The sequence below is a fragment of the Papaver somniferum genome, unplaced genomic scaffold (assembly GCF_003573695.1).
Source record: "Papaver somniferum cultivar HN1 unplaced genomic scaffold, ASM357369v1 unplaced-scaffold_131, whole genome shotgun sequence".
NCBI lineage: Eukaryota > Viridiplantae > Streptophyta > Magnoliopsida > Ranunculales > Papaveraceae > Papaver > Papaver somniferum.
In genome coordinates this window covers 230455-302543 of record NW_020622270.1, presented here as the reverse complement: position 1 = coordinate 302543, position 72089 = coordinate 230455, and the positions used below count along the sequence as shown (strand labels likewise).

The 72089-nt window shown below is 36.5% G+C and overlaps 4 protein-coding genes and 1 long non-coding RNA gene across 5 annotated transcripts; 3 read left to right on the top strand and 2 right to left on the bottom strand.

The window, feature by feature from the left end:
• Window positions 1–35356: 35356 nt before the first annotated feature.
• On the top strand, window positions 35357–39034 carry LOC113332383. The gene is made up of 3 exons (XR_003351473.1): window positions 35357–35485; window positions 38158–38265; window positions 38747–39034. It is a non-coding gene; the product is annotated as an uncharacterized LOC113332383 (long non-coding RNA).
• Window positions 39035–43698: 4664 nt separating this feature from the next.
• LOC113332266 (protein C2-DOMAIN ABA-RELATED 11-like) lies at window positions 43699–45492 on the top strand. Its single transcript, XM_026578839.1, has 2 exons — window positions 43699–43818; window positions 44467–45492. Exon 2 carries the CDS (start codon window positions 44494–44496, stop codon window positions 45007–45009), a length of 516 nt encoding a protein of 171 aa, XP_026434624.1. The 5' UTR covers window positions 43699–43818; window positions 44467–44493; the 3' UTR covers window positions 45010–45492.
• Window positions 45493–45791: 299 nt separating this feature from the next.
• LOC113332305 (keratin, type II cytoskeletal 2 epidermal-like) lies at window positions 45792–46346 on the bottom strand. The gene is made up of 2 exons (XM_026578864.1): window positions 46274–46346; window positions 45792–46120 (listed from the first exon to the last, which is right to left on the bottom strand). Exons 1-2 carry the CDS (start codon window positions 46344–46346, stop codon window positions 45792–45794), a joined length of 402 nt encoding a protein of 133 aa, XP_026434649.1.
• An 868-nt stretch (window positions 46347–47214) lies between these two features.
• LOC113332304 (omega-hydroxypalmitate O-feruloyl transferase-like) lies at window positions 47215–48821 on the bottom strand. The gene is made up of 3 exons (XM_026578863.1): window positions 48393–48821; window positions 47988–48145; window positions 47215–47806 (listed from the first exon to the last, which is right to left on the bottom strand). Exons 1-3 carry the CDS (start codon window positions 48819–48821, stop codon window positions 47215–47217), a joined length of 1179 nt encoding a protein of 392 aa, XP_026434648.1.
• Window positions 48822–54970: 6149 nt separating this feature from the next.
• LOC113332303 lies at window positions 54971–57469 on the top strand. The gene is made up of 6 exons (XM_026578862.1): window positions 54971–55700; window positions 55829–55965; window positions 56101–56212; window positions 56333–56480; window positions 56589–56703; window positions 57029–57469. The coding sequence occupies exons 1-6, from the start codon at window positions 54971–54973 to the stop codon at window positions 57467–57469; spliced, it is 1683 nt and encodes a 560-aa protein (XP_026434647.1).
• The last annotated feature ends 14620 nt before the right edge of the window (window positions 57470–72089 follow it).

Sequence of the window (72089 nt, the reverse complement as noted above, 5' to 3'; positions counted from 1 at the left end):
ACCCATTGATCTCGTATTATCTTTTTCTTTTGTATTATTGCCTCTTCAGGATTGTTGCACAAATATGACAAGCCTTAATACCCTTGCAAATAAAAATCCTCATGACATTTGCGTCTTAAGACACTTATCAGCTCCCTAATGGAGGGTGCCTCCCTTATCTCCCCCCTGGTTGCCCCTTATAGGAGGCGTACTTATACCATACAAGGTTAGCTCCTCCCATCCAGTATTAACAAAAACCAGTTGTTTTCGCAGCCTCTTATCCCTTTTACCTATAGGGCTTATGGTTAGAGACTGCACCCTAAGTGGGGTTTTCTTCGGGACGAGTGCAGTATAAGCCAAGACTTGTCAAGAATGGCAAGGTACGCTTCAAACGTCCCTGGCACTCTTGACTCAACCGTGTACCTCGGCACCTAGATCATATCTGCACTCCTTGGGAGAGTCCTTATTACCTTAGTCGCCCAACCCAAGTCAGATTCTTAAGCTGAGAATCCAAGGTGCCTCTCCCGGATGGGCTTTATTGACCCCAAATCTCCATGATTCAGGTTCCGGTGGTGGTGTAGCCTTTCTATGAGCCATGCAACAGGTACCCCCTAATATGACGTACTTTAGGTCTTACATTTTCCTCTTTCGAAATTTTATTCGCGAACTAGGGTGTACGCCATAAAGGTTCGCCCCTTTCTTTTATGTCATTGTTCTGTGATTATCTTTGTGAAAATTTTGCACATCATGATCTTGTTTTGATATGAATAATCTTGCATTTATTTTTTCAGAATCCATAACTTCTCAAAGCTTCTTACAGATAATATCTTTTTAAATACAACCTGTTCCATGGTCTGTCAAGTCTATGACCAACATCCTTGCCTTATGGATCCATTGATCAATAATCTCCTGTTCCAACTATCTCCTTAATGATGTAAGGTCCATCCCATTTTTTCGCTAATTTTCCACCATTTTGTCGCTGATATATTGGTGTCTCTCTCAGAACTAAATCTCCTGGTTGGAATTCGCGTACTTTCACACGTTTCTTATATTCTCGGGCTAATCTTCGCTGATAATTCTCCATATGTTGTAAAGATTTTTCTCTTCTTTCTTCTAATTCATCAAGTTTATTTAAGATCAAACCCGCACTAAGATTTTTCTCCCAAGCTTCTCTTTTTGTTGTTGGAATAACAACTTCTGTTGGTAACACCGCTTCAACTCCGTATGTTAAACAAAAAGGTGACATTCCAGTAGCTTCTCTTCTAGTTGTATTATAAGACCATACTGCATTATGTACTTGTTCTCACCATGCTCTGTGATGTCCTTCCAATTTCTTCTTTAATATATCTGCAATTGTTTTGTTTGTTGCTTCTACCTGCCCATTATCTTGTGGATACAAAGGAGTAGACTTTCCACATTTTATCTTGAATGCATTAAGTAACATTTCTATATTATGTCCTTCAAATTGTTTCCCATTATCAGATACCAACTGCGCAGGAATTCCAAATCTGCAAATGATATTTTCGAATATGAATGTAAAGATATCTTTGTCGTTAATATATTGTACTGCTTTCACTTCTGTCCATTTTGTGAAATAATCTGTTGCGACTATTACATATCTTCTTTGTCCAGAACCTGGTAAAAATGGCCCCACAATATCTAAGCCCCACTTTCCAAAAGGCCACACACTGGTTGAAGATGATAAAGGTGCTCCAGGTGCATGTATTTTCTTTCCATGTCGTTGACAATCTTCGCAACGCCTTGATATTTGTTTTGCATCTTCGTTCATGTATGGCCAGCAATAGCCTTGCATTTTTGCTCTATGTGCCAAATACCTTCCCCCGCTATGATTGCCAGCATCCCCACTATGTAACATTTTTAGCACTTTTTCTCCTTCCTCTCGTGTCAAACATCTGAGTGAAGGTCTGTTAAAGGATTTTCGGTATAGAAGCCCATCTCTTAATTCATAATTCGTTGCACGGCTTTTTAACTTGTGTGTTTCTAATCTATTTCTTGGTGTTTCTCCTTTCTCCAAATATGCATGAAGTTCCATTCTCCAGTCTGTGATATTGTTCATTTGTTCTTCTTCTTCATTGTCTATTATCATCACATCCACTTCTTTTTCTTCTTTATTGATTGATGGTGATAGAAGTGTTTGTATTTTTATGCATCTCGCAGTTGGATCTGTCATCATGCTTGAGATGAAAGCAAAAGCGTCTGCGAGTCTGTTATCCTTTCTTGAAATGTGCCTCCAATTTTTTTTTGGGATTTTCGTTGACAATTCTTCAACGAGCTTCTTGTATTTCTTCAAGGATGGTTCATTTGTAGTATATTCTCCCTTTATTTGGCGAATAACTAATTGCGAATCACTAGTGATCCTGGCATTTTCTAGTTTCATTTCTATTGTGAATTTTAAGGCATGTATCACAGCTTCATATTTCGTTTCGTTATTGGTGGATGTGAATTCCAATCTGAATGAGAAAGCCATCTTCACTCCTTCTCGCGAAATTAAAACAATTCCAACTCCATTTCCTTCTCCATTTGATGATCCATCTACCAATATCTCCCATTTATTTGGTTTTGTTAATAAATCTTTTGGATCTCCGTGTTCTTTTTCTATATCCATCATTTCTTCTACCGCTTCATCTTCTTCTAAAGGAAAATCTTCCAAGAAATCTGCAACAACTTATGATTTTGGTGAAGACAAAATTTCATATTTAATGTCAAAGTGGCCTACTTGTGCATTCCACCTCTCCACTCTTCCTGATCTTTTAGAATTTTTCATCACTGATTCAATTGGTACTTTTGTTAATACCTTTATCTTGTGCGCTTGAAAATATATGCGGAGCTTAAATGATGCATAAACTAATGCTAAGATTAGCTTCTCAATCTTTGAATAATTTTTCTCGGCAGCATTAAAAGTTTTGCTAATGTAATAGATGGGCTTCTGCACTCCTGCGTCTATTCGCAATAACACTACACTTAATGCATGCGACGTCGTCGCAAGATAGATCAATAATTCTTTCTCCTGATTCTGCTTTTTGTAAAATAGTTGTATTCATAAGATGTTCTTTGATCCCTTGAAAAGCTTTTTCACATTCATCAGTCCATTTAAATTGCGCACCCTTCTTGAGTATATCGAAAAAATATTTTCATTTGTCTAATGATCGCGAAATGAATCTCCTCAGCGAAGCTAGTAGCCCATTCAACTTTTGTACATTTTTTATTGTTGCTGGTGTTGGCATGTCACGAAATGCTTGCACTTTTTCTGGATCAACCTGTATTCCTTCCTTTGATACAATGTAGCCTAAAAATTTTCCCGATGCAACTCCAATAGTACACTTCTCAGGATTCAATTTAATGTTATACCGCCGCAGTTGTTCGAAAATTTCCCTCAGGTCTTGTACATGGTCTTTAGCTTCTTTACTCTTTACTAACATGTCATCCACGTATACTTCTAATGTTTTTTGTATCCATTTTGCGAACACTTTCTCCACCATTCTTTGGTATGTCGCTCCCGCATTTCGCAAACCAAATGGAATTTTCGTGTAACAATATAAACCTCTAGGGGTGAAGAAAGCAGTATGTTCTTGATCTTCTTCAGCGATAGGGATTTGGTTATACCCTTTGTACCCATCCAAATACGATACTCTATCGTTTCCCGTTCCGGATTCCACCATTTGAGGAATATCTGGTAACAGAAAACTATCTTTGGGGCAAGCTTTGTTTAAATCAGTGAAATCTATGTAGATCCTGATTCCTTTGTTTTTCTTTGGGAAAATGACCATATTCGCTATCCATTCTGGGTATTTAGCTTCTCTTTATGATTCCCGCATCAAGCATTTTCTGTAGTTCTTCTTCTATTTGGGAATGGTAAGTTGTTGCAATTTTTCTTATTCTCTGTTTAAATGGTCTCACATTTTTGTTAATCTCCAACTTGTGGCATGCAATTGATGGATCTATTCCCGGTATCTCATCCATGCTTCCTGCGAAAACATCTTTATATTCTCGCAACAAGTTAACAGTTCTTTCTTCTTCTTCCACATCCATTTTGGTTCCAATTCTCAATATTAGAGGTTCTTCTATAGTCCCAACGTTTATTTCTTTTGTTGGTTTTGCGGCAGTGTAACTGGGTTTAGGTTCTCCCATTGGTGTTGGTTCTTTTATTGTTTTCACAGGTCCTTCTCCTTCCTCCGAGATTTCGCTGGGTATTCCTTTGCCTTCTTTTGACCTTATCATATATACTCTAAATTCTTCTTCTTTCTTTGCTTCCTTTTCCAACTTTCTGCGAAATTGTTTCTTTTTTGATTGTCCTTCATAATGCTTTACTTCAATTTGATGACATAATTTCGCATTGTGAACATCTCCTTTGATTTCACCTATTCCATTTGGTTTGGGGAATTTAATACATTGATGCAACGTTGATACTACAAATTTTATCGCATGTATCCATGGTCTTCCTAATAACATATTATATGGCGATTCCATATCCACCATGCACAGTGTTACGTGTGTTTCGATCTCTCCAAGTGGAATTCGTACCACTATTTCTCCTTTAGGTTTTGTTGTGGATTTTCCAAAGCCGTGAACAAAATATGTTGAACTGGAAATTTCTTTAAATCCCATTCCCCGGAATGCATGATAAAATATTATATCCACTGAATTTCCTGTATCGATTAAAGTTCTGTTCAATATTCATTCTCCCATGGATTTTGTTGTTGTCTCCTTCTCTTTTCGCGCAATAGGCACTGTAATAACCAACGGAGATGGGTGGTTCAAATTTTCTTTTGGTATTTCTGCCGCCATGAATGTAATTTTTTGCTTTTTTCAATCTTTCAAGGGTGATGTCTTTTCTACCGCCATAACCTTCCTTCCTTCAGAATTTCGTTTATGTATTCTTCCTTTGATGTTTTCATGGAATTCATTAACCATCGTTTTTGTTATCATATTACACTCCAATCTTTTGTCATCTTCATTAATTCTAATCATTTTTCTTTTAACTGGTTCACTGATTTATTTAATCACTTTCTTGATTTGAACATTCTCAACAACAATCTTCAATTTTCGATCTTGAAGTCCCTGTGTTCTTGCGCCATTATGTAGTTGCAGGAAATCCTACACTACACCCCTCATATAATTTCATTATTACTCAACTCATTTTTAGGTTTACACTCTTAATTTTATTGATCAATCTTTGAATGTTCTTACAAGAAAAGATAAAGGAATCAAGAATGACCTCTGCTCTAGACTTTCTCTCTCCTATTCACTTGTTTCTTACTCAAAAACATATCTCTCCTTCCTTTACAACTGAACGACTATTTATAGGGAAGTACATAGTGGATGACAGCTAATCTGTCCTTTATTTTCGAATATGGCTTGCGACATTCTCGCAACCTTACAAATGTTAATCTTGCAAACTCTCTAATTTTCGCAGGACCATCACATCTTTCTCATGATTGTAGATGACGTCATTTATTATATCATTTCTGAAATTGTTCTGCGACGCTGTTGTGTTGTGTTGTTGATAATTTCGCTAAGATATCACTGTTGCGAGATTCTGATCCTACATCCGCGTCGGCGGCGCCAAAAGTTGATGGTATTTTCAATGATGTTGTAGTAATAAGTTCGTTCAAGACTTGTGAAAGCAGATTCTTAGACTTAATTTTTAAAGCAAAAATAACAAACTCAATTAAAAAGTGTTGTAAAAATTATGGAGAGACTGGGGCTAGGAATCCATCAATTATTCGCACTCATGTGGTTCAAATATCAATTCTAAACAATAAAAGCTCAAATGATAAAGTTTTATTGACTCTAATTCATTCCCTAAGGTAGATTTCGAAAGTAATGGGTGTAAAACTAAAGCATGAGACATCAAAACATCTAAGCTAAGCATGACCCATCAATTGTAATCACAACCATTCAGTGAAACTCATAAATCAATTGAACAAAAACGCAAATAGTCATAACAAGAATTGATAGAATTACCACATTTGTGAAATTTGGCTTCCTCCGTCGCCCCAGAGGATGGGATTAGCTTCTCATCATGGAAACACACTCAAAATATGATTTCATTTCTCAAAGTGTTTACAAATGATAAAAAGGAGACAAAAATGGTGAAAATAAGGAATTGCAACGCTTGTGAGTCGCTGCAAATACACTGTTAGAGTGAACGATAATTTAGAAGTGTTGTTATTACTGTTTGTTTGTTGTCGCAAAGACTGTTGCAAAACCAAGAATAAACCAAGGTTTTTAACGACATACTTTGGAAGCGTTTGTTCTTCGTGTTCTTCAGTTATACACCAGCATAAAAATATCATGTAACTTGACGATTCTTCACTCTGCTCTCTTCCCAAACTCTCTGTACTCTTCTACGCTCCACCAGTACCCTATATATACTCGTCAGGACCAAAGATTACTTCCTCATAACTCCAAAATATCTTCCATTACTCGGCAGTGAAAAAAAATATCTTCGGGAATATTTGCTTTCCTTTTTCTTCTCCTGAACGCGTCTGTAGTAGTCCAGTTCACACCAAACTCTCCTTTTTTAACTCTTTCATGCTCCACAAGTGTTTCAAACACGCTCAAAATCTTTGTAATCCCGTGACATACTCTTGCAAACTCGTGCATCTCTGTTCTCTTCTACACGTGAATGTAGCCCAAGTTAAACGATTCTGTCAACATTACCAGAGATGTTATGATGTACCAGGTTGGCATACATCCAAACCAAGAGAAAAATCCTGATGAATTCTCGTCCGAGTTAATGCCAGAAGAAGTCGCAAATGACTTGGTTAACTTTCCTTGTTTAACCTTGAACGGGATATCCAGCCAAATCTACCAAATTCTAAATCCCATACCATCCCTGTCTATCTAAATTGAGCCGACCCGACGAAAATCATCTATTGAATCTCACAAAAACACGCCCAAAAAGTGAACCCTAAATTCTGCCTGTAGAACTACGTTTCCCACCAAAAACCAGATTTGAAAGGTTGGGGATGACCTCACCCTAACAACGATAGGGGTGCGAATAACAACTTCCTTAAGGGGTGCAAATAGCATCTAGTGTGCCCCTTCGTAAGTGGGTGCCCCTTATCCAAAAGAGAGGGTCCGAATAACACGTTCCTTCGGGTGCCTTAAACAACTTTTCAAGCTGAATTTTCCACGCATGTTTATTTCTCCAAAAATACCTACAAACACACAAAACACCATAATAAGGACGAAAACGAGTACTAACAATACGAAACATTGAGGACAAATTAGACACATAAATGCGTCTATCAAGTTGGAAAACCAGTGTGTGTCATCATATCCGCGGGTCGCTTGACTGGATGACGGAATGCGGAAGGCGTCATAATATCATTGCTGGGTGAATGAGTTGAACGCTCCCATCCTATGCACTCTCGTGTTCCTTGATTGATTTCTCCCTCCTTGAGCATTTCTTCACTTGGATGAAAGGTCGTTGTGGATTGGGTAGTCTTCTGAGCTTCGGCAAGAGTCTTGAGATATAAATCTTCCAATAAGGCTCCATAATCTGCAGGTTCTTTTTCTTTATCCGGCAAACGTTGTGGCATCCCGGATAAGTCTTTTCTTCTGTGGAGTTGTCTCGAGTCTCCGTTTCCAGATGGACCATGCCGTTCGTCTCCCCGGAGTCCCCTGTGGTTACGCGCTCTCTCTGCATCTCCGCTGGTAAAGGCATGACTTCTAGATAAGGATTCATCGTTTCTTGCACCGTCTGGGTAAATGTTTACCGAACCTTCTTGTAATTGAGCTGTTATATCATTCAAAAGGCAGAATTTTTTGCTCTGCCTTCTAGCGATACCAGACTGATTTGCTAGGATATCCTCCAGCATTCTAGCCACACTTCCCATGATACATGAATCATCTATGATTTCTGAAGAATCTAGCAGGTGATGATACATCGTGAGAGGAAAACCGAGATGAAAACCAAAATGAATAGGTTAATGAGTGAATCGGACCCAAGATCTATCCCAAAATTGAGAAGGTTGGAATGAATATTGAGAATCCAATTTTGCAACCGAGAGATTAACCTCCCACCGTGGTCGCCAATTTTTTATGGGTGAAAACTATTTCTGCCGGTTTTGGTAATTTGGGTTGTGTGGATGAGAAATGAATCTAAACCCTAAACAAATGCACTGCACAGTGATCATGGTGATGCTTCATTGGTCGCCTAACTCCTGTCTTAGGTTGTCCGTCCAAGCTGGAGAAATTGGACGGACGAGATGACTTGCGACCCACATCTGCGACCGTCGGATTAGGGTTTAGGAGGTGCGCAAGCATCTACTTTCAGCTTGGACGAATCCATGCGTGGGAGATGGTTTTAGCAAGACCGACCGGGCATGCGTGTAGATGGATTTCCGGTGTACACGTCCTTACCTCACTGTCCCACGGAGATGTGATCTAAGCCACTCAATTTATCCAGCAAAATTGAGTGGTCGAGATCGGATTGCAATTTTAACCCTGAACTAAAATCCACCATCTAAAATATGGAACAACAGGAACATGGAAGCAACACCTTTCATTAAATCTAAAAGGGTGATGTGAAAACCAACATTTCATCCATTTCTTAATCATTCTAAGGGGAAAATACATTACGATGCAATTTGTTCCTTCAAGACATCAGGTGGAAACCCTTGTTTTTAGTGATGGAAGCATAATCACAAGTTTACACTTGTATATTTCCACCTTAACTCCTTCGAGTTTTGTAAATCCTCAATGTATGGATAAAAATATTGGATGGTCCTACCCACCTACAAGTTATGACAAATTGGATATGGATGGTGCAACTAATGAGTTTCTTGATGCATGTATTGGGGGTGTCATCCGAGATAATCAGGAAAGTTTATTGCAACCTTTGTTGAATACGTATACAGAAATGGAAACAACATGGATGAGCTCTGCGCTATCCAAAAAGAAATACAAATTTCAAAAGGGCACTAAAATATGCCTCCCCTCGGGCACAAGCTTGTTGTTTCCGATCATCTTTATATACAATGTGAAAGTCTATTTTCGTATGCTTATTAGCATATAAGGTTTTAGTTTTTCCCACTAAAGAGAAAGAGATTGTTGCACTCAATAAATACTCAAAGCCTTGAGTTAAGTTGCGCAAAATTGCGGTATAATCGTGTACTACATATCCAGAGCGCAAAACATATTTCCAAGAAATGTAAAAAAGAAAGGTAAATAAGTTGATATTCATCTTTGACGAAGTTAGTATTAAAAAAATACCGAGAAACAAAATGAGGCGTGTGGATGCTTTAGCATTCGTGGGCTCAGTAATACCCGAAGCTTGTCAGAGGACAATCAAGATTCAAATACTTGACATGGAAAAATTCGAAATAGAAAGCTCTAACATCAAAAGTGTCGAAACATAAAATTCTTGGATGAAGGACATATACAAATACCTAGAGTGCAAGGTGTTGCTAGATAACAAACAAGAGGTGGGAAATGTCAAGACAAAAGCATCCAGGTATCATCCACATAAAACCCTGCATGGAACCACTGATCAAATATGTAATAGAAAACACTACAAGAAAATCTAGCTATTGATACACCATATATTGCCACACCTTCAATATAGGTGTTGCAAAAGAAAATTTCTACTCACAGTACTTTTCAGCTGCAGCTAAAAGCTATAATTTACTGCTGCAAAATGAAACTTTTGACACACAACTGTAGCAATAATATGAAAAGAGTGAGGCAAAGAAAGTATAATCTCTTGCTGCAGCAATAGACTTCTTGCTACATAGGTTCTAGCGACACTAGTATGGTTTATGCCATAACCACTGGGTGCTGCAATATATTAAGTTTCTTGTAGTGAAAGTAAGGAGAGAAAATACTAGCTGAAATACATTCTGGAGACTGTGGAAACAACATCAGAAAAAGGTCACCAGAAGATAAAGCAACGTCCCAAGGTTACTTAACTGACCAACATGAAAGAAGTTGTCGAGCATATAAAAAAACAGATGCAATAAATGCCAAAAGTATGCATGAACACTATTATATCTGAATTCGTAATGAATTTCAATCTTGCAAGCATGATCAGAATTATTCAGAAAGGGAAAAATTCTCAAGGAACTCAACCACACTTTTTAAACTTTAATCCCAAAGAACAATTGCATATTTAAAGCCTTCAGATTTCAGACCCATCATCTTATGCAACATTTCATACAAAATTATTTCAAAAATCATAAAAACTAGACTGAAACCTCTTTTACAAAAAATCATTTCCCCATGGAAAGCTGCCTATGTCCCTGGAAGAAATATAACAGACAACACAATCATAGCCCATGAAGTAATACATTACATGAAGACAACAAAATCTGGTAAAGGAGAAACGACAATCAAGCTGGACATGTCAAAAGATTTTGACATAATGGAATGTAAGTTCATCATCAACATTGTCAAGAAATTGGGATTCTCTGAACGACGGGGCAACCTGGTGAATCAATACATAACCACACCAAAAATATCTATTCTTCTAAATTGTTATCCAATTGAAACAATTCATCCAACAAGGGGCCTAAGACAAGGGGATAGTCTATCTCCATATCTATTCATAATATGCATGGACGGCTTCAGTAGAATGATTAATACTTCAATGATCAACAAAAACATAATTCCCACTTTCCCAGCTATGAAGGGTCCCTCAATATCTCATTTTTTCTTTGCAGATGATTGCATTGTGTTCTCCTCAGCCAATGTGACCTCCATCAACAATCTGAAGAACATAATCAACAAATTCTGTAAGGTGCCATGCCATATGGTGAACCTAAACAAGTCAAGCTTGCACTTCAATAAAAAAAATTAAGTGAATAAAGAAGAAAGCAAATATGTGACATACTGGAAATGAAGGTAATCCCATTGGAGGAGAAGCATCTGGGTATTAATTTGTTCATGGGAAGAAAAAAAACCAAATGCTTCAGTCATATTCAAGATAAAATGAAAAATAAATTGATACAATAGCAGGCAGGAATGACCAATCAAGCAGGCAGGAGTACTCAAATTCAATAAGTCACCAAATCCATGGCTCAATTCCAAATGAGATGCTTCATACTTCCTCAACAAAACATAAATAAACTTGAAGCCATACAAAGAAAATATTGGTGGAACAAGAAATAAGAAATAGGAGGATATTTTAAAATCTTGGGAAAGTGTTAGCATTCCAAAAAGATGGGGAAGTCTGGTATTCAAATATCTTAAAATTTTCAATGAAGCTATGATTACTAAGTCGGCTTGGAGACTAGTTCAAGAAAAAGAAGGTAAATGGGTGAAAATTCTGAAAGCTAAACACTTTGAAAAAGAAAACATTCTGCAAGATGATATATCAAGCAATGGCAATGCTATATGGAGAAGCCTATGTATAGGAATCAGTTGGGTTAAGAAATTTTATATTTGGAAGATTTGTAATGGTAAATTTGTTTATATGTTTAGAGACAAGTGTATTGAGGGTTACACAGCTCAGCAAATTCAACAAATTTTTTCTTCTTATGAAGAGTTTTCATATTACATGAGAGTTAGTGAGATATTTGATGAACACACTCAAATGTGGAACCTTAACATGCTTCAGAGGTACTTCAGTCACCATCAGATAGAAAATATCCTAAATATCAGACCATCCATTCAACATAAAGACAAAATTCTTTGGTCTCTTACAAGAAATGGTCACTTCACAGTCAATTCCACGTATAAAGCTATTCTTTGCAAGAAGAACCCCAGTCTAATTAACAAAGAAGAAGAAGCTAAATTATGGCTCAACATATGGCACCTTCAAGTCCCTCATAAATGCCAATTGTTCCTATGGAAAGTAGCACATGATATCATCCCTGTCAATCAAAGATATGCAAGGAATAATCCAAATTAGGAAGTGTAATGTCAAAGATGCAAAAATGAGGCAGAAACTATCACTCATCTTCTAATTCATTGCAATTATGCCAGAAGTGTGTGGAATGCTATATCATCTGACATTTATCAATATCTAAGTACAATTACAAATATCAGGCAAGGGATAAGAAATTGGTGCAATCCAGATAACAACATCTCCTTCAGCAAGAAATCCAGAACAAACCTAATAATAATTACCATGTGGTTTATATGGAAGTTTAGATGTGATGTGATATTCAACAATAGCAGATGCACAAGTTCAACCTTAAACCCAGAATGGTCAGTTTCTGTAGTGAGAATAAGATTCACACTAGCTTTGGTGGTAATCAGGTTCAGTTAGCTAACAACATAACAAGAAGTGATAGATTCAATCACAATGACAATAGGCACTGGAATCCACCACCCATAGGAAAACTGAAAATTAACACGGATGCTTCTGTTTTACCTAATAATTTCCATGCTAGTATTGCTCTAATCATTAAGGATTTTACAGGGTGGATGGTGGAGGCCTGGACTCTAATAGAAAGGGCTAGAGATGTTGCTCAAGCTGAAGAAATGACAGTGCTAAAAGCTCTTCATTGGTGTAGATGGGAAAAAACGATTTGCTGGTTTTTAGGAAAGTGAAGAGACGACGGTTCGGGCGATACTCTTCAACCGAGCAAACTTCTTAACCTCACACGGATGCACTGCACATGAGTGCTTTAAGTTCGAGAGATCAATATGTATGAGTCCGGCCTAAACCAAGTCAATGGCCGTTCCAGAGTCAATTCGGTCATAAAGAGGGAGATGGGATGATCTGTAGGAGGAAAGCTCAGAATTGGGTGGGATCAATGATGATCAAGGATTGTGGATGTGTTTGTGGTTTCTGCAAATTGATGAATTGCTGAGTTCTGTAAAATAAGTTTCAATTGAGAATTCTTGTGTAAAACGAATGTTTTTTCAGTCATAAATTTTTGACTTATTTATATTGTCAGAATGGTAAAACACATTGATCCCAGTAAGTGTGACGGTTTCTTGAGTGAATGAATGAGAAAGTGGGAGATCGTGGTAAAACCAGTTCCGTGTCGTGTGGAGACATGGTTGATCATCCACCCACTACTTTTCTAACTCCCTTAACCCTTGCAAGACTTACTCACATTTCTCATCGTGGATGAACACATGTGTTGTAGGACGCCAGACCAAAACCCTAATTGATATCCCCCATGTGACGTGATTGATGTCTCACGAACGTGGAGTCTACAAAACAGATAATTTGATTAGTCAGTCTTTGACTTGATTAGACTGTGAGTTTAGTTTTTATTTAATTGAGCATGATTGACGAATTCTCAGTGATTCATGGATTAAAGAATGTTGATATTGCTCATCTGAGCAAATATTATAAATTTGACGAATTGTTGAATATTGAGTAATCTTCGGCGGAATATTGATAGATAGGTCAATATTCGAGCAACTGACAAAGTATTGCTTAATTCGAAGAATTACTGAATATTGACAGTTGGATCAATATTCGAGCAACTGAGCAAGTATTGCTCAATTCGACGAATTACTGAATATTGACAGTTTGACCAATATTCGATCAACGGAGCAAGTATTGCTCAATTCGACGAATTACTGAATACTCATAGTCGTATCAATATTTGAGCAACCGAGCAAGTATTGCTCAATTCGACGAATTACTGAATATTGATAGTTGGATCAATATTCAAGCAACTATTAATTATCAACTATTATTGATAACGTGACCCAATAAAATATTAATTAAAATATTGGTAGCCTACCAAATATTATATAATTAATCCATATGTTGATTGATGGGTCAATCATAAATTCATTAGTGTTTCAAATCGCTCGAAACCGTGATTTGCAGAGCATTTGTTCGAAACCCTAATTTGATCAATTGTTCATCAACTGATGATTTATTGAAAATAGGCCACTGAGTGAAGGAGTGGATGGCTACATTGGATGATGGAAGACCATAACGACTAAGTGCTCGAGTGAGCGTGCACCAAAGTCCTTTGTTGACCAGTTGGTGAAAGGATGATTAAATGCTGGTTTAATCATTTATTAGAATAGTGCTCGTCTGAGCATTAGGTGATGAAACCTAATTATGGAGAAGTGAGGGACCGGCCAAGGGAGCATGAAACCGGCCCTTGGTGGTCGTGGGACCGACTCATGGTCGTTTGAGAAAATTCCAAGTTGGTTGGAAAAAGTTTGAACCCAATATGAGCAATTGAGCAAATTAGGTCAAAATTATATGAATGTGTGGGACCGGATCCTTGCAAGCCTTAGGCCGTCCTTGGTCGGTCAAGGAAGCATGCCCATGTCACCATAATGTCTGTGTCTCAATCCTGAGAGTTTTGATATTTTTTGGTGTGCGTTTGAGAAATATCTTGGATTTTCAGAAGAGTTTGATCTTTGACTGAAATTCTTGATTTTGCTCGAATGAACAAGTAATACTTTGCTCAGTCGATCCATATTTTGAGAATATTAAAATAATATTAATATTTTAACATTTTTCGTTAATAGCCTAGTTGGTCATGTGACCATTTGACTTTTTGGCTTTTTCATATATGGTTTGAGCAATATTTGAGAAAATATAAAGAAACCAGGGTTTTTTCTCAAACGCAAGAGTTTCATGAGATGAGGGAAATCATAATCAGGAAAACAAGGGATCGCAAGGTGTGGGACCGAATACGGCTAAGGCACGACCGGCTGGTTAGGTTGCCCGGTCCCGCAACACCTTTCCTTATTTTTATTATTTTCATGAACCGTGAGTTTTGCTGAAACAATGAAAGTTGCTCGAATGAAGGAGTCTTCATGAGTTCATGAAAATAATAAAATAATAAAAAAATAGGAAGAGGCGTGGGGGACCGGCCACGACGGCATGATCGGGACCGGTGGTCCCGGTCCCTAGGCGCTTCTTTTATTATTATTATTTCTCTCTCCTGTTTTGTGTAAGGTTCCTTGTTTATCCATATTTTCGAATGCTCGTTCGTGCATCACCGTTGAGTACACTTGCACCAATTTATTGGGGTTTACTCGGTGATAGTCCAGATGTTCGATCATTAAGTAATTATTACTAATTCATGAAATTCAGTGGAGAATGATTCATGAAACGGAGTAATAAAATGAATTGAGTATCTATTACTAATCCATGAATTCTAGTTGGGAATTCCTAGAACGGAGTAATGAGATAAAATGGTTATCAATTACGAATCCATGAATCCAGCCGGGGAATTCAGGGAACGGAGTAATAAGATATAATAGATTATTTTCTAGGAATTCAGTGGATGAATGTCACGGTAGAATTAATCTATTTGCAGAATCGAGATATGAGATAGTTGAAGTATCATATTCGTTCTGAAGGGTGTATAGTGGGGGAACTACGAGTATCGCCGACGTCCTGAAGGCGTTAAGTCCTCTGACAAACAATTATGTCCAGAGAACCGTCCAATCATTATTCTATGTAGAGTTTGGTCTCTCTATGTAGTTAGGGAACAACGTGCAACATCGACGTACTGAAGGCGTTAATCCCTCTGAAAAACAATTATGTCCAGCGGACCGCCCAATCGTTTTATTCTACATAGAGGGCATGATGAAATGTGCAGCATCGAACGCTCAGCCAGAGAGGCCTTTTGAGAAACATATTTATCATGGCTCTTAGAGGAACGCTCACTCAGTCAGAGTTCATGAAACGGTTCGCAGATCACAAAATATGAATTAGCACATGCGTTCCTGAAGCCGGGTTAGAAACATGCAGTATCATGATTTTACGATTTTGACCTTGGTCGAAAATCCACCATCAACATTAAGTACCCTGCTTAGTGAGGGACAGCCATGTTCCGCATTAGATGGTGATTTTCCAGTTGACGAGACAAGCAGTTGAACTCAGTCGTACAAAGGTATTTTCAGAATCCTCGATTTGCTCCAATGGTGCCATGTACGAGCAAATGCCGAGGTAAGGACCCTGACAGTGTGATAGAGTGTCATCTCGTGAGCACGGAGATATGAAGCACTGCTGATTTGGTCGATCGGACGTCCAGCTTTGGTCGGTTTAGCGTTTACGGTCCGGCCCAAAAAAGGAAATCCTTGTTTTAGGAACAAACGCTCGTTCGTTAGTTTAAGAAACAAACAAAATAAACCTGAGTCTAAGGATAAAATTTTTATTTGTGAGCTTTCACGAAAACCAATTTTTTTTTTAAATATGTGAGATTTCACAAAGTGGAATAAACTCTCATTTCAAAGGTGGATGCTCGTACAAGAGAAAAAAGTTTTTTTTTTGAATATACGTGCGTCTATTAGTAATAAAATTTTGTTTATAAACTTTCGTGAATTTTTTTTATCTTCGAGCTTTCAGAAATCTTTTGAAAATATACCCTCGCTTGAACGACAGATGCTCGCGCGAGGGAGCAAAAATATATATACATATGTTTTCAAATTTACGTGAGTTTTATGTTAAATATATATATATTGTAAAATCATGTTTTGAGTTTGAACAACTGTTGAAAGTAGACAATTATACATGGTGAAATAATGTCTGTATGTGAGTTTTCACAATTGTAGAATGGACGTCTGCCCAATTTTTGAAAAAACAGTGGATGTTAAAATTCACGTTGGTTATTCACGGTTTTATGAAAATCAAGTCGTGATTTTGAATAATGAATTTTGCTCGTCTTTGCAGGTATGCAGGAATGAGCAAGTTTTCAAAATTCTGACGTTATAATCACTACAGCTAGTGAAATTGTAAATAGGTAAGAGTTGGATTGTTACCGTTTTAGTGCGTATTGTTACTGATGTGTTTGACTCCACACTTTTCGTAACAGATAATGGTGACTTCCAGATACAACCACCCTTCTGGCTCTTCCAGGGAACGATCCAGAAATATCAAGTCAAAGTTGAAGACATCTGCATATGTTCATGCCAAGGTGAATCAACCACTCAGAGATGTTGGAAAACTGATGCATGGTATGTCTCTTGATCGTCTGAGAGTGATTCGTGTTAAGATATAGGCTCATATCTCAGCAGCAGAAACACCACCGACTTCAGCAAGTGAGACTACCGGATGAAGGTGAAGTTCGGCCTTGCGTTGATGGTACAGCTCCTGATTCAGATGTGGATGAATGAAGAATTTCGTCATAATTCGTCATCAGAAAATTCAGAAGTTAGGTCTTCATTGAAAATGTTGTAGAATCTTCATACGATGTCCATTTTTGATGATCAACCCATGTTTTTTCATCCTCATAAAATTTTTAAGATTTAGCAAATTAAGCTTTTCGGATTTCGAGCATGTTGAAGGGCCGAATTTGACGAAAAAGTATACTTCCAGGTGGTTTTCAGAAACTTTTAAGCTATCATGTAGTTCAAAGTTTTGGACACATCTTTTTGGTCGTTTATCCAATTGTTGTGAATTTTGGATATATTATAGAGGACATCCATATGAAGAGAATGACGTATCACTAAACCTTAGATTCCTTACCAATTGCTCCCAACTCGTTGCTTTGTACAGAGAAGTGTAAAATCGCTTCAACCAGGCTTGCTGTAAAACTCTCTTTTGTGTCTTTAGACCATTTGCTTGTGTCTTGAATGTTTGATGAAGAATTTAAATTCCATTGATTAATTTGAAACCTTAACCCCTTGGTTGATATATGAGTTTGGTGCTTGCATTACCATTTTTCGTTTCTGTCAATCGTAGAAACATCTCTGAAACCCTAGTCACAGGACCATAACTGAGGTTGCTCTCAAGAGAGGATGATGTAATGACCATTGTTTCATGTCTTGGTTGTACCATTCGTTTTATGATGAATGATAGCATAGGTGAACTTGGTGCCAGTCACGAGTCTTGGACTGTGAACTAATTGTCATGATCAATGGACCGTCAGTCCCCAATATTTTGTTAAATCTCTCCCTTTCTTTTCCCTTCTTCTGGCAAGACCTAGATAGAGGACCCAAATACAAAAAACTTGATATAAACTCCTAGGTGGTCTAAGTTAGAGGTACCTTCATGAAGGACTTAGATAAAAGACCTGGTGGACATCGATCGATTGTAGAGGTTAGGAATCCTGCCCACGAATTTCTGCTTGCATGTTGTATGCTCTGAAAGCTGTAAGAACCTCATACGACGTCAGAATTCGATGCTTGGCCCAAAATTTTGAATCTAAGAGACTGAGTTATAAAATGAGAAAAGAAGCACTCAATTTGGAGTTGTCTAGGTCAGCCAACGAAGCATGCACATTTGTAATCCCATGCAAGTTTTTAGATTCCATGAACTGGAGTGTGGAGGCCATATCTTTCAGCTCGTATGTCTGATTGATGCGCCCTTTCGGTATGTTGTAGTAGAGACATAGACGGACATCTTTTATCAAGGAAGCATTGTGTCATTCCTCACCCATTTGGTTCGTTTCTATAAACTCATGGCCTGGAGTATGTTGTATCTCATTTGTAGAAGTGATGAGAACATCTTGTAGAAGGTTTTGGCTTGTGCCTGTCTGTTGTGCAAGATCTGAGGAGACTTTCATGTTAACAAGTTTTCATGTCTACACATCTTTATATGAATAATTAGTGCTGGAGAAGTATGATCCATCGAATAACACTTCAGAAATGGATACTTGATGGTCGGTCATGAGGATGTTGCTCATGAGACCGTTGTTGATGTTGAGATCACGATTGAATTTTCTCCAGAAATTCTTGTTGATGCTGAGATCGTGGATGGATTTCCTCCAGATATCCTTGTTGATGCCGGTACTATGATCGAAGTTGCTCCAGAGACCGAAAAAGTTAGGACCATGATCATCGAAATAGTCTTTGCTCCTCCATCCAGTAAGCCTTTACATTCACAAACTAGTAGGTGGGTTGAGCATTACTAAGATGAAGGTGTACTAGGAGTTCAACCCGAATTCTCCTGAACATTATTACTTTGTTGTGAACTGGCTTCGTCAAGGAATTAATGTTGTTGTGACATATAGCAGCGACAGTCTCCATTCTGGATATGAGGAGAAAAAGTTCCTTGGTCGTGCAAGGTTTGTGATGTAGAAAGGTTTCAATGATGTTTTATGGAATCACATCAGGTTGGAGTGACTTTTTATATGGATAACATTTATTTAAACATATTGAATTGATATTTCCAATAAGATGAAGTCCCCAAGTGCATTCCGGAGGTGTTCATCTATTCAGCAAAACATATATGTTGAAGGAGTTTGTGTCATTCCTGCAAGAAGGATGTTTCATCTGCTTCAGAAGTCTGGTCATTGAGAGAGTGAAGACTTAACGATTGTAGTTCAGTTAAAATTTGACCGTCTTGGTATTGAATTAGTTTGTCATCTTCGAGATATTTGTGTTGAATCTAGAGGCGTCATTATAGAAGGTGTACTCTTTGATTGGGAGTACAATTTGAAGGACTCTTAGATTCTTGACCGTTGAAGCGTCATATCCCTTAAGCATTGAATGTCTTAGGTTTCATTGTCTCGTCCCTGAGTATCTTCTGTTGATTCAGTAGTCCTTTCGTTGCGGTAGTGGGATTCAACACTTGTGCAGACATCAAAACTTTCTGATTTTATGGCACACATGGATACTCCTGCAAGGCTATGGAGAAGCACCCAAAGTGTTCTTTGCTATGCTTGGACATCATCTCAGTAATGAACATCTCAGTGCTCGATTAGGAGAAATGTCAGATTCAACCACTTGGTAAAATACTAATGCGATGAAGCTACCATTCATAACATCTTGCAGAGTCTCGGATAGCATGTGAGGAAATAAATGATAGAGACATGGAAGGAATAAGACTTTCCTGAGTGCGGAACCTCTTCATGAATGTCTATGCATGTTTTGCAGGTTCTTACTTCAACCTCGTCAAAGTTCGAAATTCCTTCAAGTGCTCTGATGACGGAATGTCCGCCAAATTTTTTGGATCACAACTTTCTTCGTTGGAGAGATGTGCAACCAATGGCGCTTTGTCAGTACCCATCTTTTCAGTTTGTCCGAAGAACATGTCATATCTTGGATCTTCATGATTATGTGAAACTTGGTTTTTGTCCAGGTTGAACTTATGTTCACTTTGAGAGCGATGTAGCCATAAGTATTTCCGAGCGTACCTTCAAGGTTTGTGATTGAGATGGATCACGAGTATCTTCTTGTCGAGTGATATCTGCATCTCTGAGGGTTTTCAGTAGGATGATGTTGATAGCGGTGTCAACATCAATCAACATTCTTCTGAATTCATTTCCTCCGAGATTGACAGTGGTAAGAAGTCCCCAGTGGTGCATCTCCTTGTCTGTGGATGAAGGTTCAAGGAGTACTTCCGAGATGGACGGACAGACACAATGTAATCTAGTGTTGTGAACATGTCGCGTCTTTGTGCCTTCAACAGATAGAGTAATTCACATATATGTTTGACCAAGGATTGAACTTCCTTTTTGATAGGTTTTTCAGAGAAAGTGAAGGTCTTGATTGTTAGAGGGTTCTGTGTACTCCTTCAGTCCACAGTTGAAATGGCTCAACCTTATCTTTGAATATGCTCTTCAAAGTATTGCAGTTACTTGTTGGATGATTAATAAACCTATGAAGGCGACAGTACCTGGGATTCTCCATTTCTTCTTCAGTTGGTTATTTCCTGATGAACGACAATTTGATTGTACCATCTTGAACCCATACTTTCAGTAACTCGATCACTTCTTCATGAGAAGAGTGAAGTTTGAGTCTGTCTGATCATTTCCCCGTTCGTTGATGCCGGGTCGAGGTTTCTGCATTTCAGGATTGGTTATACTTGATACTTTTGTAGAATGTGATATTGGACGAACATTCTTATGTTGTTGCGCTTCGGCTTTCCGCTTGTTTCTTTCAGCATTATTCATGGAAGGTTGGAGATTGTACTTCTTGTTGATCAGGCTCCTATTACTGCCTCAAGCTTCTCGCGGTTCCTCGATTTTTGTAGCTTTTTTTTTCTTTGTAGTAAGGCTGGATCAGTAGTTGCTGATCGCTTGGACGCTTCATGAAGTTATCAGAAAGTCTGGAACCGGAGATTTTCCAGCAAGGCTCTGTAAACTGGAATCATTTTGTTGATGCACAAGTCCACCAGTTGCTGCTCAGTGACATTCGGGTGACGATAATCCAAAGCCTGGATTCTGAACCTTTTTACGTAGTCGTTCGGATGTTCAATATTCTCCTGAGACATTCTTCTTAAATCAGAGAGAGTAATATGCTCCGAAATGAAGAAGTATTTTCGGTAGAAAGCATTAACCATTTCTCCCAGCTAGAGATGCTCCCTGGTGCGATGTTATTGTACCAAGTATATGCTCTGCCTTTCAGAGACTTCAAAAACTCCTTCAAACAGACGTCATGATTATGTTCATGCTATCCTAATGCCTACAGGAATCGAGAAACATGTTCTCAGGCGTTCCCCGTTCCATTGTAAAGTGTGAACGTCAGAGAAGTATAACCTTTTGGGAGATGGATCATTTGTATAGCAACAAGATATTGGGGTTGATGACGGTGGACAAATGGTGTCTTATTTTTTCCTCGAGCATCCATAAAGCGTTCCAGATCTTCACGAGTGATGAAACCCGCTGACTTCTTTTCCGATGGATTATCTGCAGCTTTGCAGACTTCATCATCGTCCACTACGTGGATTGGAGTGATTTCGGGATATGGAGATGTTTCCTTGGTTTTTCCTTTCTCCTTCTCTGACTGACGTTGAGGCTGAGCTTGTTCAGTCAACTTTTCTGTGAGGTCCTTGAGATGAGCGCATAATTCCTTCTGTGTTTCGCCATGTCTATTTGATTCTTGGCAAGGATTTCTTGAATTTTCATGAGATCAATTATGGTATGCATATTTTCTCTGATTTCCTCGGGAGACCGACCGAAGAGAGGGTGATTGCCGATGTTGGCTTGAGGAGGTGTGGTATCACCAGCACTGTTGTCGGAAGAAGGAGTATTTTCGGGGGTACCACCGTTGTTGCTAGTGTTGGATTTATATGTGTTAGGATTTGTAACTGAACCTGACCTAAGATCAAGCATTTTGTGAAAATTTGAGATGCAACCGAGGGATTAATCTCCCACTGTGATCGCCAATCTGCAAATTGGGAAAAACGATTTGCTGGTTTTTAGGAAAGTGAAGAGACGACGGTTCGGGCGAGACTCCTCAACTGAGCAAACTGCTTAACCTCACACAGATTCACTGCACGAGAATGCTTTAAGTTGGAGAGATCAATCTGTAGGACTCCAGCCTAAACCAAGACAATGGCCGTTCCAGAGTGAATTCGGTCACAAAGAGGGAGATGGGTTGATCTGTAGGAGGGAAGCTGAGAAATTGTGTGGGATCAATGATGATCAAGGATTGTGGATGTGTTTGTGGGTTTCTGCAAATTGATGAACTGTTGAGTTCTGGAAAATAAGTTTCAATCAAGAATTCTTGTGCAAAACGAATGTTTTTTCAGTCATCGATTTTTGACTTATTTATATTGTCAGAATAGTAAAACACATTGATCCCAATAACTGTGACGGTTTCTTGAGTGAAAGAATGAGAAAGTGGAAGACCGTGGTAAAACCAGTTCCATGTCGTGCGGAGACCTGATTGATCGGCGGAATATTGATAGTTAGATCAATATTCGGGCAACTGAGCAAGTATTCCTCAATTCGAAGGATTACTGGATATTGATAGTTGGATCAATATTCGAGCAAGTGAGCAAGTATTGCTCAATTCGACGAATTACTGAATATTGATAGTTGGATCAATATTCGAGCAACGGAGCAAGTATTACTCCGTTCGACGAATTGCTGAATATTGATAGTGGGATCAATATTCGAGCAACGGAGCAAGTATTGCTTAATTCTACGAATTACTGAATATTGATAGTCGGATCAATATTCGAGCAACTGAGCAAGTATTTCTCAATTTGACGAATTATTGATAACGTGACCCAATAAAATATTAATTTAAATATTGGTATCCTACCAATATAATTAATCCAGATGTTGATTGTTGGGACAACCATAAATTCATTAGTGTTTGAAATTTCTCGAAACCGTGATTTGCAGAGCATTTGTTCAAAACCCTAATTTGATCAATTGTTCACCAATTGATGATTTATTGAAAATTGTCCATTGAGTGAATTACTTTCTTTTGGTATTTTTCCCTAAATTCTTTTGCTCTTCGATACTCAATAAAATCCTCTTTCTTTACAATAGAATGGCTACATCGGATGATGTACGACCATGTAACGCCCAAGTTCTCGAGTGAGCGTGCACCAAAGTCCTTTGTTGACTAGTTGGTGAAAGTATGATTAAATGCTGGTTTAATCATTTATTAGAATAATGTTCGTCTGAGCATTAGGTGATGAAACCTAATTATGGAGAAGTGGGGGACCGGCCAAGGGAACGTGAAACCGGCCCTTGGTGGTCGTGGGACTAGATGATGGTCGTTTGAGAAAATTCCAAGTTGGTTGGAAAAACTTTGAACCCAATATGAGCAATTTAGCAAATTAGGTCAAAATTATAAGAATGTGTGGGACCGGATCCTTGCAATCCTTAGGGACGACCTTGGTCGGTCAAGAAAGCGTTCCCATGTCACCATAATGTTCATGTCTCAGTCCTGAGAGTTTTGATATTTTCTGGTATGCGTTTGAGCAATATCTTGGATTTTCAGAAGAGTTTGATCTTTGACTGAAATTCTTGATTTTGCTCGAATGAGCAAGTAAGACTTTGCTCATTCGATCGATATTTTAAGAATATTAAAATAATAATAATATTTTAACATATTTCGTGAATAGCCTGGTCGGTCATGTGACCATTTGACTTTTTGGCTTTTTCATGGTTTGAGCAATATTTGAGAAAATATGAAGAAACCGGGGTTTTTGCTCAAACGGAGGAGTTTCATGAGATGAGGGAAATAATAATTATGAAAACAAGGGATTGCAAGGTGTGGGACCGGCTACGTCTAGGGAATGGTCGGCCGGATAGGTAGCCCGGTCCCGCAACACCTTTCCCTATTTTTATTATTTTTCATGAAACCGTGAAAATATGGAGAAACCGTGAGTTTTGCTCAAACAAGGAAAGTTGCTCGAATGAAGGAGTCTTCATGAGTTCATGAGAATAATAAACTAAGAAAAATAAAGGAAGAGGCACGGCGGACCGGCTACGGCGGCATGACCTGTCGACCGGTGAGCCCGGTCCCTACGCGCCTCTTTTATTATTATTTTTTATTATTATTTTATCTCTCCTGTTTTGTGTAAGATTCCTCGTTTGTCCATTTTTCGGATGCTCGTTCGTGCATCACGTTGAGTACACTTGCACCATTTTATTGGGGCTTACTCGGTGATAGTCCAGATGCAACGATTGTTGAGTAATTATTACTAATTCATGAAATTCAACGGAGAATTATTCATGAAACAGAGTAATAAAATGGATTGAGTATCTATTACTAATCCATGAATTCTAGTTGGGAATTCATGGAACGCAGTAATGAGATAAAATGATTATCTATTACTAATCCCTGAATCCAGCCGGGGAATTCAGGAAACAGAGTAACGAGATATAATAGATTATTTTCTAGGAATTCAGTGGATGAATGTCACGGTAGAATTAATCTATTTGCATAATCGAGATATGAGATAGTTGAAGCATCATATTCGTTCTGAAAGGTGTATAGTCAGGGAACAACCTACAACGTCGACGTCCTGAAGGTGTTTAACCCTCTAACAAACAATTATGTCTAGAGAGCCACCTGAATATATACACGATCTCTCTACATAGTCATGGAACAACGAGTATCGCCGACGTCCTGAAGGCGTTAAGCCCTCTAACAAACAGTTATGTCTAGAGAACCGCCCAATCGTTATTCTACGTAGAGGTGGGCTTCTCTATGTAGCCAGGGAACAATGGACAGCGTCGACGCCCTGAAGGCGTTAATCCCACTGACAAACAATTATGTCCAAATGACCACCTAATAATTTTATTCTACATAGAGGGTATGATGAAATGTGCAGCATCGAACGCTCAGCCGGGGAGTCCTTTCGAGAAACATATTCATCATGGCTCTGAGAGGAACGCTCACTGAGTCATAGTTCGTGAAACGATTCACATATCATAAAATATGAATCATCACATGCGTTCCTGAAGCCGGGTCAGAAACATGCAGTATCATGATTTTACGATTTTGACCTTTGTCGAAAATCCACCGTCAACAATTGGTACTACAATTGAAGTTTCAGAATGTTATTGTGGAAGGAAACAACAAAGAGGTTATGGAAAGTATTAGTGGTCTCAATATCATCACCAGATAGGAAGAAAGCAACATTCTTAGAGAGTGTCAACATTTAGGCAAATGTTTAGGTAATGTTCAGGTGTGTTTTAAGAATAGGAAATGTAATCAAGTAGCAGACTTACTAGCTAAGTTTGCTAGAAATAATAATTATGTTAGGAAGTGGAGCTCTGATCTCCACTTTTCTTTGTCTCGTAATGCTTAACTTTTCTTTGTCTGTGTTTAATGAATATCCTTTAGGCTTTCTTTCAAAAAAAAAAAAAAAAAACTTTATGAGTCAAAAATAGTAGAATACTAAATCTGCAAATGCATATACTGAAAGTGATAACCATTAATATTCTGACAAAGTATGGCCCTTTAGAGCAAAAAAACAAAAAAACAAAACGTGTTCTAAACAAAAAATGGGTATAACACAGTGAGAATTGGCACTATTTAAAATATGCAGATATGATAACAAAATACATGCACCAATAGAAACACTGCATAGTGTTCTGATTTCTTGGCCATTCATGAAGTGGGTATTGGACATTATGGGTTCCTTTACTATAGTAAAATTCTGGAACTCAAAGCTTCCTTGAAAGCATCATAAGAATTGAGACAGTAATGCAAAGGTTCAAGCTTCAAAAGCTGAAATTGAGCTAAAACATTGCTAAAATACGAGCAACTGATGGCATAAAATATATGTCGGTTATCATCTGTAACGAGGATAGATTCATCCCCAAATTTTAAAATTTCAAAATTGTATAACCAACATTTCAAAATTTTAATTAAAGTTTCGTCAAACTCACGACAAGTCTATAGTTTACTCAGATTTTCACCATAATATCTCGGTCGGCTGCCCTCGGTGTAACTGTCACCTCGTCCATAACAGCCCCAGGAAATTGTCATAAAAAAGGTGCTGGTAGTAATTCTCGATGGGGTAAGTGTTGATACCCTAAAATGATCAAGTATCATCTAAGCCCAAAAGTGATGATGATAGAGCCCATGAAAAGGCCTGAAGGATTAATGGGCTTAAAGGAAGAAATCCTAAAGATCCATCAATTCAAGAGAAGTCAAGATAATAAAGATAATCGGAAAATGGGTCATTTGTCCAAATATTTTTAAATCACGATTCAAATGGATGAGTAAAAAATAGTTTGGGTGACATGGCCAAAAAAAATAGTAAGGATGAAACTGGTTTCATCCTAGCTTAAATTTAAAAAATAGCAAGGATGAAACTGGATGCATCCTGTGTAAATTAAGAATAAGAAAAAATATTTGAAAATGGGCACGATGAAACTGGTTACATCTTGCTTATTTTTACATTTTTGTCCATTTAAACAGTATCAAAATCTAACTGTCCATTTCACCCAGAAATTGTTGATTTTGGTCTTTTTAACCAATTTTGTGAAAGATAATAAAGGAAATAATAAAGAGTCAAGCTTAGAAAATGGCATACTCGTAAATACTTCTAAAAGATGAGCTCTAGATAAGACCAAGGTTTGAAAAGCGACTGTTATTTCCGAAAAAACGGTCGTTAAAACAGTCATGCCTACCAACTCCAAGAGCTTAGCACAGTGATATTTCATCAACTCCAGTAAGGAGGAAGTCAGGGGTTCAATCTCCGTCGCCGCAAAGGTTTGTAATAGATTAGTTGTATAGTGGGTTTAGCAGTGTTGAATCTGGTAGTGGGGCCAGTCCAACTGGCTGGGTTCGGGTAGGGGCTTAGGTCCGGCTTTCGCGTATCATAAAAATAAAAAACAATCATTATAAGCGTCTTCGTGAAGATCACCGATACCCATGTTTATATATCACCGATAAATAGGAAATAACGATGTTATTTAGACCCGTTACAATCGTTTTCACGCATGTTATAACTGTTTTTCTGAAAATAGATTTTTTTTTCCTTTTAAATAACATTTAATGTAACTTTTTAGACCATTTTTCCCGTTTTCAAGTCAGTTATAATTGTTTTTTAGCAAAAAGAATATAAAATTATTTTCTTACTATTCCTTATTTTTTAGATTAAAAATTAAAAAATTATAATTATAATTTTTAAAATAAAAGAATAAAATAACAATTACAAATGTTTTCACGCATGTTATAACCGTTAAATAGAAATTTCAGACCATGATTCTTTTTTTATGTATTTAACCGTTATAATACCCGTTATTTTAGAATGACATATAAAAAACGCGTTTTTTTCTGAATAACTTGTTTTTTTTCCAAAAGGTACTCACACCCGTCAAAATGCATTATAACGGTTAAATCTTGGATAAGACCAAGGATAGAGATGGCTATCGAAAGGAGCGATTATACTAATCAAATTAAGCTTAATTCTCCCAATTTTAGCATGTTATGTTGTTATAAGGGTTAGATCACTACCTACATATTAACGGTCAGCATTTGGAATCGACAGACCTAATATGTCCCATCCATTTTTCCCGGGTGGGTGCCTAACAATGGAATGGAGCCAATGGACATATATGCAATTTATATGCAGGATCTAGTGGATTTTGGATTGGGTGAAGATGTTATCTTAAGAACCCGTTGGACATCCACATCCATAATATTAAGTGTAAGTATGGAATTATCGTAAAATATGGGACAGTATTTATAAATCAAGATTTTTTGCAGTGGATTATGAGAAACAAGATAAAGAGACAGAGAAGGAGAAGGATTTCCTATTGATATCAGTATCCCTATTACATATCTATAGTATCCTTTATATACAATAGGAACAGAACCCTAGCTATTATATTGGGCTGCACATCCTTGGGCTAAAGTCCTACAACACTCCCCCCTTGTGCGGTCCAATAAAACTTCATATGCAGTACTTCACATACAATGCTTCAGAAGTAGGTCTTCAAATGTAGTTCTCTCCTTGATGACTTATGTGTCTAAGACAATTGCTCCGTTAAAACTTTGACAAGAAAAAATCCAATGGGAAAAAACCTTGGTACAACTCTTCACATGTTGCCTCGTATTCTACATGTAGTTCATCACATGTAATATGATCTTCAAAGATTGTCGAGTCTAAGTTAGTTGTCTCGTTAAAACTTCGTCAGGCTAACCCAGAGGGAAAAAACCTGAACTAAAGAAAAAGAGTACAACATTAAGTGAACTTAGAACATAGTTGGATGCGTATACATTGCCTCATTAAAACCTTGACAAGGAAAACCCAGTGGGATAAAACCTTGACGAAAGGAAAAGAGTACAACGTGACAGATGCAAGTAAGGGTGATTCATTGAAGATGATCACTTTTGATTAGTCGCTTCACAACTCCTGAGGAAGAAAATCCTTATTGGAAAAACAATAGTCTTAGCTGGGAAATTACATTCCAGGTGTTTGTTGTTGTCTCATTAAAAACCTTGCAGAATAACAAAACCCTGTGGGAAAAAGTAACCTCGGTGAAGGAAAATAGTTCAACACACCATTAAATGCTCCCCCTGATGTCAGACAATTTTCATTAGTCTAACGCAATTACAAGAAATTGATCACACTTTACTTTGGTGACTTGAATGTTTATAAGACCTTGTTGTTGATTCTGGAAGTTACGTTGCTTAACAGATTATCGCGTTTCATTTCTTTGATTCAGATATTTTCAGTAATATCAACGCGATCTTCATGTCTTCAACGTTCAACATACTTGATGATTTTAGTATTGTCTCGCTAAAAACCTTGTCGAGTAACAAAACCCCTTGGGAAAAACTATTCTCGGTCGAAGGGAAAAAGAGTACAACACAACTTCAATTTCGAAGTAACATATGTCGACATCATATCCTTGGATCCCCCCCCTGATGTCGGCATCTCCCCCCTGATTACTTTTAGAGTTATTCCAGACAGTTCCTTTAGTCATGTACTTTTCGAAACTGAATATCAGTAATGACTTAGAAAATAGTCTACCATATTTCCCCATGATTACTTTCGTTGGAGAAGAGATTATTGTTCCTTCATAATCAACAACTTTTGGATTGCATTTTCATTAGCATTCCTTCTTAATGTCTTTGCAGGGATAGAACACATTTATATAATAGTGACTTTTAAATAGATGATAACATTCACGATACCATTCCAATGATATTGCGTTGGCGCTGAGCTATATCTAGCGAACAAGTTCCCTGAAGATGTAAAATTTAATCGAGTACATTTTTATACTAAGTACAACAATGCGTCTATTGTACTTATATATGGGAATTTCATCTCCCAACACATTTTTGTTATCTTACTTTAGACGAAATGGTCAGTTACTTACATTTGAACCTCGACTAATCATGGGAGTGCTATCAGGATGCATGTCTTTGTTAAATTTCCTGACAACTTTAGACATATGCAAACTGGTGGAATAATATACCACAAGCTCGGTATTCGGTCGAGCTTTCTCAGACTTTTTATCTCGAATTCGGATTTCAAATAGCTTTTAAGGTATCTTATTACATCAAGAGTACCCATCATGTCTGTACCATCGACAAAGATAGCTACAACTCTAAATCAGGAACTTTATTATGAATACGCGAGGAAAAATACCTTACTTGTCTATCCCCTCCAAATCCAATAGTCACTTAGACGAGTATACCACATCATTCTGATTGCTTCAATCTATAAGTGAGCGTTATATCTAACTGTAAACGTACTCTGTGGTTTAGAGTCACTTGATTTGGGAAACAAATGTCTATCAAGTACTTTTGTAAATATCTTTTATCTCTTGATTCTTTCAGTGAGATGTAACAACCACATACATATGCTGCATTTCAAGTCCTTTCGAAATTATCAAGCTAACTAGTAGCAGAACGCTATAAAGTTCATTACAAGAGAACAATTCCAGGGCTTTGTGAGAAACCTCGCACCACAAGGCGAGTTTTTATATTTTTTGACTGCTTTCTTCTCATTATTCTTTGTGGAAAATTAATCATATATGTCCAATAGGCTTTACACTTGGTTGGTTAGCACTACCACACCAAATACCTGTATATTTGTCAAAGAACTAAGTTCTACCTGGATTGTGTAGGCCAAATATGCTATTTATTTGAAATTAATCAAAATAAAGCATGGTTCGATATCATTGTGCTCTACTTATGGAGAAACTATTTATGCATTATATCATCATTGTGAACGCATGATCCTTCCATTGACTCATGTGCATTCTGATAATCCGTCAAGATTTCATTGTTCTCTAGAATCATTTAAAACTTTGGAGCGTCATCCAGTATTGATTCATGGACATAGTTAGCGAGACAATCAAATGAGATGATTTCATTAATGATACAAATTAGGTTGTTCCTTACTCATCTACTTCCTTTCTAGGTGAGCATTGATCGAACCTGGTGGTATCTCCATCTTCCTTTATGGAGCCACAACCTCAACTACACTTCCACCAAGTGTAGTTGCAACATCTTAGTCTATGGTGTACTCCATATTGAGGATTTCTAACCTTGCAGGAATATTTGCAGATTGTATATATGATCTTGTCACTTTAGCGACATCAGTATACATTCTGAAAATTGATTATTCTTTGTCACTTCACATTTACATTTGTGGAAAACAAGAATCAATATGAGACACAGTGGGAACAAACCACGACAATTCATGTCGTTCCCTTAGAAAATACTTTTTCTTATCTTCCCAACGACAGGAAGACTGTCTCATTAAAGTGATGACCTGCAAATCTAGCAGTAAGAGATCTCCTTCCTTTAAAATGCGGATAATTATTGAGAGTAAATATCCAACAAAATTACTTAATTATTTTCGTGACCCATCATTGTATGATGTGGACTCGTAATTGCACATATTTAGTGCAACCAAAAATGCGTAAGAAAACAAATGCCAGGCTTAAATTCAGTTACCAACTGGTACGCAGAAAATGTGGACTAATATTGGGTTCTAAATCGAATTAAGTAAAGATGCGCATAATATTGCATATCCCTAAAGCAATAAAAGGTAGGTTGGTACGCATAACCTATTTCTTAGACACCATCTGTAACATTTGATGGTAGCCTCTGCGAGACCATTGGGTATAAGATGCTCTGTATTGATCCTATTAAACATGCAATATTCATCAAGTCCTTTTGATGTAAATTCTCTAGCATTAACAAGGGTGGTTAGCCATTGCACTTTGCATTGTGTAATATGTGCTATGAGTTTCCAAACGCAAATTTCTTGGGAACTATAACTAGTCCAAAATGTCAAAACATTCAGCAGATCCATCATTCACTTTAATAGTCTGCATTCTACATGAATATTTTTCTAAATTGCACCTTGTTTTCTTTGTAACATGGATTTTTTTTTTTTACCATTTGCATCTTAGGATGGTCTCGATCCTGTTTTACTGAAGAATTTGTAAAAATGAGTGATACGCTTTCTTACCTAGAAGCATAATGGGAAGGGGGGTTGTGGATCTAATACTTTAGAGAACACTTATTGAGAGATATATCGTTACTTCGCATTATGTCAATATTTTTCCCATTATCTTGTCCACTCAAACACAGTGTTGTACGCATGATTCCTTTCAAAATGAAACATCATCTCCCAATCAAAGTGCGTTTATGGTTATGTCAAAGCCTAAATGAGTCAATTCCCAACATTTCATCTTCGGAGTTAATATGGATTCAATAATCCAAATATTATAGTGAATTACATTTCACTAGATCGACTCATTAGTTTCTCTAAAATACATTTCCTTCCAAAATATTAGAGACTATAAAAGATGCAATCAATTACATTCTCATCATTGTGATGTTGCACATGATATCCATTTGGACGGGTTACTTGAGAATTTAACAAGGTGTGATTATCTTTTGGTACATCTAGCGATTTTGCGACGTCTTTGTTCTATTTTGAAAACAAATTATGAGCAGTGCTGACGCTCGATGATCCAATCCTCATAGTCACATTATAAGGAAATAGTTCAACAACTAGTTTAAATTTCTTAAATTAGTGGAAGAAAAACAACTATCAGGTAGACATTTGGGTCTTGAGAGTTTTAATAAGTTGTGTGGCCTTATTACGTAATAAAAGTGGGATTCAACTCAAGTACTTTGGAGTGAATATATATTACGTTTCACCCAATATATATCAAGTGCTTTAGAGAATTTATGTCTCGTGTTTTCATTCCATAAGTGTAGACATTGGATCTAGTTAGTCAATTGGCGAGGCAAAGTTCTTGTTGCCATTAAAGTTGATGTAAAAATTGGTTGCTACTATGTTAGACACATTATATACCAACACCTATAACCTGGTGCATTTCCAACTCTTTCATTTATGATGAAAACTAGAATTACATTTTAGCTTCATCCCATGATATATATGTTCCTTTTCTCATGCTTTGTATGATTCATTACGTCTAACCCTTATTATTTCAGGGTTCTTTCCATTTTCAATTTTGCTACATCTGGCTTAATTTGAGAAATTTCTTTATCTCAACGGGCCAAGATAACCTCGCTACACATGTCAACCACTTACTTTGGGTTGAATAATATATTACTAAAGATAGTTATCTTGTTGTCATACTTCAACATATACTGGTTCGTCAGTATGATGGATGAAGTAGAGAAATGGAATTTTTCTGGCTCATATCACCTTTTGTGAGTTCTTCCACAAAAATTAGAATACATGTAATTTTATTTCCAATGTATCTTTTGAAAATAATAGTCAAGCAAGTGGATTACATCCCACGGAACATTCAAATTTAGGGAGAAAATATCATGTATGCAACAATGGTTCTCAAGTACTTACTTTTAAACCTCAAATGAATACATTAGAATCGAGTTGGTACAACCAATTGAACAAAAGACATCATTCAACCATAGCCAATATCATATTCAATAGAACAAAATAGCATCAAGACCAAAATTCTTAATGATCGAGATAAGAAATCATAATTTAAATTGACCCTTTATATGATATGGACTTATATTAAGACAAAAATAAACAAAACTAGGCATGTTCTACAAACAAATAAATAAGCCTAGCAAGCACTCAATGTAAAAAAAAAAACATTATAGTTATAGTTACATATTCAGGACTTTGATTCCCACCGTATATAGGTAGAACTGGTACAAACTTAGTCCCGCACGTCCCAAAATCGGAGAGCAACAGAGTTGCACCAGGTCTGCTGGATCGGAGCGGGTCTGCTGAAATGACCGGGTCGGATCGGAACGAGTTGGACGGGTTGAGTCGGAACGAGGACAGGAGCCGAACTGGGCAGCGTTTCGTTTTCTTTTTTTTACTGTTCCTTTACTTCCATGATGGATCGATGAATCACATACACATATTGCCCCACTCCTATTTTGATTAATCAACAATTTACACAGACCCCTAAATATATCTTCGCGTGATTAATCAGACCTCCTTCTTAACGAAAGATTGATAAGGGGAAAATAAAATCTTTGATAGATATCGATTGATGAACCCCAAAAAAAAAAAATCTTTGATAGATATCGATTGATGAACCCCAAAAAAAAAAAATCTTTAGCGATAGGGAAGAGCTCGTGCATGATAACGTTTTGCAGTGGATTATGGGGAAGAAGATAAAGAGAAGGAGAAGGATTTCCTATTGATATCAGTATCTCTATTACATATGTATGGTATCATTTATATACGATAGGAATAGAACCCTAATTATTATATTGGGCTGTACATCCGTGGGCTAAAGTCCTACAACAAGATTATATTTTTCTTATTTTTTCAATACTTATTTCCATTTATTTTTAAAGCAAAAACCTGAGAGAAGAAGATAAAACATAATAACTGCACTTTGCGCTCCGTAATAATTATGAGAACTCAAATCATTTTTATCAATTTTATCTCTTTATTTGTTGATTTTATAAAGAACACATTAGATCATATGAATCAAGTCCTTTTATCGCACATCTATTAGATGCAAACTCATTGGATGTTGGATTGGATACAGGCGTCAAGTTTAAAATACTAAGTGATTGGATTTGATGCAAATAACGCTAAAAATGGTGGTCTGATCCGAACCATTTTTTTTGGGACCAACATTTCTTTGAGGAGACCCTTAAATGATCATTAACCCATATACCATTTACCAGATTTTAATTAAATTAATTTAATTCAAAATTAAAATTTTAAGCCATATTTATAACCAAATCTAAGTCTAATTCAAAAATAAAAACAAAAACCTAACCTTGCCGGAATATTTCTTTTTAAAATTCTCTTCTGCCTCTTCTTGGTATTTTTCGTCGTCCATTAGTCTGTCCCAAAATGACTTGTTCTAAGATTTACATTAGAAAGCATTTTTCAACATACCCCTTAGAGAATCTCCAATGCTTGGGGTGAAGGTCATTCTATGTGGAGGTCTTATTGAAACCTTTTGATTGTGGGTCATTCACTACATGACAAAAAATTATAAAGGTAAAATTTTCTATCTAAATTTCATCTCCAATCCTCAAGGTCCTATCCAACACCTTTTGTCTAAATTTAGAGACAAAAGATGATGTGGACGTAAGACCCAGGGTCATGAAGAAAGTCTAAAAAAGACTTTCTCCTTTACCCCTACTTGGTCCCCATATGCACATGTCATCTTCTTTTATGACCTCCACCTGTTGGAGATGAAAAGTTGGTAGAAAAAATCTTAAATCCTATGCGTCATATCAATTTACGGTTGTGCTAGACACACCGTGAAAAACTCACGGTGAAATCACCGATAGAGAGAAACCCCTGGGACCCACCATGAGATATATAGGGGGTGGGGTTTTGATTTACGGTGGGCCCCTCCATTTCTGTGTCTGTTGGTGATATCACCGTGAAAAAATCACGGTGAATCTAGACTTATTGATCAATTTAAGACCTTGACCCTAGCATTGGAGATGCTCTTAAAGTCTTTCAACTAACATTAATTCAAAACATATATCCAACCCAAAAACTAATAATCAATTAACTTATCTAACTAATGGAGGGCACTTTGGCCAGTCACAAAAAATAAATATTGATAGGGTGGTGCATTTTTGCTTCATAATGACCTACTTAAAATGAAGGAAGGGTTCCCTTCAAATTTAAATGGTCCAAAAAAAAAGTAGAAATTGACGTTTAATTCCAAAGTTGCTGGGCTTGGGACGCTTTAGTCCACCCATCTCAGGCCTAGTACTCTCTAGTCCAAAAAAGCCCCGCCTCCAACAATTTAGTCCAAATATGGACGATTTAGTCCAAAAATACACCGATTCATGGATATCTCGGATTTTCACAGTACCAAAATTACCCTTTCAGAATTTCCATATACGAACAATTTTTTTCAAATGTAGTGTGGATCTAAGATTTCAAATCAGAAGATGAGAAATATGGAGAGAAGGGGAGAGATAAACAAAGATATAGAGAGATTTTGGAGGATTAAGTTGTTTCTTCATTAGATTATTTTGATCTCAGGTTAGTTTTTCATCGTTAATCTTTTGTTTTACTTCTTCGATTTTGTGACTGTGCTTTTTTTTAATGCGTGGTATGAAATCGATTTTATTTGTTATCTTTTGTTAGATCTTTTTGATTTTTTTTTTTTTTAGTTTTGATTTTCATGCAATTCTGATTTTATTTTCATTTCTTCTTCATAAATTTGTTGCTCTTTGTTAGTTTTTCGATTTTGAGATCTACATATACATGATTAAGATGTTTTTGTTCTCTTCATATATGTTTTTTATAACACGACCAAAGTTATTAATGGCGATTAATTGATAGATTGATTGATTTATTCTGTTTTTGATTAAACAGAACGTGTACTTTCTTGTACACTGTATATGTTTCAGTTTATGGTTATTTTAAGATTGATTCAAAGAATAAATTATATGGTATGTTCAAATGTGATTCAGATGTATTTGCTTTTAAGTCTCTGTGTTAGTGGATTCTATATTTAGAAATTTCAGATGTGATTCATATTTTTCTTGAGCTACCTCTGTTATTATATGTGATTTTTTTAGATCTCTTGATCTCTTCATTTGTGTGCTTTTATAACTCGTTTGATTTTATTTCATGATTTCTAATTGATAGAGTATCTGATATCTTTTTATGGTGATGTAACATGTGTACTTTATACACTGTATATGTTCTCTATATATGTATTTTATAATACGCAAGGTATCAACCATGTCTAAGAAGGTTGTATACATATTGTACACTGAAATTCTCTTTGGTAAATGCATATGTTGTTTTGTTTGAATCAACGCTCTATTTTTGTTATTTTTCTGTAGATATGTACATACTTGTACACTATACTAGCATGCTCTCCGATGAATGCATGGCATGTTTTGCGGTTATGGATGCTAGAATTTGTCATTTTTTCTGTGGATGTGGACATGTTTATACACTAAAATTCTCTATGATGAACATATAACATGTCATGTGGTATGAATGCTAAAATTTGCTAGGTTTTTATACAGGTGCATAATTTTTTGTATGCTAGTATGTTCTTTCTATGAAGGGATGGAATGTTCTATGGGTATGATGCTATAATTGGTTATTTTTTGTAGAGGTATACATGTTTGCACACTAGTATGTGTTTAAATTTATATAGCATGTGCATGCACTACAACAAAAACATACATGGATCATTCTTAAAAAGTGTGATCTAAGTACTAGCTGTCTGTGATCTTTGCCAGTATAATCTAAAGGGTGATTTATAGATAACAACTCTCCTGCAATGAAAAGTGTGATCCTACCCTATGCAAAGAACATAAAGTTTTGAAAAGTAGAGATCTAATGACAGGTTTTTAAAAGACAAGGATCTAAAAGTTGTGATCTTTCCTCTAAGATTTCAACCCAAAATCTACCCTATACAAACAATATATTCCATTCCATTTCTGCACCTGTAACCCATACCATTTCGGTACCTGTAACTCAAATCCAGAAAGTTATATATAAAGGAAGCAATGTTTGAATTCAATTCATTCCATGTCTGAATCAAATACACATTTCTGCAGAGTCTTACTACATCAGAACAACCTGTACTGAGTCTGCTGAGTCTATCAATTTAAAGACCAAACATAATGATATAAAGATCATTACATGAATACAAGTTCTATCAATAAAAGTTTTCGCCCTAATATAGTTCGAGGTCGCAGGTTCAAGCCACAATAACTGCAATTGTTTTTTAAAATTTATCAAAAAACTTAATAGACAGATTTTTGATCACAAAATAAAGTTTGAAAAGTGGTCAAATGGTCAGTTGTAAGATCACACTTTTTCAAATGTATGAGATGTATAGGAAGGTCTCTATGTCTAAGATCACAAACACTATAATATCAATGGTCTTTGAGTTTTAGCCCTGAAAAGACCACAAGTGTTCATAAAATGTGAACTTTAGCGTGTGATCTATAACACTTTTTGTTGAAGTGATAGACTTTAATATACACCATATATGTTTTTTTTTTGTAATATGTAGGGTCTGAACCAAGTCTGAGCAGGTTGTGTATGCTTTTTTTGAATCATGGTGAGTATTCATCCATATTTTGGGAGATGCGTACACATTTATATACTAAAACATTATGTGTGATGAATGCATTGTTTGTTTTGTTTGAATTAATGCTATATTTTTGTTGTTTTCCTGTAGATGTGTACATAATTATACGCTAGTATGCTCTCTTATAATTTTATGTTTTGTTTTGTGAGTATGGATGTTGGATTACTTGATTTTTTAGAGGTGTGTACATAGTTGTACACCATTGTGGTGTGTCACTATTATATGACATGCTTTAGGGGTATGGATGTTGGATTTCTATAGGTGTGTAAATAGTCGTACACCATTATGATCTGTTTTGTGGGTGTGGATGTTTGATTACTTAGATTTTTGTATAATTCTACATGTTTATATACTAGTATGCTTTGTGATGAATTGATTGCATGTCCTGCGAGTATGTACGCTAGAGTTTATTATGTTTCTATATAGGTTTACATATTTGTACACTTGTATGCTCTGTAATGATTATTTTGAGTTTATTTTTAATTTTAAGATTTTCGGGATCATATTTTTTGGGTGTATATAGTTGTACACATGTTAATGTTAATGTGTACATAGTTGTACATATTTCTGACTTTATGAATGGTATTACTAGGGTGCATGAATCATTTGGTCGCAGTTAATGAAGATGGTTGGACATGAATACGACGAAGAGATGATTACCTCTTGATTATTCCATTCATAACTGGTGGATGTCACTAGGGTAAGTTTCTTTACCTTTGCAATTGAGCTTGAAACCTTATTTTGAGCATAGTTAACCCTAGTAATGATGTGGATGATATTCGGGTCGATAATATGTCACACTTTAGACTCATTGGGTATTATTTGAATTTATATGTATGTATAAATTTAGGGACTCATAAGCTCAAAATAATTTTATTCAATATGGGTAGTGATATTGTTGCTTAGGTACACGATTCAAGTTGTACGTGTATATATGATTGTGCACGTTTTCCGGTCTCATTTATATATGGCATTTCTATGGGTATGGATGTGAACAGGTTGATTGTTTTAAAGATGTGCATAGTTCTGCAACTAAGTGTAAATAGTTGTACACATGCTTTTTCTTAATGTATACATATTTGTACACGTGTTTATTATTTTTGAATCTGCGCATAGTTTTGCAACATTATGTTCTTTTTTTTCCCAAATCATTTCATTGATGCATATGTTTTATTTTACAGGTTGAAGATAATCATGTTGATGTCTAAGAGACGGGTAAAATATCTTATAGGTAGAATCGTTAGTCACATATCCAGGACTCCATTTGGAAAACGAAGAAATCAACGCGTCGAAATTGGTAGAGAGAAGTGAAGAAGAACTATGATGTGCACTGAGTGCTTTACTTGCATCTTCGTTGATGATTTACTACCATTCTTGCTTACGACTTTGTACTTTTTTTCTCATGTAAACTGTTACAATGAATGTTACTATCTTATTTATTTTAAGAATTCAGATTGGTTTTTACTTCAGTACATGTGTCTTTATTTATGCAGGTATGAATAATGTTATAACATCTCAGTACATATTCAACATCATGTACACTTTGATTTTCTAACCTGTCAGTGGATGTGCACCATCATGTCACCATTATGTACACATGAAAAAAAATTACTTATAATATACCATGTAAATCTGAAAAAAATCTGCATTCAAAACATCTATATTCAAACTAATAATAAGATTAATTCAAGGTTTTACAAGTAATAATAGTTGTTTAAGAAAGTTAAGAAACATAGTTGTTAAAAATTTAAGAAAGTTACAAAAAACTTAAGCAGGTTTTAAACATAAATCAAGTTGTTTCTTTCCTACTCGCACGCCAATCTTGGTATTATTTATCTTCTGCGATATTCTACAGTTTGGCAGGACCACCGACAGGTTTTGCATGTTCTGATGCTACCATCTCCAACAAGTATATACACACCTACAAAAATAAGACAAATCCAACTTCAAAAAATATGAAACATGTCATATATCCATGAGATAGCTTACCAGTGTACTAGCATGTATACCTTGACATCCATACTTTGAAAATTATAGAACCCGTGACATCCATACCCACAAAAAGTTCATATATACATGACATAACATACTAGTGTGCAAGTATGTACACACCTACAAAAATCTTAAAACCAATATTCATACTCGCACAAGAAAGTTCATATGTCCATGACATGATACTAGAAGTGTACATGTATGTACACACCTATAGAAATGACATAATCTAACATTCAAAACCACAGAACATGTCATACTCCCATGACATGATACATCAGTGTACAAGTATGTAAACACCTCCATAACATTTACAAATCCAACATACATGCTCATACAAAACATGACATATGTTCATGACATGATACAACAGTGCATAAGTATGTACACACCTACAGAAATGAAAAAAAATCCAACATTTAAAACCACAAAACAGATCATATGCCCATAACATGATACAATGTCATACAAGTATGTATACTCCTAATGAAATCCAACAAAAATAACATGCACGCGGAAGAAATAACCCACACACCGTTGAGATGTCATACATGTGTACAAATTTGTATACAACCACAACTAATTTAGGTAAAATAGAATTCATACTCACATAACAGTACATATACCCCTGAAATGGCATGTTGTCGTACAAATATGTACACAACTGCAACATATCTAACAAAAATAACATCCATGTCCACATAACAGTTCATACACCCCTGAAATAACATCTTGTATAAAAATATGCACACTACCACAACAAAACTAACAAAAACAACATTCATGCCCACAGAACAGTCTATACATCCCTGAAATAAAACGCATATTCTTCTTATATTTTCTCTCTCTCACTACGATAAATATTCTTCCCGCCCTACGTGGACCCACTTTTCCGCTCATCCTTTCCCTCCCCCATAAGAGTCAGCCTTTATAACATAACAAGTTCATTGAAAGATTTGATTTTGAATAAATATGAAACAACATATGTGATATGAAGATGAAACAACATATGTGTACTTATATGTACACCAGTAATCGAACTATTTACAGATTTGATTTTGAATAAAGATTTGATTATGAAGATGAAACAACATATGTGTACTTATATGTACACCAGTAACACAAGTGATGGGAAAACAAGTTTAAAACACAAACAACTGGGGATATGAAGTGAAACAACATGCTGGTGCACAGTTATGTACATTAGTAACACAAGTAATGGGAAAAAAGGTTCAAACCACACAAAACAGGCCATATGAAGATGAAACAGCACACTAGTGGACATATATGTACACTAGTAACACGAGTGATGGGGAAAGAGTTTCAAAACACACACAACCGGCCATATGAAGATGAATCATCATGCTGGTGCACAATTATGTACACTAATAACACAAGTGATGGGAAAAAGGCTTCAAAACACACACAACCAGCCACATGAAGATGAAACAAAATGCTGGTGCACAGTTATGTACACTAATAACACAAGTGATGGGGAAAAGGCTTAAAAACACACACAACATGTTATTTGAAGATGAAACGGCGTGCTGGTGTACTGTTATGTACACTAGTAACGCAAGCGATGGGAAAAAAGCTTCAAAACACACACAACACATCGTATAAAATGAAACATCATGTCGGTGTATAGTTTTGTACACTAGTAACACAAATGACGAGAAAAAGGCTTCAAAACACACACAACCGGTCATATGAAGACGAAACAACATGCTGGTGCACATATTTGTACACTAGTAACATAAATGATGGGAAAAAAGCTTTAAAACAAAAAAATAAGACCAATATTTGTTATCTTTTCCTTTCTTAACTGGTGATGACTTTGAAGTTTTTGATGTCTTCTTATATGGTGATGATTTTGCAGTTTTTTTTACTACAGTTGATGTTGAAACTGCTGCATTCTTTTAAGATTTTGATCTTGTCTCATGACCTGGTGATTTTGAAATTTCTTGTTCTTCAACTGATGTTGTATCTTCCGATAGTTCTTCTGCTTTCCTCTTTTGAACAGGTTTTTCCCAGTCACCATATACTGTAATCATCAACGAGTATGAAGCTTTAGGGTTTGATTATGAAGATTTAGGATTTGATTATGAAAATTTAGGGTTTCAATTTGGGTTTTCTCAGCTAGGTTACAGTTTTTCTTTCTTCTCTTTGTTTTCTTTGTTTTCTATGATCTTCTTTTCTCTTCTCTCTGCTAAATGAAATAATTTATTTTTCCGTTTTTAATTTCAGTTTTTTTGTTTTGAACAAACATGTCACATTCACCCTTAATGTGTTAGTTGCAAACTGTTTTCATTCGCCGAATGTGTGCTTTATGAAACGCGCGCGAAGGATAGCAGTGTCTTCACACAAATTTTGGACTAATTTGTACCTAGTCAACTAGGACTGGACTAATCTGTACATTTGAGGCGTTTTTGGACGAAACCATTTTTCCCCAAAAAAAGAGCGATTTTTTGGGGACAATGGTTTTTTTGGGGGGACCATGGTTTTATTTTGGGTAAAGACATTAGAAGTAATTTTAGGTCACCCCATATCTAGTTATTTATTTAATAACTAATCTACCCTCTTAATTAATTTTAGGTTATTATTAGTGAATGATTTAGTTAAAAACAATTAGTGAGATTAAATTAAAAGATGGGTTTATTATTAGTTGAGTTGAATTATTGAGAGAGTAGAGTTAGAGAAGATGAAGGAGAAAAACATGGAAAATAAATTTTTTTTCCAATTCACTAAGTTTGAGTATTCAAATGATGAAAACTCATCTGATTCTTCATCTCCATCCTCTCCTAGAATATTTGTTAATCTTCAAAATGATCCGGATTTGAACTGGATTTTGAACAGTTCGGTTACTTTATATGAAGAACAAGTAACCGAACTCATCTGAAGCTGTAGTTCGGTTGACCCATGAGATGAACAAGTAACCGAACTCATCTGAAAGTGTAGTTCGGTTTCTTGTTCCAAACACTCAGGTTACCGAACTCTCAAATAATAGAATTTCTAGGAGTTACAGCGTTATGTTCGGTTGGTTCGAAAACTGAATGCACTTTTGATCTAACCGAACTTTACGTAATATAAGAGTATATAAGTTTACAAAGTTCGGTTCTTTCGCAAACTTGAACCTAACAGCTAACCAACCGAACTCTGAGTTCGGTTTCTGCGATAAAATTGTGAAGTTACCGAACTTAACAAACAAAAAAAAAGTGAAGTTCCAGCGTCTATTGGCTAAGTTTGGTTACTTTGTAGTTTTAAAAGTTTTTGCGAACAAACCGAACTCTATTGGATAAGTTCGGTTATTTTGGAACTTAACATAGTGGCCACAATAACACAGTTCGGTTAGATTGGATTTGTTTTTTCCGGTTCTAAGGGTGGAGTTCGGTTACTTTGTAGCTTTAAATTTTTTTGCGAAACAACCGAACAGAGAGTTCTGTGACTTAATTTTAAATCCAATAGAACCGAACTGTTCTTCATGTTCTTCATTTTCAAGAAGTTCGGTTAGTAAACTAGGGTTTTTTGGAAAATCGGCCTAACCGAACATGGCTCTGTAACTCCTATTAAAACCCTATTTTGATGATTTATACTCGATTGAAGAAATCAAAATCAAATTAAAGTGAAGGGTTTGTTAGAAAATACCTCCGGAGTGGTCCCATGACAGAATCAGGTTGCGGCTGGCGTCTTTTATACTCGATAAAATTATTATGTAACCGAATTTAATTGTGATTGCATTGATGTTGTTACATTTCTTAAATAGGAGGCGGTGGTGGTGGTGGGAGGAGGTGGTGGTGGTAATCGGTGGTTGGTGGTGGTGATAATCGGAGGTGGTGGTGGTGGTAATCGGCGGTGGTGGGCGGTGGTGGTGGTGGTAATCGGTGGTTGGTGGTGGTGATAATCGGAGGTGGTGGTGGTGGTAATCGGCGGTGGTGGGCGGAGGTGGTGGTTATATATATAGGTGGTTATTAGGTTGGTTTTAAATTAAATTATGTTAAGGGTAGGTTAGTCATTTCAATATTTTAGGACACCCCTTATCACTATAGAGAATGTAGCCTAATAAAACCATGGTCCCCTCAAAAAAACCATGGTCCCTAAAAAAATCATTCCAAGAAAAACTCATTCCTTCGGAAGAAGAAATGTCTCTCTTTGTAAGCCCAGGCCCGTTAATCCCTCGGACATAACTCCACTCAACATCAGAAAATCTCAGACAACCTAAGAATTCCAATCTCTGCTGCTGACCGAAATCCCCATTTTCAAGGTACGAATTTCTCATACTCTATTCCTTCCTGTACAGTAATTTCTCGCTTTCTTATGTATTGGGGATTTTGTAATCGATTTTTGTTAAGAATTTGTAAATTGGGGTTCTCAAATCGTATATTTATTATCATCATCTTCCATGTCCTGCACTGTCTGTAAACCTATCAACCTTTTGTTTTTCACTTGAATCGGTGTTTCTAGGGTTCATTTATTCATTATCACATATTGATTGATGTAAGGGTTCAGACTTATTTGCAATTTCATTACATGAAAATAATACAATTATCGGGAATTTTTTCTTTTTGCTCGGGTTTTTTTTCTCGATAAGGCAAATTGTTCTGAGAAAATAATGTAATTGTCTATACGGCCATTAATCATTTTATATACATATTGTGATTTATTGTAAAGAACCCTGTTCGGCAGTAAAAAAAATCTACAGGGAAACTCTGGAATGGCTCCTGTGAGTCTATCTCTTTTGGTTGCTGAAATTATCACTACAGTACATCCAACCTAGGTTTAGAATCACAATTGTGTAGGTTTTAAGGTATTTCGTAAGGGGATATTCACGTTCTCGATAAAAGTAACATTTTCCTCGAATTGTATTTGGTTTGGGGTTTTCTGCAATGTTTGTTAATTCTTGATTTTATAGGTTTCATGTCTTAGAAGGAACAAATAAATGGGAGAGAAAGTTGGTGTGTTAAAAGTGACAGTAGTCCAAGGAAAGCAGCTAGTTATTCGAGATTTCAGAACCAGCGATCCTTATGTTGTACTCAAGCTGGGTAATCAGGTTGTTAAGACCAAGGTTATCAACAGTTGCCTTAATCCCGTTTGGAACGAGGAGCTGAGCTTGAATGTTACTCAGTCGCCTGGTGTTCTCAACATAGAGGTGTTTGACAAAGATCGGTTCAAATCAGATGACAAAATGGGAACTGCACACCTAAACCTTCAACAGATCGCAGCCGCAGCAAGGCTGAAACAAGTAATAAAGGCTGGCCCAGGTGAGTCGACTAAGATAAGGACAATACTCCCTGATAGTGATAACTGTCTAGTTAGAGAGAGCTATGTAAGTTGTGTAAATGGGGAGATTGTGCAGGATGTCTGGTTGAGACTTTGTGGTGTAGAATCTGGGGAACTTGAGCTGAAGCTTAAGTGGGTTGAAGACCAACTTCCAACTACTCCTGTCCCTTCTTAATGAAAAGAATCACACTGGGGATGTTGATGGTTCCTAAACTACTAGTTAGAGTTGTGTACTTGGTTGATTACTAACTACTCCAGCTTAACTTGGGTTTAACGGGAGAGTTTATGGTTAAACATATGAGTAGGAATCAAGTTGTGTTTGTGAATTGGTGCCTCCATTGTTAACCACTAGTTGTGTGTATGTGCTTATGTATTCTGTAAAGAACAATTCGATATAACCATTATGGTTTTCGACTCATGCTTTCAGAAGCACTGTTTTCTTTTGTCGTGATGTATTTTGCCAGTTTATGCATTTGAAAAATTGCTGCTGTGAGTGCCCTTTCAGTCACCGTTATGACCTGATCTTCTCATTTTCTTTCTAGTTAGAAAGAAATTGGGTTTCAGATGACTGAGAATTCACCATTCGCGGTTGATATGAGATTGTAAAAGTAACACTTGCTTCCTTGTAATGGTTAGTTGTATTGTTCAGATTTTGTAACTCATTTTCCATTGATTTCCTTTCCTCTTAATAATTGTTTACTTAAATATCTTTTCTTTCTTATTTCTGTGAAAACAACTGGTGTTTTTAGAAATCGGTTGATTTGCTTTGGCTTTCATCTACTAGTATTTCATACTCTCAGTATTCGCATATTTTTTAAGGCATAAAGAAAAAATTATTTCACAAGTTGGAAAATCGTATTTGCGATTTCAAGTTATCCACAGCCAAAAACAGTAGGCGAGTACCTAAACACTACTTGTACCAAATAAAACTGAAAATCCTGAAATAAGAGTACTAAATTACATAACTAGGGCAACGGCGGTGAGCGTGGCAAACAATGGGAATGCACCATTACCCTTGTGATGGTTATTTGTGAGGCTTCCAGCATTAGTAGGGGAAGGGATGTAACCAACTCCAGGAGAATAAGGGATGTAACCAACTCCAGGAGAATAGTAACTACCATCGCCACCCTTTCCACCTCCACCACTGCTGCGTGCACCACTGCCACTACCCTTTCCACTTCCGCCGCTGCTGCCACGGCTGCTACTTCCCCGACTGCTGCTGCCACTGCTACTACTTCCCCGACTACTGCCACTGCTACTACGTCCACCACCACCGCTGAAACCGGCTGTTTTCATATGTATATAAACAATTAGCGGTTTTGTTGTTTTCACGAATCAAAGACTTCTGTTTTGTTTGTTTCTTTTTAACAAAATTAAACCCTAGAAATTTGTTTTTCTTTAACAAAATTTATTTTTGAGAGAAGAATGTATATACATACCTGAAACTGTTATGAACAAATACGAAAACATCAGGTACAAGATAAGAAACGCTGCTGCTTTTTTCTTCGCCATTCTTCTAATCTCTTCACTTCAAAGTATAAAAGGTATAACAACTTAGATCAATGAGATTATGTATTATCTTTTTCTCTACCAAGATCTTTATTTAAGGGTTTTTTTTAGCTATTCGAATACCCCCCCAACTCTATTCTAAAGATACGTAATTGTTTTAAACTGCAGGGACCAAATCAGTATTTAGAACTTTTAAACCTCTCTTGGCCATAGTGTCAGCACAAATATTTAGAACTTTTAAGCCTGTTGCCTGTTCAAGAAAATGCAAAGAGAAGAAAATGCATACAAAATGACCCGTTAATGTTTAGACCTGAGAGATTCTTGACTAGTAATTAATGCAGATGTGGATCTCAAGGGGCAACACAATTGGTACCATTTGGAATGGGTCTTAGGATATTCCCCGGTATATCAATGGTTGTTCAATTGTTGCATTAGATTCTTGCAAGAGTACTCCGATGAGTTTGAAATTCTTACTACAGATAGGAAAAGTGGATGAGTGAAAGAATGGGATTTTTAAGTTTTAAGAAACTGTCATTAGAAGTGCTGATCAAACCCCGACTCAGTGGAGTTGATTCCATAAAAAGCTGATCAAATATCAAACAAACGTTACAGACCACCCCCTCTCAACCTTATATATTGTGGAGTATTTGTACTTTGGAATTTGAAAGGGTCGAAAGGAGGGGCTGTAAATCGACCTGTTTTGTCCATTTGTTTCAGCTGAATACTTAAATAATTAATAAAAAGGTTTAGATCGATTCGTTCACATTATTAAAAGATGCACAAATAACAAACCCAAATTAACTGATTTTCTTGGAAGGAAAATTAAAGACCAGTTTACTGAAATAGAATCTTTCAGAGTTCGTATAAGTCTTCATATCCTACTCTTGATGTTGTTTCCTTCAAACTCAAACTCTCCATTGATCAACTCGTCATCTTTCTGGAGAATATCATTCATCATGTAATATTCAAATTTGTGCACAATCTTCTTTGGTATTGAAACAAGAACTTTTATGGCATTACAGCCACCAATCTGCGGTAAAAACAAACACCAAGTCTCACTACTTAATTGACCCGCATGTAAAGGCTTACCTTCACCAAAATCCAATTTCTCGATCCCCAGCGTTCTCCAATCAGATATAGCTAATGTTGTTGACATAGCTAGTTGTAAGTTTTTTTCTTCAATAATATCAATCATAGATCTCACATAATCATTTGACAATACTCTTCTTTTACTGTTCTGAATTAGTTTTACAATATCATTCACTTTAGCGGTGACTATTTCTTTAACTGTAGTTTTAGCACATGCGTATATGAAACTGTTGCCGTAATATCCTTTTGGTAAATTTGGTTCTATTTTTGTCCTAATGATAGCTGGGAACAAGAGTTTGATTTTGAGTGATGAAGGAAGATTTAAGGCTTTAATATAGCAGCGCCAGACGTGCGCAGCAAGTGCTTCAAATGTACTGCATTTTACTGAGGGTTCACATAGAGTTTTGAAGACGTAGTATATGAGATTGTGTTATGGCTAAGCAACTAGGAGCCAATTGTTGGGTTTGAAAATATTTAGGGATATCAAAATCTTGGGTAATGTTTGTGAATTCGGGATGATCGAAGGGTATTTGTAGAGGGTTTCTAGGTCTTAACAGGCCATGGTTGTGGACAGGGGAAATAGGAAGATCCATGTTGGGTTTAGCATGTAGGTGTGCCCAATCGTGCAAAAATTTTGATGCACCAACACCATCAGTAATACAGTGGTTCATGTGGATGCACATCAACATTCCTCCGCAGCTTAGATATGTTACCTACATGGACGACATATTGTATTTCAAGAATTTAAATAACGTTATTACTAATTAATTAATGTCGAAACCAATATGAGTGTTAAAATGTCAGGAGATAAATAATCATTGATCAATAAGAAGTTAATTAATAAAAAATTTATAAACTACCATGTAATCATACTTCGATTCTGGAATAGTAGCACAGTCAAATTATCTATTATTGATTTTGCCACTTTGCCAAAGAAACATCTACGAGAGAAATTCATACCTGAATCACAAGAGGAGGAATATCCGAGTCACTTTTAGCATCAACTTTAAACAAGAGCTTGTCCTTCCAAGCCATGTCAAGCCATGCATTATCGTCTAAAAACTCATCAGCAGTAAAATCCATGAATCCTTCAGCAAGTAAAGCACCTTTACCATTACAATCAACTTCAAGTCTATCCTCATCTTCTGCACAATTTCTAAACCTTCCAGCTAATGGATAGTAATGAAAAAGAACTTTAGAAAGAGAAGATTTTAAATTATTAATTGGTATTGATTTTCTATAAACAAACATGAATTCGACTTTAGTATGCCTCAGAAAATTTAGATTATCCGTGTTAGAGAGATATAATGGACATTTTGGAGTTGGTTTTTCAGGGAAGATTAGAGCTGGTTGGGACTTGTAAACACAAACTGGTACTTCAGTGGACATTTTTGTTGTTCTTAACTGGGAATCAAAGTGCTGTTGGTTGGATAATTTAGAGTATCAGGGATTCAGGATATACATATATAGAGTCATCAAAAGGATATGGGAAAATTGGAAAAATGCCCCATATTTCGATGCCCCATAGGGAAAATGCTCATGGAAAAAAAGTTATGGGAAAATGCCCCACAGTCTCCTCTTCCATCCATCTGCTGTTAAATGGTCAAATAATGCACAGAGCGGCTTCACACGTGCGGATTAAAATACGAAATTGCTCTTTTTCAGAAATGGATGGAAAGTGGCATTAAGTTTGTTCATGGATGGTGTGGATGGGGAAGGTATTATTACCAACAAAAAACCACACGTTTTAGATGAACGGATTTCGCCACGTGCAAGATAATTAGATGAACAGCTACAGATTAAATCTCCTTACATGAAAACTTGAAGTATGAACTTTCTTAGTCAAAAATCAGTACCAGAAATGAAAAATTCAAGTATGAACTTTCTTAGTCAAAAATCAGTAACACTAAGAGCAAAGCATTTTACTTTCCCACTAAAAGGTGTCTTTAAAAAGAAAAACATCAACATCACTAACAATGTCTAAAAAAACACAACATAAAGAAAGTCAAGAAAATAAATCTAACAAGATGATAAGTGAAACTCAATTCTCCATTCTCATTCATTCTGACCCTACCAAAATCTGATGTGGACAATCTAACTAGAGAGTTTTAGGAAATACAACTTTCTCATTAATTCTAACCCCACAGAATTAACTTTAGTACTTCCTTCCACGTCTTTAACATCTCCCACTTAACCCATTTTCCCATAACCAAACTTTCTCTATGTAACTGACGATCCCGACTAAAAACAAACTACAACAGCATCAGAACTGCTAGCTTTGTTTTTCACAACTCATATTAGATTTTATCTTTGTTCTTGAACCTGAGTAATTGGGTGTATGGTATTGTTCTCCTTGAAGAATCAAATAAACAATCACCATAAACAGGTTTGGAAATTCTTCCATCACTGTTTCCAATCTCTGTAAATTCATCATGGTTATTAATTTTGATTTTTAATCTCTCACATATTTAGGTTAGGAAATTTCGGATTCTGTTGTGATGATTATCAATTTTGTACACTGTTTTTTGAGGTAAGCCATTTCAGATAGGATTTACTTCCAATTTGAACTCTGTTTTGTACACAAATCACGGGTGCCAAGATTCGCATCAACACTAATCTGTCTTTTTCTAAATTAACCTCCACTTTTTCCACCAGTTCATCTTACTGCTCAACGTCTTCTTACTGAATTAATTCATCCGCAAAAATATAAGATCTTCTATTCATACGCAAGTTAGTTTTGGTCTCTACATTGGTTTTGATTCAGATTATTAAATTTTATTGTACTAATTAAGTAATTTCTATGGGGTTTTCTCAATTCTTACAAATTACCTGTTTGTGGAAATGTCGAGCTGCTTTCACTCTATTGGTTTATGACACCATCGGTAACATTGAGACAAAGATTCAGGTAACTATTCGTCTCTTTTATTTCTTTATTCTTCTTAATTTTGTGATTTTAAGGTTGTGGGGGTTGATTTTGTGATATTTCATTCAAACACCGTGTTATCTCTTTGCTTTATTTTCTTTTTGCTAACACCAATTTTGTTTCTTCTGCAATGTGGTTGATATTCTGAGCTTTTTCATTTTTCATAGGAAGAAGAACATCTACGAATTGCTGCCCCTTACGCATAACTTTTTTTTTTTTTTATTTCTTAAAGGCAGAGGTTAAAGATAGATTAATGATGGTTAAAGATAGATTAATGATGTCTACCAGAGGTAAGCAGAAAGAGGCCCTTATAAGCTATGTGTTTCTTACATTTATAATTTTTTATTATTTATTTTCCTCAATCAATATGTATAAGCTAATTTCTAGAATTCAAATAAAATTTCCAGGAACTTCCCCATGTACGACATAAGCAACAAGGTGGATAGTATACATAAACATGCAAATGATGTAATAATTCGTCTTTAGTTCGTGAAAGAATTTCAATCATGGGAATTAAAACTCAGAGTCAGGTTATTTGAGGTAATTTAATCGAGAAAGTTCTCTGATGCTGATAATACCCCACGTAACCCACCTTTTGTTTAAATCTAAACATATTCTAACCAGTGATCCAGTTAGAAAGATGAGCTTGAAAGGAAACAAAAAATGGACACCATGTACACAGTTATTGGAGGCTCATTACTAGATATTGGAATATCTTTCAGCAACCACTGAATTAACATGACCGAATGCATCTTCCTGTGGTTAGTCTTCCACATATGCATTTGTTTCGTTAACCCTTCAGAAAATGCTTTCTTAAGCTTGAGAGAATTTTTGCTGACAATCTGTCTAATGATATATGTTCATAACATTATACTGTAAGACTTTCTTCATTCTGTGTTTAAGGTCCATGCAAAGGGTGAAGAATATTGATAATTTGAGAATTCCATATAGAACATTGTTGTAAATTTTATTATCATCTATTGACTTTGAAAAGAAATTCATTCTCATTTTTTTTGCAGCCATTTGAAGCCTTTCTGTTGCTGTAAATAAATCCAGTTTGATCAAAAATACTCGCTTTGTAATGGCAAGAACTCTTCAAATGATCCAAGATGAGAATTCTGCTTACTCGCTTACGAGGTACGTCCCTTTGCTTCTCTAAACCTACTTTTGTTCATGTAATGTTGGGTCACTTTCACTCCACATAAAGCTATCTCAGCATAAGCTATTATCAGGAAGAATTTGTTGTAAAAATCCGGTAATATTGTGGAGAAGAATGGTCTACACATCTATCTTGGTATCACCAATTCAAATGAAAATTTAATTCCAAAAGGAATTTTTTATGGTTACTCATGGTAGAGTAATGAATTTGCATTGAAGGAAATATTTGTGAAGAATGACTTAATCTGCTAATGTTGTTGATAATGATGGAATGATTCGACTATGCAGCTACCAAGTATTCTTTTAGTTGAGATTTGTCATGATTCATACCACTTCGATGAGACATTGGTGTACAATGATTATCATTCTTCCTAAATCAATTCATACCATATATGTGCTCAACGAGTACTTACTACGTAATATGGTAATTTATCTATATAAGGTATGCAAAATGCTTGAGAGACTATTCGAAAAACTGGCGACACAACGTCATGTTTTTTTTTCTTTTCTTTTTTTTCCGAAAATGTTAGGCATGTGAAAAAATTTATAATGCTCTACTGAAATGTTTTCACATATATGCTGCCATGTTAGTTAAATTTGCACCGCCATTGGATGATTCAGTTATTTTGTTTTGGATTTTTGAAGTCAATGAAAATTCTAAATAGACATAGTCTAATTTACTGTTGATGTTGGTTTCAGGTCATGGCTGTTCATTGATAACGTATAGTTATAGCGACATGGATCCTGTAATATGGAGGGAATTTTTAAAGTACTGAGAATATGGAGAATTAATTAGAGTTCCATTTTATGCAGTTTTGAGTTGCTTGAGAAATTGTTTCCATTAATAAACTAACACAATTTGATAGGAGGCTTCCTAAACCTCCTTTTTTTTTTTTTGTAATGTTGTTGCACCTATCTACGATATACAAATTCTTTTTGTATTATGCCGTATAAAAGCAAGCACGATGACAATTTGATTCCGGATTCTCCATTTTTTCTGTGTATGTTTTAGTCTTTTGATTTTCTCACCACTAACGACTACTGAAATGCGTCTCGCATCATCGCCTCAACATTTTGCTTTTTTCATATGCAAAGACTTTTATCAGATTGACACTACTGTTGCTTCTGCCATCGTGTCTCGGCTCATTGGAAGTGTAATGAACTAATATGGAGCCGAACGAACATAAAAGCAGACCCGATGCGAAGCACGGGTTACTATCTAGTCAAACATTATAAGGAGAATATCATCGTCTCTGGTTTCTCCTTACTCTGTTTTACTCACCATATCTCTTCTCACTACAACTCTCAAGTTTAGTCTCTGGTTCGATCGCCGTCTTTTACAGATTTTTTTTTATTTTATAACTACGAGGAGAACATCTTTTTTATTTTGTTATTACGAGGAGAAGATTTTTTTTATATTTTCTGAAATCTTACACAATGCAATTATGGTCCATTAAGATATTTCGAGATTGGAAAAATGTTGATCAATATACGTGTTGACCGAAGAAACCTTAAGGTTAGATCAGGCATTTCATCACTTGTCATAATCTCCAGAGACGATATATTGACCAATCAATATCACGATATTGACCATTTAATAGCAGATGGATGGAAAAGGAGACGGTGGGCATTTTCCCATAACTTTTTTTCCATAGGGCATTTTCCCTATGGGGCATCGAAATATGGGACATTTTTCCAATTTTTCCATATTTTTACCCCTCTTAGAGTAATTACCAAAAGTATCGGGAGAAGAAAAATCGAATTGTGCAGTTCGATCTATTTCGAAATTTGTTAACAGAAAATCACCCAGTTGATCAACACACGGTATCCGTTTGGACTTACTCCACTTCATAGTCTCAAGCCATAAGAAATGTTCAAGTGACATACTTATATCACCACTAATTAATTGTTTTCATCTATTGACATTACGTAAGTTGAAACGAACACCTTGATTATCAACCTTGGGCATTAGAAAAATCAGTAATTCATGCATCCCTAACAGTTTGCACACCACCACCAAAACTGGTTCCATACGACCATTGGATTCGGAAACCTCAGGTTGATTCTGGTCGGTATGTAAAGCTGACTTTAAAATATCAAGGTAATATTCCTTGAATTCGGAAACAGGAACTGGAACAAAACCATGCATCATTTGTTCAGGTTGATGACCCTCGAAAATTCCAGCCTTATCGTCAATAAGTGTCTGTTTAAACACTTCAAATATCTGCATATCCTCTTGTAATAAACTCTGTGCTTCATTATACTCTTCAATAGTTTGTTCATGATTCATACAAACAGAAGCGTTTCCATTGATCTTATCGAATACGCCATTTGCCAGATTAGGCGTGAGATGTGTAGTTAAACCATAGAGATTAAGCGCATTAGCGGGAGTGTTAAACTGCAACGAAGTGAAATATTTCTTCCAAGTTTGGTATGTACACAGCAACTCCAGGAAGATATACCATATTCTAGTCACGAAGAAGAGTAGAAGTTTCGCAGCATGCACTATGGACGAAGAGAGCTCGGAAAACTTGAAAAATATTGGAAAGTATTCCTTCACGAAATCACCAGTTTGAATGGTCACACTTCCTTGATAGACACAATGATTCTCCACGAAGATATCCTCCTTGACCCTTTTTGACAAGGTTGGAAGATGCACAACAAATCCAATAATATTCACCTTTTCTGTGTCACGGAAAAGAGAAAAATTCTTTGAGGTGCAGGTCATCAAACCAATCATGATATTAACACCGTATCCATCACTTAGCATTAATAATCCCTGATCCAACAAATATGAATGGATGCCACAAGAAACTGTGATGGCTAATGGTGCCCTTATACTTAGAGTGTTTGTACTTATATTTTCTGCCACCAATCTCTGTTGTGACTATACGTGTATAGTGTAGATTAGTTTCTCATTATAAATGTAATGTTCTGACAAACTCTTGTAAGAACAATTACTGATATTCATTAACAATGAAATATCATTTTTTTTTCACCTGTCATTATGGTACCAAGAGCAGGTTAAGCTTTTTGATTCTTCAATGGTGATTTTTTCTTCATCTTCAACAAAACTCTGTGTTCTTTTTCTCTTGCAACAGTGATTCACAGATACTCTCTTGGGTGAAGATTATTTTTTCTCCGGTATTCTTTGTTTCTTCACTTCCTGCAAAATTTTATCAGATCTATTTTTGATTTTTTCTTTCAAATTCGATTCTTCTATCAAGATTTCCTCAAATTCTTGATATGTTTGGTTCATCATACTAGCTTCTATCTTCATTCACTTTCGTTGTTTTTTCAAATCTTGATTTCTGTTTTTCAATTTTATCTCAAATCTTGATTTCTTTCAATGGATCAAAGCCCTACTGTTCGAATTTCCACACTTCAGCTCAATACTATTGCTCATATAATCCCTTTGAAACTCAAGGATGATAATTTCATCACCTAGAAAGCTTTAATGTTACCACTTTTCAAGAAATTCCAGGTTGAAAAGTTTATCGATGGTTCTTTTCCATGTCCTGATCAAGGAACCACAAGAGCTCAACTAGTTGAATATCAAGATTGGATTGCTGAAGATACAACTCTTCTTCTTGGGATCCAATCAACAAAATCTGTTTCAACTATTGGTTATGTTGCTGGTGCTGCTACTTCTAGAGGATTGTGGCTTAGCATTCAAGAAAGATTTGCTCATACTTCTGCAACTCATGTGATTCATATTCGTACCAAGCTTCAATCTCTCAAAATGAGTAGTTTTGTATCAAAATATCTAATGGAGATTAAAAGCCTTCAAGATCAACTTGCAGCTGCAGGATCTCAAATTTCAGACACTGAAATGGTGGCAACTATTTTATCTGGCTTGCCTCTAGAGTATCATTCCTTTGCTACTTCCATTAAAATTCGTAATCCGCCAGTATCAAGCAAGGAACTGTTCAATCTGCTCATGAATGAAGAAATTGTTGTAACAAATACCAAAACTGATTCTGAAGCCAAAGCTTTTGCGGCTCAACATTATCAACAGTTCAAACCTACTTCTAGTTACACTCCTAGACCTTCATACTCAAACTCAGTTTTTCATATAGGTGGATCAAGAGGTCGAGGTGGTCGACATCCAAATCCTAATTTCTTCTCAAGACCTTCCTATGGAAGAGGCACTACTTCTGAAATTGAACCTTGTCAAATCTGCAAAGGCAAGAATCATGATGCTACTGAATGTCACCAAAGGCTTAATTTCTCCTATCAAGGCAACATCCACCAACAAATCTTCAGGCAATGTTAGCATCTGCAGATATTTTTGATGATTCTCCTTGGTATGCAGATAGTGGAGCTAACAATCACATCACCTCTAATGATGCTAATCTGACTACTTCTTCTCCTTATGATAATGCTGAGATGATTTCAACGACTAGTGGCCGAATTATGCACATCTCTCATATTGGTCACTCATTAAAACATGTGAATGATCATTCCTTTACTCTCAATAACATTTTAGTCGTGCCAAAAGCCTATCAAAACCTTTTGTCAGTTCACAAATTTACAACAGACAACCACTGCTCTTTAACTTTTGATTCTTTTGGTTTTTATGTGAAGGACTTGACCTCTCAGAGGATCATTTTGCAAGGTCCACATAAAAATGGTCTTTACCCTATTCAATTCAATTCACACACTGCTCTTGTTACATACTCCATTTCTCTCATCACCAGTGATATTCTACACAAAAGACTTGGACATCCATCTTTTCAAACCTTTCAAACACTGTGCCATCAATTACAACTACCTAAAGTCTCTAGCACACCTTTATTTTGTAATGACTGTAAACTAGGAAGAATGCACAAATTTCCTTTTAGTCTTTCTAATACTGTTGCTGCTCAACCTTTAGAGCTTCTTCATATGGACTTATGGGGTCCCTGTCATGTCAGCTTTCTTTCAGGCTCATACTACTATGCTAATGTTGTACATGAGTACTCCAAGTATTGTTGGATCTTTCCACTAGTTAATAAATATGATTTCAGACAAGTCTTCATTAATTTTGTCACTCAAATTGGAAACTTCCTTTCTTTGTCTGTTAAATGCATTAGAACTGACAATGGTGGTGAATTTACTGGCAATCTTCTTAAAGCTTATCTTACTCAAAAAGGAATTCTTCATGATTTTTCTTGTCCCAAAACACCTGAGCAAAATGGTGTTGCTGAGGTAAAACACAAACATATTTTGGACATTGGTAGAACTCTTTTGATTCAATCTGGTCTCCCTGCCATGTTTTGGGTAGAGGTTTTTCAAACTGCAAATTATCTAATCAATAGATTACCAGAAAAAGCTCTAAACTTTGTATCTCCTTTGAATTTCTCTTTCATAAATCTCCTAATTATGATTTTTTGAAAGTCTTTGGTTGCTCCTGCTTTTCATGGCTGAAACCATATACATCAAATAAGTTACAACCTAGAAGTAAACACTGTGTCTTTCTAGGATATAGTCTTTATCACAAAGGTTATAGATGCTATGATTTCACCACTGGAAGAGTATATATGTCTTATTCAATGAATCCAGTTTTCCTTTCAAAACGTTTTCATCTCATACTATTTCTACAACTGTTCCATCCATCATTCCTACTTGTGATGCTTCTACTGCTCCTTCAATTTCCGAGTCAGTTCCTCCTCCAATACTCACTACCTTCACTCCCACTACTACAACTAAAGTCATTCCTCAAAATGATCATTCCATGATTACTAGGGCTAAGAGAGGTGTGTTTAAACCAAAAACTATGCTTGCCACTAAAAATTTATTGCCTGCAGCTTACTTAAGTGATACAACATCTCCAGTTCCAACATGCTTTTCTCAAGCAATAAAGAATCCAAAATGGAAGGTAGCCCCTTTTCAGGAACATGAAGCTTTACTTAATCCTGGTACTTGGTCTTATGTGCCTTCTTCACCTGAACAAAATGTAGTTGGCTGCAAATAGGTCTTCAGGATCAAATATAATGCAGATGGTTCACTGGACAAATATAAAGCAAGACTAGTGGCAAAGGGGTTTCATCAACAACCCGGACTTGTCTGTTAAATGCATTAGAACTGAAACTCGACCATGAATTCTTCCAGCGATCTTGGAATTCTTCCACGAATGCTTTCGTTGAACATCATACAGGGATATCGTCACTGTAATGGAAGGAAATTTAGGAAAATTCCATCCAATACCTTTTGGTGTAGACCATTCTACAAACTTCTCTTGAACCAAAATTTTATCACCGGAATGTACAATGCACATGAGGCTTTTCAAATCCAACAATAATTGTTTAGCTAAAACTTGTCTACCAATTAAATCTTCCACAAAAATATATTTCATATATAGTTGTTCACTCACATGGATATACATATCAGATAACACAAAAGAATTCTGCTGGGTTAATTCCATCAGTTGAACCTTATTAGGGTTTGAAAGCAATACCATTCGTGCACCCACTTGATCAAACACTTGATTATTATCAACAAAAGAATGAACATGCATATAAACATCAGAGCTAAGATCCAAAGACTTACCAATAAGTTCTTGAGAAACATGCGGTACTTCGTCCTTCTCATTAGTACACCCAATTTCATTACCTTCAGATGATGTCGAATCTTTGTGAGCTGAAAAGGAAACATCTATAACTTGATTATGTTCTTCTTTATCTTGAGTAGTAGATTTTGTATTTTCCTCACCTACGGATGTAGCCGAAACAACAGCTAAAGAACCATTGGAAAACGATAACTCCTCTTGAGTTGATGATGAATCAGTAAACTCCTGTGAAACATGCGAAACCTTGAGCTGATTTCCTTTAGTAAGAAAAGGATCCTCTTGGTCTTCTTTGCTCTTTTCAGAAGTAACCTTTATAATAAGAACTGGTTCAAACAGAACCTCATCGAACTGTCTAAAACATTCCACAAAATCTTCAAATTTTGCTCTTGTAATTGGTTCATCATTACTCTCTTTAGAAATAAGAGGAGCTTTGTTCCCTTGAGTTTTTTTTTCTTTATCAGGAAGAGATGTAGTCGAAACATCTTTAACACCCGCATATGATAACAAAACTTCGTGAGTAAAAGACGAAATTTCAGGAACTGTAACTTCTCTCTCTTCCTCGCTAACTGATGTTGTTGAAATAGCTATAGAAGCATTAGAAGACGATGATTTCTCTGGAATTGTTTGACCGGAAAGTTTGGCCATAGCAAGGTCATACTCACGTTTAGCTAAAGCAAGATTTTTATGTTCAGCTTCAGCCAAAGTAAACTTTTCACGTTTTTTACGTTCAGCTTCAGCCCTTTCACGTTTAACGATAGCAATCAGATACTCTTCAAGCTTCTCCAGTCTTTCTTTTGCATCTTCTCTGACACAATAAAGTCTATTTATTTTCCTTTCATCTTCTACACGGCGATAAACTATACGACGATTCATCATTATTTCCTCCTTATATTTTTGAATACTTGTTGATAACTCTGGTCTAAGCTGCAAAAGATTTTCCATATTTACTTTCTTCATGACCAAACAAGTAAAAGAATAAGAAAACTAGGTTGTTTTTTTTTTTTTTTATAATAGGAATAAGGTTTTGAGTTTGCGGAAGCGGGTTTAAGGATCTGTTTCTAGATAAGAATCTAAAAAGAAGAAGGCTTTGCTTTTATATAGGCTAGCATGACCGACTAAAAAGAAAAGAAAAAGGAATTCTACCTAAACTAGGAAAGTAAAAGGACTTGCAAAGCAAGTAAGCTAAAACAGACGCAAGGGATCAACAATGGTTGTTGATACAAACGCAAGGGATCAGCAATCATTGTTGATACAGACGCAGATGTCCTACATCATATATCCTCCTGACACATGAAGAAGATGTGAGCACAGAGAAAGGGGTTTTTGATCTCCCCCATTGATTAAGATGATCATATCCCAAATCAATGAAGTGCATATACAAACTGCGAAATGAAAAATTGGGGGAAAAAGATTACGTTTTGTGATCGCACTTACAGGATCTAGGGGGAAGTTAGGTTTTAGAATCGCGCTTATAGGTTTTAGAGGGGAACTTGTCTTCTCTGGGTTCTCTCGTTAAGACTTGAGAGGATAAGATGAAAATGAAGATTCTGTCAGGAGGTTCTTATCAAAGGATATATCTGGGCATGGGCACGGGAACTGGCTTTTGGTATGTGCCTAAGGAAAAGGTGTGTGCCTGTCTGGATTCAGATTTTAGAGAAGAATCTTATTATATGAGCTAGATCGGATAGGGGTGTGCAACAGACGGACGGATGCATATTAGGGGTCATCCGCGTCCAATCCGTCAAACTTACGGATTTGAAAAATCCATCCGTGTTCGGCCCAATCATCCGCGGATTAGCGGGTGATGCGGAACGTATGCGGATTAACCGCAGATTTAGTTTTGAAAAAAAAAAACATGTCTTTAGCTATATACTTTTCTCCACTTTGTTGATTTTCTTATCCTTGTATTAACTGGAAACCTTGAAGGTAGAAATGTGGAAGAAAAGGAGTCTTTGCTTGAACTATGTACGAGTTTATGTTATGAGAACTATTTTGATGTTGATCAATGGAAAAATGTAGTATTAGTAATAAAGGCTGCATATTTTTTTCTTAACTTGCTCTTGATTTGGAAGAATAGCTACATTTTGATTTTATTTATGGCTTAAATGTTCAGTCACTACTGTTTACAAATCTGTCGGATTTTGAATATCAAAGTAGCTCTCCTTGAAGTTTGAATAATATTGAATAGCTCGGTGCAGTACGACTAGAGCCCGAAAATAAAATCTAGAGTCTTTCTGATATTTCTCTGCTTGCACAGTGCAGCACTTGTGTTGATAAATCTGAAGAGTCTTCACTGATATTTTCCTGCTTGCACAATGCAACACTTGTGTTGAACCTGAAAGTTCCTTGTCTTTCCTTGCTAACTTCAATTGCGGAAGAAAAGCATTCTTCTTGTGGTTATTGCGGGTGTGGGTGAATCTGCGAGTTTCAAAGTCCAACCATTACCAAACCGCTAAAAAATGCGGATTTGAAAAATTCACCCTCGTCCGGCCCACAGATCTTGCGGATTGAGTTTCATCAGCAATTTTGCGGACGGATACGGGTGAAATCCGCGGTTCCGGACTTCTTGCTCACCCCTAACCGCAGGTGAGTTTTTGGGATCACAGAATGAAAAAAATAGGATTATGAAGTCCATAAGGACCATAACTTATTTTTATTTTATTTTATTTTTTAAAAAAAATTGGGTTTAAAGCCCAGAGATTATATTAAAGTTTGAACCCCAAAGAGGTTCACAATCCTAGGTAGCTAGGAAAAGAAAGTGAAATTCCCACCATCCCGATGCTGACGAGTTTCGAAATCAGATCGATGGTATCATCACCCGACAACTTTACCACTTTACAACTGTACCACACTGACATCTGCGCTTATAACTTGTTATTTAATTACTTTTACGAATGGTAAATATATTCTTGATTTGAACTTGATTAATAAAAATAATTATGATTAATGATTGAGTTAGTTTAATGAGTTGATTTATATTTTGAAAATCAAGAAAAAGTAAATCGATGCTTAGTTTTTATATTGCATTAGTTTTGCTTGTTGTTAGTTATAAAGTTCCTGGTTTGGTTTATGTTGTTATCTCTATGTCTAACTGTGGATCCAGAGATGTAAATTTTAATACTCTTTTTAGAAATCATGCTAGGGGTGCCTTTCCTCCTGTTAGACAATGGAAAGACCAATTAGTTGGTTGTTTTTTTAACTAAAATGGATAAAAACTCTTTCTTTTTAATAAATGCTTTAAGGTATAGATAGGAGTTATATGGTGAACTCTATGTAAGCAATCTTGGTAGAGGTTTTTATCTAACTAAGTTTGAATCTCGTTGTGAAATGATCAATGTTCTTTGGAAAGTAACTAGAGTGATTTTTGGAGATACGTTTTTGATTCAGGTCTATAACTTCTCAGTTCTTCCTGAAAACTTTGATATAACTAGTGAGGTTTTTGAGATAACCCTTCATAAACTATACCTTGAGTAGAGAATTCCCAATGTTATAGAAAACACTCATAAACTAGGAGAGATCATTGTATTAATGACCCTATTCACTACTTCAATGATTATAGCTCAATGAAAAATAGGCTCAGAATAGCCTCACGTTTTTAGGGGCCACTCAAGGATTTAGGGGCCAACAATAAAACAAGAAAGGTCACCCAAAGGGAAAATGTAGCCATCCCTTATCTCGCGTAATTCGTAATGACAAAATTACCCTTATATATTCGGAGGATATGATAACATTTTTATCCTCCGATTTCAATCGGAAGCCAAAATATTACCCAGACTTCCGATTGTAGTCGGTGCAGTATTAGAATGATTTCTGTTTCATTTTTTCCATTTATTTTTCATTTTTGAGTTGTTAGAGTTATAGAGAAGGAGGTGAAGAAAAAAAGGGAAAACCCATTTTATCACTACAAAAATGGATGGATATGAAGAAGAAGGTGAGAATCATGGCGAAGACGATTTGGGGTATATGTTGAATGATCCAAACTTTTGTGGAGAGGAAAACCTAGACGACCCTTTCATGGAAGAAAATGGAGAATCGCCTGATATTAAAGCTAACGATGCATGTAAAACACAGGTATTGTGTTAAGAAACTCAAATACTCGATTTGCATGCGTTTGTGTGCTTTTGTAAACAAGAAAAACCGATTATTGCATGCATTGAATGCCATGAACTATCCAGATTCGGTAGATAATTTCTCGAATAAACTTACGAATATAACACACAGAGTACCAAATATGTATATTCGGTAGTTCCAAGATAGTAGTTTACTGTCGAATATGAGAAAAAACCCCAAACTGGTTTTCCAAACAAATCTACATTCGGTAGTTATGTAGAGTTATTTACCCTCGAATGGCCCCAAAAACGAATTCCTCAAAAAATTTCAAAACTCAGTATTCTTATCCTTTACAATCGGTAATAGTTTAACATTATTTGACTGCCGAATATAACAGTGGCCTCAAAATAAAATTTCCGAAAACATGAAAATCGGATGTTTATCGATTAAAGTTATCTCCCGGCTATTTATATTCGGTTGTTTTACTATATATTTTAGCTTCTGATTATATCTTTTTTTTTCACTCAATAAACAGTGTACATTCATTTGCATAAATCGGGTGTTTTGGGTAACCGATAGGATTCCGAATATAGTATATTCGGCAGTTTGACTTATTTAATAACCTCCGATTATTGCATAATAATTTGTTGCTTTCATATGCAGGCCGTTGAAGAGTTTGTTGATGCTTTCTATTTGAGGCCCGACACTTCCCTATACTATGCAAACGATTTGGTATACTCATTACTACTTTTTTTTTCAAAATTTATATGTTAAATGGTTATGCTTATTAGATTTGTTTTATTTTATGCACGTTTAGACATTTGGAAGTAAGAAGGAGGCAAAGGAATGGCTTATGAACAAGGCAAAAGATAACATGTGCGTAGTAGTTCAAAATAATCATGTTAGTGACACTCGATTTGAAATGATTTGTGAGCGAGGTGGGACGCGAAAGAGTCACGAGGGAAAGAATAGTAAGTACGTACGGAAGACGAATAGGAAATACCGAAGCAATACCAAGAAGATAGGATGCCCATTTAAGATTGTCTTCTATAAGCCCGATGATATTAAAGGTAAAGAGTATAAAATGTATAAAGTTGATAACGGTTGTCACAACCATGATGATCCGTTGGATTTAATTGGACATGTAATGGTTACCAAGTTAAAACAACATCAAATGCAGACGGTAAGGTATATGCGGATCCAAAAAGCGAGTGCGATCTTAAGTAAAATAAAGGCGGACGACCCCGACAACTTGTCTTCTTTGTCTAGAATTAAGTCGGCACTAGCTACGATCAAAAGGACTGAATGGGATGGTAGAACGGTCATGCAACAATCGGAGTGGTTAGTGGAGTTACACGGCTACACCTTGAGAAGGGAAGAAAAGGATGGTATAGTGGTTCGTATTTTCTTGGCATATCCCGAAATGATCCAATTGGCTCAATGCTTTCATCAAATTTTGTTGGAGACGTTGAGGTCCATTTATAACGGTGATAATTTTCCAAGGGTTATTGTAACGGATAACTATCAAGCCTTAATGCATGCAATAGCGGTAGTGTTTCCGGAAGCCCAAAACTTGCAATGTACGTGGCACATTCAATGCAATCTCAAAACCAATTGCCATCATCATTTCCAAGCTAAAAGACCAAGGAAGGGTACCAAGAGGTCAAAGGAAGAGGATGAGCGCATTAGTAAATTAACCGTGGAAGAACGTAAGGAAGAGGATAGGTTATTTTAAGAAAAGTGGAAGGAGGATGGAATTATTTGGAAAATGTTCATGAAAGCATGGGACAAAATCGTTTGGTCGATGACCGAGGAAATTTACGAATGTAAATTGAAGAAATTTGAGGATGAATACGGCACGGACTACCCAAAACCGGTTGAGTATTGTAAAAAACAATGGTTAACGATTAAGGAGAGGTTTGTGTTTGCATGGACATATGAATATCGTAATTTCAAGAACGAGGAGACAATCATTGCGGAGGGGTCTCATGGTCGACTAAAGAAAATACTAATTGGTAGTCGAAATGGAGTTGTGTCGATCCAAGAAGCAATCCATGAATTCACCAATCGTGATCTCGTAAAGATTAGGAAATGTATGCAATTTAGTGTACACCAATTCCCGATGGAACATATTAAGGAAAAAATTCTTCTAAGGGGAGTTGTTCATAAAGTTTCAAGATGGGCAATAAATAGCATGATGAAACAATTGAAGTTATATAAAACTTATGATGACGAGAATACGTTTTGTGTTTGCAAGGATATGATAGGTATTGGACTCCCGTGTCGTCATAAGTTGGGTAGGTATGTTGAAGTGATTGACATCAATGATATTCATCCATTTTGGAAGCAAATAAATTTCACTCCGAACACCCCGGTAGTTGATGGTCCGTCTTTCTTGGAATCGGAATTGTGTGCACGAATAGCCGAGCGTTACGCTACATCAAACGGCACCAAAAAGCAAATATTGATGCATAATTTGGAGGAAGCCCTTCACCCTTGTTTAAGGGAGGTTGATGAACCTATTAAGCAAAACAAAACCGGTAGGCCGAACACCGAAGTGTCGAGGACCATCCAAAGAAAAGAGTTGAAGGAGTATTTGTATAATAAAAGAATATTGTCTAGGCACGAGCGTTCGGAAGCCGAATTTGAAGATGAGCCGGAACCTAAGAAAAGAGGTCGTCCAAAAAATGATTAAAGTGGACCAACCACCCGACAAGTAAGGCCAAAGATATCTACAGAGCCTTCTCAAGTAAGTCAACCCAATGTTGTCGAATAAGTTGTTGAGCAAATGAACGCCTCGCAACAAACCCAACCAATGGAAATTCTTACTATAAAATAGGACAAAGGTACTCTTCGTTGCCCTAGAGATCTTAATGGAAGACCAAATCGATCCACATATACAATATACAAAGAGTATTTGGAACAACTCCCTCCACTTATCATTCCATTTGTTTTGTCGACCGACGAGGTTGATGGGGATGGAAATTGTGGGTTTCATGTTGCTACGGAACAAATGGGTTACTTTAGAGAGGCGGATATCGAAGATGTCACCCAATGCCAATATTTAAGAAATAAGATGGTGGTACAACTAGTGAAGGACAAGGGTTTTTATATGGAGATGATGAGGCGAGGAGATAGATACGACAAAGAACAAGAGTTCAAAGACTTAGTTGCGCGCGTGAAGTGCCGAAAGGGATTGAAGACAATCGGATCCAAGTATTGGATGACAATGGCTAAATTTGGATATCTCCTAGCGGACGTTTTGAATTGCGTGGTACATTTCTTTGTTCCTCCTATGTATGGACTTAGCATGACGTTTGCACCCACAATAACGGCTTGCGACGAGTCGGTTAAAGATAGAAGAATCGTGATGGCATTTGTGAATGAAATGAATTTTATCGGTTTAAGAGTAAAGAAAGATTGTCCGTTACCTCCGTCGAGTAAGTGGCACGATTACTTCCCGATGAACCATTTCAAGGATTGGGTGAAACAATATGAGTCCAACATGGTTGATTGGGATCGCGTTATGGACAACAACTTTCCCGCTGAGTTACTCGAATTGATCCCCTTGGATGATGACGATGTTTGATCGTTTTTTTTTCGAACATGTAATTTGTACAAGTTTTTTGGAAACTTTTTTGTGAAGATATATGATTTAATCGGTCGCAAAAAATACAATGTTGTCTCCCGAATGCAGGAATCGGGCTCTTTGATACACGTTTTGATTCCGAATATTATAATCAGTTGGTAATGATACACGTTTTAATTCTGAATATTATAATCGGTAGAACTCTTAAATATCTATCTACCGATTTGGTGGGTATTTCGAGGCACGACTATAATTTTTTTTGAAACTATGTAATCGGAACAACAGTATTATAACACTTCAATCCGATTAATCATATTCGGGAATTCCATATTTTATCAAACCGCCGATTAATATTAAAAATTTGAATTTACAGCACTCAAACATCACATGTTATTCTTTTTCCCAGTCCGAGATGCAACAATCAACGCGGCTTCGAAATGTAGAAACGACTCTCCTCTCCACTTGGAATAAGCATCTTATGTCGCAAATCTGTCGTCTCTGTGCCTAGCAAGAATACGGTTGTACTCGGTGCACAATTTTATAACATGGTGCACCCTTGAAGAAACATGGGATGGTTCATAATTGTGGCGTGGCTTCTTGTACTTACCAACAAAAGGACCCAATGAAACGTTAATCCAAAATATACGATCGTCCTGCTGTTCTTTGGGTAGATCTTTCACAATGTAATAATTTTTTATCCATTCGGTCTCTTCCTCAACTTGTTTTAATATTTCTCTTTGATGGAATTGTTCGTGACCTCACTTCTTAGCCTTGATTTCCTCTTCCTCCTCCTTCGTTGCCACTAACGATGGTTTAATTTTTTTGGGTTATTTGTTCCTTTTTTGTATTTCTTCTTCCATTGCCGCAATTGATGTAGTTGTTCGCTTGCATCTTCGAAGTATGTTGTCGATTGATGATGGACTTGCCATTGAAAAGGTTTTTCATTCTGATTTTTTACTCAATAATAACTGAGAGGGGTTACCCTCCTTATATAGATTAGAGTTCCAACATCTCTAATTTTTGAAAATATGGAAGTTGAGGTTTCGTATAAATGATGCACTACAATCGGTTGCTAACGATACACGTATTTCCTCCAAAAAGGACATTCGGTAGCGAACTTAAATTTTTATCTACCGATTAGGTTGGTATTTCTAAACACGACTATATTATTCGGAGGCTATGTTTTTTTTGTAAAGTCCCGAATGTACGATGGCCCAAAAATCAGAATTTGGGAAAAACTGATACTTTTCAAATTTTGAACTTGCAATAATCGGAAGTCAACTCAGTTACCAAAACTTCCGAATATGGGTTGTCTAACCTTCTATATTGGCCCTTGTAAAGTCCCGAATGTACAACAAAAATCATTGTCATTTATCTGCTCTTCTTTACTTTACAACCGTGACTACCTCCCAGTCCTGCACGACCACGGGTTTGAGCACCTTCAGTTGGAGCAGCTTCAGTTGGAGCACCTTTAGCGCTCGATGAAGCTCGAGTTCTTTTACCCGTCTTTGATACTGCCACCTTGGGCGGATGCCTCTTCGTGACTTTCTCCCCAAACTGGGCAGCATAATCTTTGTTATCCATATTATCAACTAGGTCTCTAGCCTCTTTGATCTTCTCAGCTGGCATGGGATCTCCGCTCTTCAGGCATGCAGTTAACATTTTGGAAAAACGCTTGAACCTATTCACCTGTTTTTTATACGTAATGACATAACATCAAACGATAATTACCTAAGATTTATAGGAATAATATAAAATGAACAAAAATATAAGAACACGCAGCAGTCTATCATAACCAGCTGGTTTGTCTTTGATGATACAATTATAACTTGAACCCGCCGCAGTAGTGTTGGATTTGATTTCACGGATAACCAAAGGATGTGATACGTTGTTATACCAACTCATATAGTCTGGAGAATTTTCATCACCTCGGGTGGTTCGTCTACCAGTGTCGATAATGAAGTCATTCCTCTTATCCTAGTTATCAAGAACAGTAGGTGGGCCTGTGTGAACAATCATGAGATTGTCACCACTAGAAGAGAACAACTCCAACTCCAATTTTTAGTAATCCCCTATTTCCTCCACAGGTTGATGTTGTATATACCTGTGTTGTCGCATCACCCTAGAGGGGTTATACATCACATATCCTGTGGGGTGCCACAATGGTCCAAAATAAAGGGACAAGTCCGACCGAACATTTATATGCCCACTGGCTCGATCTTCCTTGTATGGATCAAAGCATACGTCTGAGGCCTTCAATTGGTCCAAAATCTCCCTCATGCGAATCAACTGCTGCTCTTTTGTCCTAGAACGGTTGTCTTCAAATATATACTTTGTTCCTCTAGGAGTACCTTTGCACCACCCTGGGTTCTCTCCGGCCAACTTCAGAATAGGGAAGTGGTCATAGATCCATGCCTATATACATAAGAAACCAAGTTTTAGTAAATAGATTGTGTATATTCGGTAGTAATTTCCAAACATTATTTCCGATTATATATAATCGGAAATAAAACTAAGTACATATTCACCGAATAACCAACATTCGGAAATAGATATGGATCATTTCCTAACGAATATGCGTCATTTGGAGTTCAGTAACCTATAGTTTTTCTGGCCTGTATATTCGGTTCTAATATCAAAAGTATATTTCCGATTATATATAATCGGAAAACAAAATAAGTACCTAGCCACCGAATGACCAACATTCGGAACAAGATATGGATAATTTCAAACTGAATATGCGTCATTTGGAGTTCAGTAACCTATAATACTTTGGCCTATATATTCGGCAGTAACTCCCCAAGACTAAACTCCGATTCTAAACAATCAGAAGTAAAACTAAGTAACATGTTCCCGAATATGCATAGTTTGGAGTTATGAATATGCATCATATGTATTGTCTACCGAATAACTATAGAGTGAGTTATAGAGTTAAAGAAAAAACCTGCAATATAGCCACGTTCCCGGCAACTTGGCAGGTTCCTAGCCTCTAAGACTTTCTCAACTCTTCCATAAAGAATGCTAGGCATGCCGTGCCCCAAGAATAGTCACCGACTTCATAGAGAGGATTCAAAAGTTGTATAAGGTTGGCGTCGATACGGTTGCCAGAAGTATTGGGGAATATGACACATCCCAATACACAAAGGAGATATGCGGTGGCAGCGTGGTTCACTTGCTCATCAGTTAACGTTCCATTCTTTTCCTTCTCCAAGGTGCCTCGGAACATATTCATCAAAGCTGTAATGTTGATCTGTCTTGTTCTGTAACTTGCATGCCTCCTAAACTCTGCTGTTGTTGTCTCTTCATCCCAACCTAAGCACTTTTTAGTGAGAGCATAAAGTTGTGCCCAACTTAACTGCTTTGTGTAGTTAAACTTCACAGCTGTGCCTTGGTCGGGAAGGTTAAGAATTTGCACAACATCATCCGGGGTAAGCGTCATCTCCCCAAACGGCATATGGAAAGTATCGGTCTCAGGATACATTCTCTCCACGAACGCCGATATGGCCACACGATCATGTTCCAACAATGAATTCTCGGCGGCATTAGCTAACCCCGAGTTGGAAACAATTGACTTGAACCTTTCACATTCACCGGATAAAGGCCACGCAAGCATTTTTGTAGGTGCGTTAGTAGGTTTGAGTAGACGGACCGCATCTTGATGATCCTATTAAAGTACATAAAAAAATCCTTAATACAAATATCACGATATAACGCATTACATTAATAAAAAAATAGTAATTTTATTACCTCGGTTTCGTATATTTCTCTGGCCCATGAGTCTTTGTATCCAAATAGCAATTTTCCTCCATCCGCCGGTAGCCCAAGGATTGTGCCTGCTGGAATACCCTTCTTCTTCAAGTGTTGAGGGACAAGATGTGATGCTTTCTTAGCAATATCCTTCTTTACACCATCTTTTCCTTTTTTGTCTTTTTGGGTACCACTTGGTTGTCCTTCTTCTTCTACTCTTGGCACTGGATCAACTGGTTCAATTTCATGGTGGGGTGTAACTTGTGGAGCAGTTGGTTCTGCACTTTTTTGAGCGGCTTGTTCAACACTTGGTTGCACCCCTTGTTCACTGCCTTGTTGTTCTACACTTTGTTCAGCACTTGGTTGCACTCCTTGTTGACTGCTTTGTTCTTGTAAGCTTTGTTGAGCACTTGAATTATCTTTGGCACTCCTTTCCCTCCTAGCACTAGCTGTCACTTTCTTCCTCCTTTCTCGACTTTGTCTAAACAACAAAGAAAGGAATAATATTTACAAACTATACAATCGGAAGACAAAGTATGGAAATATAACCCGAATGTACACATTCGGACGTAAGAAGACACATAATGTTCCCGAATACAAAACAATCGAAAGCTAACTAAACATATTTACAACCGAATATGCATCAATTGGAGTTCAGAAGCTCTAAATTTTTCATCCTACACAATCGGAAGACAAAGTACACAACTATAACCCGAATGAACAAATTCGGAAGTAAGAAGACACATATTTTTCCCGAATGAAAAACAATCGGAATATATTTAAACATGTTTACAACCGAATATTCATCAACTGGAGTTCAGAAACTCTAAAATTTTATCCTACACAATCGGAGGTATAAAACATTATATTGTCTTCCGAATAAATACTGGCCCCAAAATGGGATTTTTCCTATATCAGAAATTTTGAGATTTTTTCAATATATATATATATATATATATATATATATATATTCGGTAGTGAGTGTACTTCCGAATACTGTGTGTCTACTTAAATATATTCGGGAGCCAAAAAATTCATTAAACTACCGATTATTACCAGTTTGTATCCAGGAATATATGGCCAACAATATTCGGCCGATAACCATCAAATATTTCTCCCAAATACTGTCGATGTTCTTGAGAAATGAAGAACACGACTACATTCGGAAGTAAATAAGCATGAATATCGCCAGAATCTGAATAAATAACCGAAAACCCTAGAAATTGTTTTTCTCGATTCGTCGAATTAAAGATAAATAAACCCCAAAAATGATAGATTCTTACCTAATTGGGGCCATTTGAAGTTGACGAAGTGTTTGACTATCGGAATCACCACCACCGACTACATCGACGGGTACTTCTTCTTCGCGTTCTTCTTCATTGGCAGCAACAATTTCTTTATTTCTTGCTAAAATCCCAATCTTTGGATCGATACCCCGAGCAACGTTTTTGGTTCTAGGTCTGTGGGTTTCATTTCTCTTATTCATTGTTTTATAAACGAATCGACGATGTTTTGATTTTACGATTCGCGGCGATGTTTCGGTTGAACACAAGAACGACGGAAAGTTTTTTTTTTTCCACAATCGGAAGATAATATGAAACTGGAAGAAGAAGAGTTGAAATGAGTAGAATTTTTTTGATTTGGTTTTTATACAATTTTACCAGAAGGGCATTTATGTAACTTCAATATCATATAGGGTACCCTTAACTAGAGTCTTTGGCTGGGTATAATGATGGCCCCTAAATCCTTTCCGGTGGCCCCTAAAAACGCGAGGCAGAATAGACATCTTCCAACCTCTTCAATTTGGCACTACTGCTCCCAATGACAGACAGAGTGTCAACTGAATTGATTTTTTGTATCAAGAACTCCCTAAGCTATTCTGCAGCTTCTGTCACTGACTAGGGCATTTGAGAGAAGTTTATTTTGATTTATATCTTCTTAACAATCAAGAGATGTTGATTCAAGATCCACCTCAAATCCCTGCTCAACCTAACCAAAAAATTATTGGGCCTTTTATTGAACCTGATTATAATGATGATTATTATGAAGAGATGTATCACAATGTCGATATTGAAGATCGTTATTCTGATTGGAGTGTCTGGGGTTTAAACCCTTTTGATCCTTTTGTTTCTTCTACTTCTTCTGACCAAGACAATCTGCTCTATGTTTTTTTGGTGGTAAAGGATACAATCAAGTTGGTTTCCATTCTGGCAACTCTTCAGACTCAGGAAAAACCATCTCAGCAAAATGGCTTGTTGAAGAAAACAACATCCTCAATGAAGACCAGATCTTTGAGCAAGTTCCTATGCCTCCCGAGCAACCAGTTCAACCTTCTGAAATGCAGCAATCTTTCAGTCCCTCCTAATTTGTTGTTTCAGACATTGAAGAAACTGAACTATTCTCGGATACTGACATGCCAAGTCCAGCTCTTAAGAGACTCAACCTGGAACAACAAGCTTTCAACCTCAACGCTCAAATTGGTTCTTTTTCAGGACCAAATTATTCTCGACAAGTCACAATTGAGGAAGCGAAACATTGGACTAATCTTTATCAACCTGCAAAAAGATTCAAGATAGAGAACATAAATCGACCATTATGTGCATCCTCTTCCATCTATTTCATCTACAATGTCAACAATGC

Bases quoted from the DNA above. Each gene is read 5' to 3' on its own strand.
- LOC113332303 (XM_026578862.1), top strand. From the start codon at position 54,971: ATGTTACCACTTTTCAAGAAATTCCAGGTTGAAAAGTTTATCGATGGT. The intron at 55,701-55,828 runs GCAAGAATCATG...CTTGGTATGCAG, and splicing joins ACCTTGTCAAATCTGCAAAG to ATAGTGGAGCTAACAATCAC. The intron at 56,481-56,588 runs GTATTGTTGGAT...TAAATGCATTAG, and splicing joins GTTGTACATGAGTACTCCAA to AACTGACAATGGTGGTGAAT.
- LOC113332304 (XM_026578863.1), bottom strand. From the start codon at position 48,821: ATGTCCACTGAAGTACCAGTTTGTGTTTACAAGTCCCAACCAGCTCTA. The intron at 48,146-48,392 runs GTATGAATTTCT...TCGTCCATGTAG, and splicing joins TTCCTCCTCTTGTGATTCAG to GTAACATATCTAAGCTGCGG. The intron at 47,807-47,987 runs GTTAAGACCTAG...AGTAAAATGCAG, and splicing joins CCTGTCCACAACCATGGCCT to TACATTTGAAGCACTTGCTG.
- LOC113332266 (XM_026578839.1), top strand. From the start codon at position 44,494: ATGGGAGAGAAAGTTGGTGTGTTAAAAGTGACAGTAGTCCAAGGAAAG.
- LOC113332305 (XM_026578864.1), bottom strand. From the start codon at position 46,346: ATGGCGAAGAAAAAAGCAGCAGCGTTTCTTATCTTGTACCTGATGTTT. The intron at 46,121-46,273 runs GTATGTATATAC...ATATGAAAACAG, and splicing joins TTTGTTCATAACAGTTTCAG to CCGGTTTCAGCGGTGGTGGT.